Source organism: Nelumbo nucifera, chromosome 2 (genome assembly GCF_055504915.1).
Source record: "Nelumbo nucifera cultivar China Antique chromosome 2, China Antique-T2T, whole genome shotgun sequence".
NCBI classification, from domain to species: domain Eukaryota; kingdom Viridiplantae; phylum Streptophyta; class Magnoliopsida; order Proteales; family Nelumbonaceae; genus Nelumbo; species Nelumbo nucifera.
This window is the reverse complement of record NC_142650.1, coordinates 33187801-33249320: the sequence shown is the minus strand read 5'-3', so window position 1 is coordinate 33249320 and position 61520 is coordinate 33187801. Positions and strand designations below refer to the sequence as shown.

At 39.2% G+C, this 61520-nt stretch overlaps 5 protein-coding genes across 9 annotated transcripts in view; 3 read left to right on the top strand and 2 right to left on the bottom strand.

Annotated features, from left to right (window-relative positions):
* Nucleotides 1–16194: 16194 nt before the first annotated feature.
* LOC104603405 (uncharacterized) lies at nt 16195–16803 on the bottom strand. The gene has a single exon (XM_010267430.2). It carries the CDS (start codon nt 16801–16803, stop codon nt 16195–16197), a length of 609 nt encoding a protein of 202 aa, XP_010265732.2.
* Nucleotides 16804–20312: 3509 nt separating this feature from the next.
* On the top strand, nt 20313–29072 carry LOC104603264 (signal recognition particle receptor alpha subunit family protein). 4 transcript variants are annotated; one of them, XR_002023002.2, is made up of 11 exons: nt 20386–20524; nt 20685–21684; nt 26199–26283; nt 26372–26467; nt 26588–26740; nt 26863–26970; nt 27085–27204; nt 28143–28268; nt 28401–28484; nt 28575–28827; nt 28929–29072. XR_002023002.2 is itself a non-coding variant. In XM_010267260.3 (10 exons), exons 2-10 carry the CDS (start codon nt 20714–20716, stop codon nt 28698–28700), a joined length of 1869 nt encoding a protein of 622 aa, XP_010265562.2. In that variant the 5' UTR covers nt 20313–20422; nt 20685–20713; the 3' UTR covers nt 28701–28881. The 4 variants fall into 4 exon arrangements, 2 of the variants coding, with proteins under 2 accessions (XP_010265562.2, XP_010265561.2); XR_002023001.2 differs by having other exon boundaries at nt 28916–29072; XM_010267260.3 differs by lacking the exon at nt 28929–29072 and having other exon boundaries at nt 20313–20422; nt 28575–28881.
* A 5101-nt stretch (nt 29073–34173) lies between these two features.
* LOC104603265 (magnesium transporter MRS2-1) lies at nt 34174–41494 on the top strand. Of its 2 annotated transcripts, none has more exons than XM_010267261.2 (5): nt 34174–34867; nt 38284–38412; nt 38499–38828; nt 38934–38981; nt 41158–41494. In XM_010267261.2, the coding sequence occupies exons 1-5, from the start codon at nt 34295–34297 to the stop codon at nt 41386–41388; spliced, it is 1311 nt and encodes a 436-aa protein (XP_010265563.1). In that variant the 5' UTR covers nt 34174–34294; the 3' UTR covers nt 41389–41494. The 2 variants fall into 2 exon arrangements, with proteins under 2 accessions (XP_010265563.1, XP_088753041.1); XM_088896915.1 differs by having other exon boundaries at nt 38906–38981.
* Nucleotides 41495–49319: 7825 nt separating this feature from the next.
* Nucleotides 49320–52686, top strand: LOC104603406 (Tetratricopeptide repeat (TPR)-like superfamily protein). Its single transcript, XM_010267431.2, has 2 exons — nt 49320–49981; nt 50952–52686. The coding sequence occupies exons 1-2, from the start codon at nt 49335–49337 to the stop codon at nt 52003–52005; spliced, it is 1701 nt and encodes a 566-aa protein (XP_010265733.1). The 5' UTR covers nt 49320–49334; the 3' UTR covers nt 52006–52686.
* Nucleotides 52687–61324: 8638 nt separating this feature from the next.
* The window catches only part of LOC104603266 (early nodulin-like protein 15), a 915-nt gene continuing 719 nt past the window's right edge, over nt 61325–61520 (bottom strand). The window contains exon 2 of the mRNA XM_010267262.3: nt 61325–61520. This exon is cut by the window's right edge and continues 303 nt beyond it. Within this exon, the coding sequence (XP_010265564.1) occupies nt 61471–61520 (50 nt within the window). The 3' untranslated portion in view covers nt 61325–61470.

Genomic DNA, 61520 nt, shown 5'->3' with positions numbered 1-61520 from the left:
TTTAGCTGTAACGGATGCAAACATGAATTCTAATAAAGTATATGTCTTTTTTTATCAAAAGCCCACTTGAATACAAATTTACTGATGTACTTTTACATCTTATTATCAATGTAAATATGCATTGCTTTGTCATTTGTCAATGCATAAATGTAATATTCACCAAAAAAATGTAATATTGCCAAATACAAGTAAAAGTGAACCAGAGTGTAAATTTACCCTGAACTGGGATTTACAATCTATTTGCATCTCCAAACGCAGCCTAAAGTGCTATCCATGATTTCTTCTGCGGTTCACATCTGCCCCCCACCCACTCCCCCATAGAATGCGCCCTAAAAATGTCCCACATGCACATCTCAGCGTGCAATGAGAACATCGCCTGTATTTGTTATTAGGAGATGTTCTCAATACACGATTGGGACGTGCTGTATTTGTTAGTTCGGGCCTGAACCTGATTTAATCAAACCAAAGCCATTCGAAGATACATACATATATGATTATGCAGTGTTTTAAGCAATGTTTTAAAAAATGAATCGGAACGGGAACTATTATGGACATTGGTTTTCCGAGTTGACAGTTTGACTGTTTGGTTTGAAAAAATAGCTTGTTCAGACAAAAATTAAAAAATAATTAAAATAAAAATGGCTAAAAACCGTTGAACGGTTAATGGTTTAACCGCCTGAGTCAACATGTCATCAACCAATTCAATGATTTTTGGCTAGGCACCGGGTTTGAAGTAAAACAAAACTGGTTGCCTGGACATAGGAATGGCAACGGGGCGGGTTTGGGGTGGGGCACCCCCTCCCCATCCCCGCCCCGAAGTCACAATACCTTGTCCCGTACCCACCCCGTCCCCGATGATAGGGCGGGTTCGAGGTGGGGCATCCATTCCCCATTGGGGACGGGGAATACTCGAAATTTCCCCGCTCCAAGGCAATTACTTAAAAATTATCTATTTTATGGACAATTTATACATAGGATATAGGAATTTGGGGGTATTTTAGAATTGAATTGTAATACTTTAGGAGTAATTCAAAAATAAAATTATGGGATCCTAGGATTTTACAAATTTAGGGAAAACTTAGAGATATTTTAAATATCAATATTAAACCTAGAGATATTTTACTAATTTACTTTCGAGTTCGGGGAATTATAAACAAAACCCGTCCCCGCCCTCATACCCGGTTTGGGGAAAAATTATTTTCCCCGTCCCCGCCCAGTCCTTGTTTAGGGTCAGGGAAAACCTGCCCTGTTCGGGGTGGGGTGGGGCGGGGTCTCGATTTTACAGGGAAAATTGCCATCCCTACCTGGACAGTTCCCAAACCAAACGGTCCGACCATCTGGGTCAACACCAATTTGAAGACATTGGTTTAAGATTCTACCCAAACTGTTTGACGGACCGTGAAAACTTGGAATTGATGGTCTTTCTAGTCTCCGTTAAATGACAGTTTTTGTAGGTTTTGGTAGAACTTAAACCCTTGGAAATTGATGGTCTTTCTAGTGTCGGTTAAATGACAGTTTTGGTGGGTCTTGGTAGAACTTAAACCCATAGAACATTCCAATTTTTAGTCCGATTTGAGTAAATTAAACTCAGACTTGAAATATTTCAATCAATTATACTTTTAAATTAAATTATAAAATTTAATAAAATATATATTTATAAAAATATATTCATAATTTTTTTTAAATCGATATTGTTTTTTTACTTTTTTTCAAATTCGGTTTAGGAACCAGTTTAAGGTTCCTCCACCCCCTAAATCGGTCAAAGTTCTGATATACCTTCTGTAAGGACATATCAAGGTGCTCCCGATATGTATCGGATTGGCCGATACGTAACAATTTTTTGAACTTGGGTCCACTCACTCAGGCCTGACTAAGCCTGATATGATCCAACCTGAGCCTAAGCCCGTCCCAAGTGCATTGGGTCAGGCTCGGGTTGAGCGTTAGTTGTCAAATTTGGCCTTAACCTCGGGCTGGCCAGGTTCGAGCCGGAGGTTTGCAGGTTGGGCCTGATTGACCTTAAACCTGATCCAACCCTCCCGGGTTGCACCCCTAACTTAAAGCGAGCTAGGATTTGGCAGCTTGCTCCCTTCGTATCAGAAGTCGCTAAGTCGGAACTCAGAACTCAGAAGAGATTTCCTTATTCCTCCTTTCTCGAAGCCAAGTTAGGGTTTTGTTCAAGCTCGCGTTTTTCAGGTACGAAATAAATAAATATATTAGGAATTTCATGTAAGGGTTTCGATTGATTAGTCACTTGTAGATTAAAAATCATAGATTGGTTGAAAATTTTAAGATACCCAATTTCCTTGTTGTTATTGAGGGCAGATTTTGTCTCGAGCTTAGTGGTTCCATTAAAGGAAGAAATATCGATTTTGCAGCTCTTAAAACCCTGATTAAGATTCTTTTCTTCTGAATTTAAGTTTCTATTATAAGATGAATTTGGAGAAACTTGTGATCTTATAAACTGGTTATGTTCAATAGCTTAATCCGTAGGAAAACTAAAGATTTTGAGAGGTTTTTAGTGTTTCTTTTGCTGATTAAGAAGCCGTAGGTAGAACCATGCGAATGTAAGGCTTAGGTTTGCCAAAAAAATTATAAAAATGTAAGCTTATAGCTTCGTTTGAAACTTAAAACATATTAAGAAAAAGGACTTGGGCTAGAATTCCAACAATTTTGCGCGTTTGTTAATGTAGATGTGAGCTTTCTAATAACTGCAGTAAGTGATGATTTTGCAGAATTGTATCTAGCTCGATTTTCTCAATATTGAGTTAACTTAAATACCCTTTCTGTCTTTACTATGCCAAAGATGCGTGAAGTCTTTTACTGTAACTGTCTATTACAATATTCGTGACATTATATCTGGATTTTGAGTTTAAGCAAGAATCTAGGTGTCGTTGATTTATATAGTTGTTCTTGCATAGTTGGTGTTGTGGATTACTTCTACCATCAATAGGTATTTGTTTGGTATGTTAGAACTACTAAGTTTATAGGTTGAGTGGTAGTTGCCGTTCTGTAACTCTTTGCAGGTCTCTTGAACATTTAGCTATGGCAACCGAAACAAAGGTAGCAACGGAAGATGCCAAAGTTGATCTTTTTGAAGATGATGATGAATTTGAAGAATTTGAAATTGGTGAAGGTAATCTCCTGCTAGCTAAAATTTGTAATATCGTTTGTGTTGTTTTCTCTTTGTTTGTTTGCTGACTTACTCCCGTTGGTTGCCAAGAAATTGTCTTCTGTGGTATAGAATTTAAACAAGAAGTTCTCTTTATTATGTATTTTTCCCCTTAGAATCACAAAATTATCTCTATGTTTTATTAGATCTTTTCTTTTTAGATATTATTTATGAGAAACCCTTTGACCTAGTACTTAGGATGGTATTGGTCCCATGTTTGATTAACTTTCTTAAATAATAAATTGACATGTTTGATTCAGCATCATCATCTAAGCCTTATCCTGGCTATACTGAGTGAGATACATGAATACTGTTTTGTCATTCCATCCTATTTAGTGCCATATCCATTGTCAAATTATAAGAACCTAAATCATTTCTTACTATTTCAATCTATGTCCTTTTTGGTCTGCCCTTAGTAACTCTAGTCCCTTCAACTTGAAATAGATCGCTTCTTTTTACATGTTTTATTGATGGTCTTTTATGTATGTGACCAAACCATCTTAGGGCCTGTTCGTTTCCTCTTAACTCTTATCTCTTAAGAGGTATCTTTTAACTTTAAGAGAAAAATGGTTGTTCATTTCCTCTTATCTCTTATTTCTTAAAGTGCAATCATACAACTTTTTGTTTTCCAATGTTACCCCCAAAAAGACAAACAAAAACTCTCATATATGGGGTCAAAATGGATATTTGATCATTTTCAGAATTCAGAATTTAGAATTCAGAACAACATTCTCTGCATTCAAGGTTCAAAGGAAAGAAAAGTTCACCAATACCAATATACCTCTTAATGTAATTATTGCACTTTCAGATGTCAGACTTCAGAACAAATGAACAGGTCCTTAGTCTACTTTATCTCATTTTTTTCACCTATTGGAGTTGAGCTATTCCTAGGTTCTTTTGTATAACTTCATTTCTGAGTTCTGACCCCATCATTTCTAGTTTTTCTACTCATCCATCTCAGCATACGTGTTTCTGCTACACTCATTTTTGGGACATGTTGTTTCTTGACCACCCAACACTCTGCTCCATACAACACTGCTGGTCCTACTACTGTTTTATAGAAATTTTCTTTTAACATGAGTGGTATTTGCTTATAATTGACTTATTTGATTATGATTACTAAATTAAGTTTCTATGCACCAATTAAAACTTAAGCATGTCTCTGCTATGAATTCTATAATTGACTTATTATTTGTGTACATTGTTATGACTTTTGAGAAAGGTCTTATATTATAAATATAACTGTAACAAACAAAACATAACTGTCCTTAGTATGCTCCATGTACAACCAGCAACTATACAGAAAAGCCACCCAAAAAATCTAGTCTCTCAAGAAAAATACAGGAGACAACCAACAAGTTAGGTAAACAAAAAACCATGATCAAAATACTGATGATGAGGGATAAGCTTGAAAGAATCTTTGGCCGACAACCAAGAATGCAGTGTAGCCATTGCCCAAACCACCACATCATCTAAGGAGCAGAACTTTCTCTCAAAAATCCTACTATTTCTTTCTTTCCACAGAACTAAAACACCACATGAGGAATGGCATTCCAAAGCACCTTGCCCCTACTGCTTAAGCCCAGCAACTTAAAGAGAAAAGCAAGTCAGATAGAGACCTGGGCAGGCACCAGCTGACATTTAACAGGGAACAGAAGTGGCTGAAAAGTTTATGGGCAGCCTTAGAATTAATGAACAAATGATCCACAGTTTCAGCTTCCTCATTACACATAACACAGCTTAGGGAATTCAGCACCAAACCCCTCCTGGTCAACTGATCCTTAGAAAGACATTTAAACTGCTGTCCAGACCAAGAAAGAGACTTTAGGAGGAATGTGATGGAGCCAAATCTCTTTCCACGGAAAAGCCTGAGAATCACCAGCAATCAACTTCAAATAAAAGGACTTCACAGAGAAAATACCATCACTAGCCCACTTCCAAACTCTATAATCTTGTTGATTTGGATGTGGTTGATGATCCTGAATTAACTGGAGTAACTCTAGCAGATCTGAGAACTCCCAGTCATTGAGATGCCTCCTAGAATTGTGTACATTGTTATAATAGAACATCATAGGCACTAAAATTGATATTACTGTTCTGGTTCTAGTGGCATTTGTAGGACAATAGTTCTAACAAATAATTGAAACACCACTAATCAAAAAAATAATAATAAGTCTATCAAATAAGATGCATGGATGTTCTCTTAAAATTCAGTGAGCTTGAATATTGACTAGGGAAGTTCAATTCAGCATCTTGCATGTCAAAAGAACTTTTTTTATCAGACAAGGAAAAGATTAAGAATCTGGCAACAGTGGATTAAGAATTCCAGCTTTAACTCTATTTATGATAGCATACAATCAATCATACATGTACTTGGGAAGTACAAGTCCACCATAAGAGAAGTGAGCAGATTAGCAAGGGAGTTTAGTGCCACATTCAACTGTGTTAGCATTATGTCTTTTGTAGCATACAAACTTGAAACATATGAGTTAAATTAAGGAAAATATGGGCAACAAGAGTGCATGAGTATGGGTTTCACCTGTTCCTTGTAATTAAAAGAATATGTGATGGTTATTGATCCAAAAATAATGTAAGCAAGTGAAAGATTGTATAGGCACCACGGAATCATTGGTAAGTTGGGTTTTGTTTTATGGGGAATATATTGTTAATTATATTAGGGGCCATTGCTTGGTGTAATGGTAAAATCTTGGGCTTGCAAGCATGAGAATGCTGGTTCGAGTCTGAGAGCAGCCACTTTGTGCAAAATATGCCAACGGTTAGGACCCTATCCAGTCTACCCTTCCCAAGACCCAAGATATCTAGGACCAACATTAGATAATGACCTTTTATATTGTTAATTATATTATTGGTGGGAACTGGAAAGGTATAGTGTTGTAGCAACTTCTTTAGCTCTGCCTCTGTCATCTCTATGCCATTTGAGGTGCTTGAAAATCTGTCAAACAAACTCTGGAACATTTTAACATTTTTTCCCTTGTATTTTTCTCCATTTAGCTTTTTTATTTGTTTGGTGTCTGTGTACATTAAATTACATGTAACAAGATTGGCAAATGAAACCATTCTTTTTGTGAATGGATTTCACCATATTCTTGCTATTCACCTGTTGCTTGCTAGTGTTCTATTGAAAAAAGAAGGTTAAATCATCTTTCTTGCCCATCTTCTTGACTTTATTAATTTGTTTCATGTATGACAGAGTGGGATGACAAGGAGGAAGGAAAAGAAACACAACAGTGGGAAGATGACTGGGATGATGATGATGTCAGTGATGACTTCTCTCTTCAGCTGAAAAGAGAACTGGAGAGCAACAGTGAGAAGCAACAGTGAAGTCCAGGATCCCCCATCCTTCCCATTATCATTTGACCATCTCATATAGACAAATAGCAGCTTATACTGTTTGTCTGTAAAATGACCGAAAAAAGGTAGTTTCTGAGGCTTAAGGAAGTTTTAAGGTGTTTCATTGTGTGGAAGTCCATTCAAATAGAGTATTCTGCAACCTTAGATGCTCTTGTTTCTGTTCAAGACTTGAACATCTGTTATGACTTATGAAGTAGATAAAACATCAACTATCTTCCATTAATCTCTTCAGATTCACTGCATCCTGTGTTACCCAGTATGGCAATGTGTTGTAGAAAATTGCAGGTTCACAGTTCAAATTAACTGATCACAGGGTACACGGTGGTGGTTGTCAAAATTGGTCCCATCAAATTATCTTGTATTCCAAAATTTCTTGTCCTAGCAATCGATCAATCTAGGTTTAGACGTTGTGTTATTAACCGAGGCGCCATTAGGCTGCAGTATTTGACCTGCTACTTCTAGTATGATTTTGCATTGTGGTGTGTCAAGGATACCATCTTCTCACTTATCTTCAGGCTATTTATTCTATGGCGGTTTCATTTCTCTGTCTTGTTTGGATCTCTGGTCTAGTTATTAGACCAGAGAATGGTCTATGAACTCCAGAATCCAGATATGAAATATGTATGAGAAAGAGAGGTTCTCCTGCGCTTGGCTGGTGGCAAGTGGCAACGCACTAGATTGACCCAATCTCCAATCCTTAGACAGTATTGACAATTATGATTGTGTTTAGTGCCATTGCTGTTTCTAACTGAAACTTTTTGGGTTGATCAATGGTTAATACCCCCCTAATGAAAGACATGGCTCTTGATAAAACACAATAATGGAACATGATTTTACTAGATGATTGATAAAACACAATAATGGAACATGATTTTACTAGATGATTGTCCATGATTGGAATCAAGGCTGATTTGAGTTGATTCGGTGAGTATTCCGATTTCAATTGCTGTTAAGGCTGCGTTTGTTTGTTATATATGTACCCCAGTTCGCATTTGGTTGTCAAACAAAAATGTAATAATTAAGGTGTCAAAAATGTTTTTTCTTATATTTTTATATTGTGAAAAGAGCAAATTATTGTATTTATTTTTTAGATATAAATTTATGCTTTTTTGATAATTAACTAATTTGATAAAAAATTTAAAATATTAAATGATGAAGTTTACGTTTTGCATCGATTTTAAACAGCACGGGAAGAATACAAATAATGAATTGCACTTTACATTCTTGAACCAAAAAGAGAGAAGATTAAGGCTGATTTGAGTTGAGGTGAGTGAGTATTCTGATATCAGTCCGCATCAATTGTTGATAAAAAAAAATATTGAAAAGAAGGCAAAATCAATGGTGCAGCCATTAGCCCACATCAATTTCTCAACCCTTTTGTCAGGAAAATTAATTTATTTTGAAATTTTGAATGAATGCTTTTTTTTTTCCTTTAATGGATATGTTAGGCCAAAGAATAAAAATAAAAAACCATCACATCCTTTCGAGTATGATTATGATCACTAATTGTGGCTTTGTGAGCTTGTGGTCTTTACCACAGCCCACAGGAACGAAGAAAAAGAAGTGATGGATAGTTGGCCTAACAATTTTTGAGCGATTCTGTTGATATCACATCGATAAGCCCTAGTGCCCAATACAGATATGGATAGCCATTTGTTGTACAGTACCACTACAAAACAACCAAAATGACAAATAACACAACTGGCTTTGGTGCCTATCTACGCGGACTGACCCGACCCTACACGGTCAGTTATTTCACATTTTCAAATCGCCGCACAGGGTGTGGGGCCCATTACACGGAATGCTAGTTTGTTCCTTCGTGATTAGTCAGGTATGCATATTTGTGTGTTGGGATGAAATGCTCAATCTGAGTCTGACGTGACCCCGGGATTTTGCATGGGTTGGGTCTGAATTTTCGGATTGAAGGCTTGATCCCGTCCAAATAATTGGGGCTTCATCCAAATTTGAGTTGGACTTTGGTTGAGGTCTTGGGTAGGTTGAGTCAAATCTTGAATTGTCCCAATGCAAATATGCAATTCAAATCCAATCTAATATGTTCGAACAAATACATATAAATATGTATTTTATTTATGGGTTCGATTATAATACCGAAAAGACATTGTATCAGAAATAGCTATAACCAATCAATTGATATCATAAAAGTGATAACCAACAAAAGAAATGATTAAATGATTTTTTTAATTAAACTTATATGGGGTTTTGATTGATCAAAACCTTTTTGGTATGTGATGCTGCGCGATATAGCTATTCCTAGCTAGAGGGCGATCCGAATTTTAAATGGGCGGCGAGTTGGATAGATCTACAAAATAGTGTATCAGAGAACCCGACGAGGTCGCTCCAATGCTTAAGTTAGTACTTATGTTGTGAATGCGAGCTGAATGCTTGAGAGCTTAAGTGCTAGTGAGTAGAATAATCACGCGTACCTTCGCCTTGAGATTTTGAGTCTTTATATACTGGATTAGTCGCAGGCCTTACGGAAGAGCTTCAGGTTCTCTGGGCTGTGAAGACAAGGTTGGTTCCGTTTTTGAAGGAGAGCAGTACGTTGATAAGGTTTATCGTCTACCTCTGATTCAGGTGGAACCGGGGTGAGTTCTTATCGTGATCTCGGGAAATTCGGGATCCGTTGGTTCATCGTGACCTCAAGAGATTCGAGATCTGTTGGGTAGGCCTTTGGAGTTGGTTATGTGGCGTTTCGGCTCATTAGATCCGAGTTGGAACTTCGGTTCTTTAGTTTCGAACTGGATTGGGTGTCGAGGTACCTCTACACCGAGGCGGATTTCGGGCCGAGGTGGCCGAATACCTGAATTGTGAATATTCTGAACTAGGCTTGCCTGACTGAGTTGTCGTCCTTCGATCAGATTGCGCCTACATGTCAACTTCTTGCTAGATCGTGCCAAATCATCCTTCATCAATTGCCCCCCACTCCTCGTGCCAGGGGTCCTAACCCGGTGTGGGGAGTTCATGAAGAGTCTAGGTGGATTTGGTGCGAGGTCTAGTCAATTTGGAGGGTGAACTGCTGGTCGGACCTGTTCAACCATCTGACTCAACCACGAAATGACCCAAGTCGCGTCCCAGGCACGCGCGGACGTCACACTGTTTATAGATTCCGCGGACGTCAAAGAGCGCACTCAACCGATTTTGTCCTCGGGCGATGTGCAGCCGGTTTTCATGGGAGCCATCGGATCATGTAGGTCTCAACCATTGATCACCGGATGCGGAGAACTATAAATAGGGGGCCATAGGGCCCATTGCCTTCGCCAAAAATCTTGTAATTGAGCTCTCCTGATGTCGCGTCGAAGTCCTTCTGCTCGCCACTCCTTCCTTTGTGTCCGAGGTCGTTGTCGTTCTTTTGGTGAGTTCGTCTTCTTTCATTAGTCGTTCCCCTTTCCTTTTCCTGTCCAGTATGTCTAGTGCTAGCATAGATAGGTTGCTTAGTTATTCTAATGAGCCCGAGGGTGCCGAGGTGCGGTCCTTGGCTCCCGCCGGTGAGGTCGGCTCTTTGCTAGAGAGCTCCTCGTTACACCTCTTAGGGGAAACACCTTTACCTGACGTCGGGCCATCTTGGCCTGAGGAACCTAAAGCTCGGGTAGAGGAACCGACCTCTAGAGAGGGGGTCCCATCTTCTTCTCGGGGTCGGGATCCGGATGGCTTCGGCCCTTCCACGATAACCTCGGACAGATTACTGTCCTTGGTAGCCTGTTACCGTCTTCCCGACACCCTTACCTTTAGTATTCCTTTGGGTCAGTACCCTTGGGTTCATGGTCACCACGAGCTCGCGGTTTTTGAGGAGCAACTCGTAGCAGGGTTGCGCTTCCCGCTCCACCCTTTCATCATAGAGATTATTAAGTTCTTCGACATTACCATTAACCAGTTACACCCGAACTCCATCTGAACCATACTGGGCACGATCTCTCTGTTCCACGAGTATAACCGACCTCTTTCCTTAGACACCTTTAGTTCGATCTGCTCCATCAAGAAGAACTCCGCTTGCTTGCGCGGGGACACCCGACATAGTTACTACATTTCCCCTCGTCCTAGGTTCAAAATCTTGTTTGGTAGCCCGAACAAAGTACCGGCCTGGAAGAGGAGGTACTTTTTTGTTCGGAACTTTGAGGGATGGCCATTCCCGACTCACTGGCGAGTGACCATCAAGGACCCCGGGGTGAGGCTATGCTGAGACCAGGGCAGTCGTTAATTCCTGGAGGGACCTCGGCCTTGAAATGAAAGATTTCTTGGCTGATGAGAAGCTTTTACGAGCTGGGCTGAGTCCTCCTGGTAGGTCTCCACCTCGGCACACACATTGCTTTTTCTTTCTTATTTTGCACTTACTTCAGTTCGTGACTAACTTTTTTCTTTTTCTCTTGTAGCAGCTATGACAGGCGTTGATTCAGCAAACCTCATGCGAAGTGTTCAGAAGGGGAAGAAGAGGAAGGCCTCGAAGAGGTCTCGTCGGGAGGAGGTCGGTCCCCAACCTCTAGTCGTTGACCTGGACGAGGACCAGGACGACGGAGCTCTGCCTCACGAGCCTGAGGGTACTTCGGTGCCCGAGCCTTAGCTCCCGAAGGAGAGCATAATGACCCCGCGGCTCGGGATCCTCAAGAGCAAGGATGTCGTGTTTCCTGCGGAGGTTGCAGAATGGGCTGACATGCCAACAAGTCAGCTCGGGGGAAGAGCGACTAGTTACTGCATGGTGGTGAGTAGTTTGCTCTTTTGCTTATTTTCTTACTCTTCCATTAATAGTACTTATGCCTACTTTCCTTTTGCTAGGTGAAATCCATTATTCATTCGCTCGTCTACCAGTCCGAGATCCGTTTGAAGTGAGCCCGGGAGGCCGAATAAAATGTTTGGAAGCTTTACAACGAGCTGGATTTAGCTTGGGGTGAGGTTCTTCGAGCTAAGAAGGGAGCTCGGAGCCAGCAGGAGCTGATCCTTGTACTGACGGAGGAGAAGGATAAACTCAAGGGGGAGAAGGAGGCTCTCTTGTGCGAGAACGAGAACCTCGAGGCGATAATCAAGGAGCGCATCGAGATCTTTGACACCGTGATCCAGGAGGCGCGAGTTCAGGAGAGAGAGCGTGCCATCGAGGATTTCAAGGAGTCTCCAGAGTTTCACGAACTCTAGGTCGAGTACGGATCTAGCTCATACCGGTCAGGCTTCAATCTTTGCAAGTGGCTGATGCGGTGGAAGTTTCCCGAGCTCGACTTCGGGTCTGTTTTCATGTCGGCCGTCACTCCTGAGATGGCGAAGGAGGCTGACGAGGAACCCGACTCCTCTGAAGGGGAAGCGACGATGAAGTTCTTGAGGCGAAGCCGTCAGGAGAGGCAGGCCAAGAGGACGTGGAGGAGGACCACATGGAAACCGACCTACCTGCTGGAGGGGATTCTGGCAGATCGGATGTATAGTCGTGCCTCTTTTCTTGGACCTCCTTACATACAATGTACATCTCGGGCCTCCGAGCTCGGTTATAGTTTTTTTTTTGTACTCGAAGTTCTACATCAATGAAATATAAGTGTTTTGGCAATCTTTGTGCAAAATTTTTTCTAAGTGTAGATTACTCCCGAGCTGGCGAACTAAACCAAATAGGAGTGAACTTTTCCTAAGTATAGGTTGCTGCCGAGCTGGTGAGCTCAAGGATGTAGAAACAATATAATTCCCGTTGCATGCTAGGACGATCAGACAATGTAGGGTACATACCCGAACTGTCTATGCTTGGGTCACTTATTTGCCTAAGTGTTGGTTATCCCTAAGTGTCGAGCTAACGAGCTCGGCTCCATGTGGGATTAACCTTACGTTGTTATACGCCGAGGTGAATTAGACACCGTAGGGTTTGCACTTGAGCTGTCTATGCCTCATAGGTGACTAAGACTCATCTGCCTATGCCGAAGAGGCGACTAAGACTTGTCATAGTGCCGAGGTCTTCTATCAACTTGACATCATAGCCCTTAGGCTTCTGTGAGTGACTCATAGTCCTCTCTCCAGTTCGTCATCTTTTTTGACCAGCTCGGCGGTCACATAGACTTGAGGAAATTTTGCCTTTGGGTTACAAGTTTATGAGTAATACCTTCTCAGGTTATCAATATTCCATGCTCGTGGTACCTGCTTCCCTTCTAAAGTTCCGAGCTCATACGTGTCTTCCCCAAATACCCGTTTTACTCGGTATGGACCTTCTCAATTCGGTCCGAGCTTGCCAACGCCGGATTCAGGTACCATAACCTTCCGAAGAACTAGGTCGCCGACGCGAAAGTGTCACTTTTTGACTCGAGCGTTATAGTACCGAGCTACTCTTTGTTGGTAAGCTGCGTTCCAGATGTAAGTCAGGTCTCGTACCTCCTCTATTAGGTATAGGTTGGTATGGAGCTCGTCATCATTCACCTCATTATCGTAAGCCTCCAGTCGTAATGTGGGTACCTCGATTTTTGTCGGGATCCTATGCCATACGTGAGGTTGAAAGGGGTTTCACCTGTGGCGGTCTTAATAGTAGTTCGGTAGGCCCAAAGTACACTGGGCAGTATCGTCCACCCACAACCCCTTAATAGTAGTTCGGTGTGCCACCGAGGTAAAATTCTATTGAATCCCCATTTCGGCACACCAGTTTTGGAACTTAATATCTTTGAACTATTTCCCATTGTTGGATATCAGCACCCGAGGTAGTCCGAAATGACATACTATGCTTTTGTAGAATAAGTTCTGTATGTTGCGGGTTGTGATCGTTACCAAGGGTTTGACTTCCACCCACTTCGTAAAGTAATCTACTGCTACAAGCAAGAACCTCTTCTGCCCTGTTGCTAGGGGAAATGACCAAGGATGTTGATTCCCCACTACACAAAGGGCCACGGGCTAGTGAAGTATTTCAGATCAACAGCAGGTTTATGGTGAATGTTGGCATGCCTTTGACACCTGTCACATTTTTTGATGAGCTCGAGTGCATTTGCCTTCATTGTGGGCCAATAATAGCTTTGCCTTAACACTTTCTGTGCAAGAGCTCTGCCCCCCAAGTGTCCGCCGCACAAGCCTTCATGGGTGTCACGAAGTACATACTCAGCTTCTAAGGGTCACAAGCAGCGCAAGTAAGGGAGCGTGAAAGACCTTCTGTACAACTGTTTGTCTATGAAGACATATTTATCTTATTGGCGCTCTACCCTTCGGGCTGCGTTACATTCTGCAGGTAGGGCACCATGGAGCATATAACTCATGAGCAGGTCAATCTAGCTCGGTTCCACTTGTGATACGGGAGCGACCTCTTCTGCCCCCCAAGAATGCTGGGCCGAGGTAGATCCTCCATGTACACAGTTCGCATGGTGTTGCTGCTCGTGCTAGCTAGTCGTGACAAGGCGTCGGCCTCAGCGTTCTCAGACCTCAAAATCTGTCTAATGAAGTAGGAGATGAAGCTGTGCAGGATCTCTCTGACTTTGGCCAAGTAAGCTGCCATAGTGGGGTCACGGGCTTCATACTCACCAGTGACTTGGTTAACCACTAGTTGTGAGTCGTTGCATACAATGAGGTGTTTGGCCTTCATTTCCCTTGCTAAGGTTAACCCGACGACCAACGCTTCGTATTCTGCCTCATTGTTTGATGCCTCAAATCCGAACCAGAGAGCATATTCCAACTTCACCTCGCTTGGGGCATACAGTATCAGTCCTACACCGCTTCCTTGCTAGTTGGACGAGTTGTCGACGTGAAGGATCCAGAGCTCCTTGTCCCATGTTGGTTCCGCTCTGATCGGGACCAGTGCCGCACTGGTTGAAGCTTCCGTCGTGTGGTCGAGCTCGATCAGCTCGAGGGTCGCAATGCTGAACATACATTCTACTACAAAATCAGCTAAGACTTGAGCTTTAATTGCTGGCCGAGGCTCATACCGGATAATGTATTCACTCAGTTTGCTGGACCACTTCGTCAATCTCCCAGACACCTCAGGCTTGAGCAGAATCTGACTCAGGGGTTTGTTGGAGAGAACGACGACAGTGTAGGCCTGGAAGTATGGGCGAAGCTTTCGGGCTGCTATGATTAGTGCGTATGCTAATTTCTCGATTTCCGGATACCTAGTTTCTGCATCCTACAAAATTTTACTAACATAGTAGATGGGTCATTGGACCCGATCTACTTCTTTGATCAGTACCAAACTAACCACCTCGTCGCTCGCAGAGAGGTATAGCTTTAACACATCCCCTTCTTTGGGTCGAGTTAAAACTGGGGCGGTACCTAAGTATCTTTTTAGCTCGTCAAAGGCGAGTTGACATTCTTCAGTTCATTCGAAGTCCTTACTCTTTTTTATCGCTTTAAAAAAGGGTAAGCACCGATCTACTGACTTGGACATGAAGCGGCTCAGGACGGCTATCCGACCAGTCAGCCTCTGAACTTCTTTTATTTTCCGGGGTGGTCTCACATCTAGAATGGCTTTTATTTTATCCGGATTGGCCTCGATGCCACATCAGTTGACTATATATTCTAGAAATTTACCCGAAGTGACCCCGAAGACGCACTTATTTGGATTTAGCTTCATGTTATATCTTCGTAAAATTTGAAAAACACTTTTTAAATCATTCAACAAAAAATCAGAAAACTGGGTCTTCACGACCATGTCATCAACATAACACTATTTTATTGCCGATTAACGGCTCAAAAATCTTATTTACAAGGCGCTGAAGGGTTGCCCCAGCATTTTTTAATCCGAAAGGCATGACCTTGTAACAGTATAGCCCGAGCTCAGATATGAAGGCAGTCTTGTCTTCGTCAATAGGATCCATCCTAATCTTATTGTAACCGGAATAGGCGTCCAAGAAGCTCAACAACTCATGCCCTGAGGTCGCGTCCACTAGGCGGTCGATATTGGGCAGCGGGAAGCAATCTTTCGAGCAAGCTCTGTTCAGGTCGGTGTAATCGACGCACATGCGCCACTTGCCGTTGGTTTTTTTCACTAGAACCGGGTTTGCCACCCAGCTCGGGTAATGGACTTCTCTGATGAAGTCTGCCGCGAGAAGCTTCCTAACCTCTTCATCGACTACCTTCCAACGTTCTGGGGCGAGGTTGAGCTTCTTCTGCCTTATTGGCCTGACTAAAGGGTCGGTATTCAGTTTGTGAGTTATAATTTTCAAATCAATTTCGGGCATTTCTGCCGCAGACCAAGTAAAAACATCTAAGTTTTTAAGTAAGAAACTTACTAGCTGGGAGCGAAGTGGTTCGTTGATCGAGGCACCGATCTGGAGAGTCTTGGTCGATTCGTCAACAGAGAACGGAATGTGGACCGTCTCGTCTGTTGGGGCAGCTCGCTCGTCGGTATGCTTCGCTGGTCGCTCGAGCTCGACATCCTCTACTAGCTTCGCTTTTCCTTTAAGAGCAACTCTGTAGCACTTGCGCGATTTGAGATGATCACCTCGCACGACTCCCACTCCATAATCAGTTGGGAACTTCATTGTCAAATAGTAAGTGGATACTATCGCGTGTAGAACATGTGTGATAGGCTGACCTAGTATGGCGTTGTAGGGGGAGGGAGTTGCGACTACCAGGAAGGTGTGCTCAAATCGCACGATGTTTGGCCACGTGCTGGCTTCCACAGGTACTGTGATTCGACCAAGAGGTCTGACCTCCTCGCCGCTGAACCCTACCAAAGGGGTATCTTCCGGTCTCAGGTCTCTCTACTGTAATTGTAATTTATCGAAAGTCTCCTTGAAGAGTATATCTGCCGAGTTGCCTGAGTCTACCAATATCTGTTTTACCTCAAAGTCGTTAATTCGCAGCTTCACTACTAGGGCATCATCATGAGGACACTGAATCCCGCGTGCATCGTCCTCAGTGAAGTATATCGGTCCTTCAAGCTGAGGCCTCTTTAGCGGGTTTTTCTCTTCATTCTCTAGCTCGCGGACCAATGTCCTCCTGGCTGCTGATGTACACCCGGTAATGATGGACCCGCCGGTAATCATGTTAATTACCCCACGGATCGGTCTTTCCTTTGGCAACTGACGCGGTGGTTGCTCATTTTGCCTGCTAGTCTTGGGGGCATTCCTCATCTGGTCCCCTTGTCGATCTGCCTGCTGATCTGTTTGACCCCTCTCTTCCCGTAAGATGAAGTTCTTCAGGTATCCGCGTCGGATGAGTTCCTCAATCTCGTTGCAGAGATTCCTGCAATTCTCTATGTTGTGCCAATGATCTCGATGAAAATGGCAGTAAACGTTTGGGTTCCTTGTTGCTGGGTCTACCCTTAGCCTGGGAGGCCATTTAACGAAGAAGAAGTCCTTAATGGCCATTAGGATCTCTCCTCTCTTAGCATTCAAAGGCGTGTAGCTCGTTCACTCCACAAGTGGGGTCCTGGAGCGCCGAGCTGATTTGCGAGTTCATGAGGGGGACCGGCTTCTGGAGTTGTTTCTTCCCTTGCTCGGGGACTTGCTTTTCTTCCTCTTCCGTCCACCATTGCTTGTTCCTTCATTCTCTCTCTTCCTCTTTTCCGGCGGTGGGTTGTTGACCTTTTGATTAATTTCCTCCTTAGTACCGATGAACTGATCTACTAATTTAAGGAATTTGATGATGTCCTTTGGTTTGTTAGCTACCACATGCCACTTAAACTCCTTGTGGGTGATTCCTTTCTTGGCTGCACTGAATCGTACTGCCGGGTCGAGGTCCGGTATCTGTAGGCAAGTGTCATTGAAGTGCTTGATATAGCTTCTGATCGATTCTCATTCCCTTTGAACCACGTTGAGAAGGCTTTCCTGCGACTTCGGACACTTCTTGCTAGTAATAAAGTGTGCGGTGAACAAGTCGGCGAACTGGAACCAGCTTTTGATGGAGCTCGGCGTGAGATTTCGGTACCAAGTTCGGACTACCCCCTTGAACGTAGTAGAGAAGGCCACACACATGCAAGACTCATCAGCCATAGCTAGGTGCATCTGAGACTAGAAATAATCTACATGGTCATTGGGGTTGAACGACCCGTCATACTTGTCTAACGGGGGCATCTTGAAGTCTTTTGGCATTGGAGTTGCCAAGAGCTTGGGGGACAGAGGGGATGATTGGCAAAGTAGTGGAGGCGTGGTCTTTGTAGCCACCGAGCTCGCTTCTTCCTTCCCTTTGGTTTGCTCTTCTAATTGACCTGGCTTCATTGGCAAGTTGTTCCTGACCGAGGGGCGGCGTGTTTTGCGACGTCGTCGCTGCTTCTTCTTCACCGGCTCGGTGTTGGTGCTGCTGACTTCAGTTTGGTCTAGTATTTCGGCCCTATCGCGAGGTGGATCCTGGTTCCTTGTGGGATTCTGGGGCTGACTATCACGAGGGACGGAGAGGCCTTGTGTCGAGTTCACACATCGAACCCCAAACTGGTTATCTGCTCGCGAGCCGTCATTTTCTTGCTGTGAGTACCGAGGTGGATTGGACTGACTATCCCCGGACCTGTTTATGAGATTTCCTTGCGAGACCGGCGGAGTGTGCTGACTGTCTCTCTTCCCATGGGGCGAGACCTAACTCCTGAGAGGAATCAGTACTTGTGAGGTCTCTTCACCCTGATGGGGAGATCGGTTGATGTTCTGGTTTGTCCCAAGCCGATTTGGGTTCTGACCGTGATGGGGCCCTAGGTGCCAAGGTGGAATCGGTTGCTGGTTTGGCTGTAGTTGAGGGTACTGATGTTGATATTGCTGGTAGAAATGATACTACTAGTACTGCTGAAATTGTTGGACTTGCTGCATCTGGATCTAAATAGCCCGGACGCACTGAATGAGGTCGTGAAACTGGGAATGCTCGATTCCGAGGGGAACCACGGAGGGCTCATAAAAAGTTGCGCCTACCACTGGGGGAAGTTGGGCGCTCACTTGTGTGGTGCTTGGTGGTGCGGACAGTGATGGGACTCCAGACGCTGTGAGCGGAATGGTGAACTGGCTGATGCACACCGTAGGAGCTTGGGGGAAGGTTGGTTGCTGGGCTTGCCCCCCGGTGACGTTCATCTCGACACTTTTGCCGGTGTGACTGGAGGATGCCATTGAGGTTGAGATTAAGCTTGAAATTGCAAAGAGATAGGGATGACCTTTCGATCGTTTCCCACATCCGTTGGCTCATCGTGACCTCAAGAGATTCGGGATCTGTTGGGGAGGCCTTTGGAGTCGGTTATGTGGCATTTCAACTCATTAGCTCCGAGTTGGAACTTCGATTCTTTAGTCCCGAACTGGATTAGGTGTCGAGGTACCTCTACACCGAGGCGAATTTCGAGCCGAGGTGGCCGAATACCCGAACTACGAATATTATGAACTGGGCTTGCTTGGCTGAGTTGTCGTCCTTCGATCAGATCGTGCCTACGTGTCCCCTTCTTGCTAGGTCGTGCCAAATCACCCTTCCTCAGTATGCTAATTGAGGGGTGGCTTAGTTTGTGTAAGCAAGGTGTGGTTAGGCTATACGAGAGTGGTCTTCTTGAAGGACAAAGGAAAACCGAAGGCAGGAGGTAGGTTAAAGGTTAAGGCAAACGATAAGGTGATAAGAACAAATGAGTAAGGGAATGATTGAATGATGATTTCGTTATGGGATGGTCTCTCATTTATAAGGAGAGATCCCGAGGTCCCGAAATGGAGTCAAAAGTGTTTGATTCCCATTAGGAAAGGGAATATTGGATTCGTTGTCAGTTATCAAGGAGTACTAATAGGGTTTCGCCACGTGTTTTATGAGATCCCTCAAAGGACTGACTTTCCTTTTATCCGAGGATTCTCATAATCCATGTTTGCTACTTTCTTTCGTGGTTCATTTAACCAACGTGGCACTGGTGACGTCATTCATTAGTGGACACACTTTTATTAGACCCACGTGGCACTTTATCACGCGTGTAACTTAAAGGCACACGTGTAACTAATTTTTATTCCTAGCCTACGGTGACCCTGAGGCTCTGTAATGGTCTCGAGTTCATTGCAAGACCATGCACACCTGAAGTTTATCGCAGAACTACACATATCCAAAATTTATCGCAGAACCACACATGTCTAAAAGTTCATTCATCGCAGGCTGATGAATTGTGAACTCATCGCAAGGGTTGATGGAATACCAATTCGATATCCTCTCTATTCTCTTATGGTCTGAAAAGTCACTATGTACCTATAATTTATATGTTAGAGATGGAGCTTTGAATCCTACTATCACAAATTTTGGGAATGAAGTGGTGGGTGTATCACCAACTACCTTGAAAACCCTTTTAGTATCATGTTGCATCATAGGTTTTTCCTTTTTTTTTTCTTTCTGATATTATATAAAGCACAATAAAAGATAATTATACAAAAGTGTATTCGTCACGGGTTGACCCAATCTGATCCCAACCCCAACCCTGAGTTGTGTTGGGATAAGCCCGAGGTTAGGCCTGGTTTGATAAATTCGTGCTGAACCACGGGTTGGGCCAAGCACAAGACCTTATTTGCAACTTTAGGGTTGGGCCTGGGTTGACTTTCAATTCAACCCAACTCGCCCGAGTTGCACCCGTACTTGTATTCGTCTTACCAGATCCAGTCATCCAGACCCCACAAAAATACCCGTCAATGGTTGTGATACCTTTCATTCAAGCGCTCGATCAATTTAAAACCAACATTGACCCAGTGGGTGGTAGAACCGGTGAACCGATGAAACGGTCAGCCGTCGGGACCTGGACAGTTTGACTACTCGATCAATTCTAAAACCAAACAAAAAATGTAAGCCGAGGGTATTATTGGCATAAAAATTTTATTTTCTAACTTTTTTGTAATTTCACATTTAATAATTATTTTTTTATTTTCTTAAGAAAAGCTCTTTATTATGACGGTTAACTTAGGTGGGCTACCGGAGTTGTCGGCCGTCGGGCGGTGGCGTGCGCACTTGACGTTTATCTGGTCTCTGTTAACTTATGAAGTCAAATATACGTGTGCTATAAATACTGTAAGCGTTGAAAATTCTAGAATTTGATTCTCTCTTCTTCTACTTCTTCTTCTTCCTCATCGTTACCTTTTTCTTTTCTCTAGGCTTTCTCAGACTTAGAAGGTAATACAAGTATTTCCTCCGTTAATTCTCACAAACTAGGTTTAGGTTTTGTTTGATGATCTTCTTCTCATGTTTGATTTGCGACTGCGGTATTTTGCATTGTGTTGTCTCGAAATCTAAATCTTCTTTTGTTTTTTGCCTTTTTTGGATTTAATTTCAGGGAATTAGGGTAGTTTCGTAGAACCGGAGATGTTAGAACAGTTACTGATATTCACGAGAGGAGGATTGATCCTCTGGACATGCAAGGAGCTCGGGAATGCCCTCAAAGGATCTCCCATCGACACCTTGATCCGATCTTGCCTTCTGGAGGAGCGATCCGGTGCCGCTTCATATAACTACGATGCTCCCGGTGCCGCTTACACCCTCAAATGGACCTTCCATAACGAGCTCGGCCTGATTTTCGTGGCGGTTTATCAGCGAATTCTCCATCTGTTGTATGTGGATGATCTGCTCTCGATGGTGAAGCGCGAGTTCTCGGAGATTTATGATCCGAAGCGCACCGTATATAATGATTTCGATGATGTTTTTCGGCAGCTTCGTAAGGAGGCTGAGGCTAGGGCCGAGGAAATGAAGAAGTCAGGTCAGCTGGCGAAGGCTGTGAACGGGCCGAGTAAGATGCAGCGGCAAACTACATCTCAGAAGGTTGGATCGGATGGGGGTGGTAAGAAGAAGAGCGGCGGGGCTGGCAAGGATGGCGGTGATGGTGATTCTGGGAAGGGCCGAAAATTGGAGAACGGGCATTCCAATGGGCATGTTGGAATGGAGAAGTCTCCAGCAGACGGTGTTCCTAGGAGCAAAGAGAATGGGGCTTCCGGAACTGGGGCTTTTGACGTAAGTAAACTTCAGAAGCTAAGATCAAAAGGTGGGAAGAAATCAGATACCGTTGCTAACAAGACCTCCAAGGCGGAGGCTCAGAAAAAATCAAAGCCAAAGGCAAATAGAGTTTGGGACGATTCTCCTCCGGAGTCAAAATTGGATTTTACAGATCCTGTGGATGAGAAAGGGGATGAAAATATTGCAGTTATGGCAGATCAGGGTGAAAGTCTGATGGACCAGGAAGAAGTTATCAGCAGCGAAAGTGAGACTGAAGAAGAAGAGGAATTGGCAAAGAACACCAAGGCTGATGCAAAGAAGGGGTGGTTTTCGTCAATGTTTCAGAGGTAAATCTATCTTTGCTTGGCCTATTATTTATTTCTTTATTATTGTTTATATGATTGTTAGACTTTCTTATTTTGTTTACTTAACTACAATTTCCAATTCTTTTGGTGAAGTTTAGAATTTGTCAAATGGAGTAGTTTGGTTTATTCCTTGACATGTTTGGGAATATTATGGGATTACCATTTCACTGCATGATATGAATGTGTGATGGCTACCATTGTTTCCCTGCCTATAATTGGAGGATGGACATGTTTTCCACTGTATTTTGCTTTCTCCTTCAGGTATTATGAGATAATGTACAAAGCCCTAAATTTGAGATTAAGTAAGGTTGATGTTATCAAGGATGCTGCAGTTGTGCCCCTCAACATCATCCAAGCCTTATCCCAACTATATGGGGTCAGTTACATGAGTCTTGTTTTGCCATTTCATTCTGTTTAAATCCATATCCATTCTCCATTATTAAATGATTAGCGCTTAAATCATCTCTCACTACTTCTACCCAAGTCCTTTTTGGTCCATCCCTAACTCTTCTAGCCCCTTCAACTTGCAACAAATCACTTCTTCATATAGGTGCTATCGATGGTCTTCTGTGCACATGACAAAACCATCTAAGTTTACTTTCTCTCATTTTATCACTTATTGAGGCTACTCCTATGTTCCTATGAATGACTTTGTTTCTGATCCTATCCTTTCTAGTTTTTCCACTCATCTAGTTCAAATCGTGCCCCTTATTTTTTTTAAAAAAATTATCCATCAATTCCTATACACTCATTTCCGTTTATACCTTTGCAAATGGCCATTAAAAACACTAAAATATATATTTTTTTCTATGAAGGATGTTGAAATAAGGAATATTTTGGGTGTTGTGGTTCTTCCTGCTAACATTTTTTAGTACTTCATTAATTACCAATATGTTCCAAATTCTTGTTTGAAATCCATTAAATGATCTAATTGGAAAACTAAGTTCTACATATTTACCCCTCACCCCTGAAAAAGAAGGAAATAAAGGGGATGGGTTGGAAAGACTCAAAAAATTATTTGGTGAATTGGGAACAGGTATGCAAGCCTATATGTCAAGGTGGGCTGGGAGAAGGGTGAAGAACTTCAATGTAGCTCTATTAAGCAGATGGCTTTGGAGATTTTCTATAGAATCTAATGACTTATGGAGGAATATAATAGCTGGGAAGTATGGTGTTTGAAACTTTGAAGCAATGGCTGGGATGCAGAGGTTTCCCATTTTCCATATGGATGTAGTGTCTGGAGAGTCATCTCCAAAACTTCCTCACATATATGAAAGGGATAAGTCTTAAAGTTGGAATTGGTAACAAGGTCAAATTCAAATTCTTGTTGGATCCTTGGTGTGGCAATCGACCACTACAAGACATGTTTTCAATCTCGTATTGGAAGAAGGAAGAACTACATGGATTCTTTTAGAAAGAGCTTCAATGATTGGGAGATGGAAATGGTGATTGAATTACTAGCTCTGCTCCAAAATCAGCAACAATTTGCAATTCCAAGATTCTAGACATTTGAAATGGGCACAATCAGGCGAGTTTTCTGTTGAATCCTTTTACAAAGGAATAGTAAGTTATTTAGGGTAGAATTTTCCAACCAAGGCTATTTGGAGTTCTGTTGCTTCACCAAAAGTGAAATTCTTTGCTTGGGTGGTACTTTGGGAAAAATCCCTAACTAAAGAAATGTTGATGAAAGGGTTTTGACATTTCAGATTTGGTGTGCCCTCTATGCAAGTGCAACAAGGAGACCTAGACTTCAAACCAATTGTTCATGCATTGCAACTTCAGTGCAACTGCTTGGCATCATTTCCTTAAAGCTTTTTATCCAAATTGGTGCTTCCTGAGCTCAGTAAAAGCACTTTTTGAAGAGTGGCAGGTTTTGGGTATGTCCAAGAAAGGCAAGTGCTGTTGGTCAGCCATCCCACCAGCAGTGCTGTGGGCTACTTGGCATGAGAGGAACAGCAGAGAAATCAGCATCTGAAAAAAAGGGTGATTAAGTGATTGAAGATCTTAGGAAATTTTCTGCTTCTTTTTTTGTGGGTGGAATTTTTTGTAGGGCCCTAAATGGATATACATGTAAGAACCTCGTTGTATGGAAGTCCATACCTTTTGCTTTTAATGAAATTTACCTTACCTTTTCTTAAAAAAAGAAGGAAGAAAGAAAGAACAAGGAAACTAATACACAGTAACAGACTACCAATGAGAAACAACTGATCTAGATCTTAACTATTTTTTTGATCAGTAACCACGTAATAGTATAAATTATGAAGAAAAGATAATTTCTCTTATATCCTAACCTATGTATAGAGACAATACAAACAGCACAAAAGATCTTAACATGAAAATCACCTTATCTAATTGGGAAATAGCTTTGACAGAAAGAAGGTACACAAGAAATGAGATATATATGTAATGAAGCCATTTCCTATCTCAGATCCTATTCGAAAATTAAAAAAAAGAAGGAAAAGTAGAATTCAGCATCATCTATAGAAAGAGAAGTAGAGCCATCATTATACTTGTTGGAAATGCAAATTAGAATGGCAAGCAATACCACTCCCCTCTCCCTCCACTTTCCTCTTGCTGCCTTATTCCCCCAACACAGTAACACTACATTTGGTTGCAAAAAAAATGTGAGTAAAGAAGATAAAAAGAAGAGAAAGGTTTCCACTTTCCACTATGGTTGTTAATGGCTAAATGTAAAGGCAGGTTGGCATTTAGATCCAAAACTAACAAATTGTAATGCTTATTCATTGTTAGGGGTACATATGGAAATAAAGTTATAGTATTGGGCAAATACAAATTTGAAAACATAGGGGCGGTACAAGTGTAAAATCCTTAATATGTAACCATTATCTAATGCCCAAAACTGAGGGCTTTGTACATCCTCTCACAATAATTGAAGGAGAAACCTAAAATTATGGAAACTGCTATCTTTCTCTAATACAGAGGAAGACAACTAGATTCATGAAGCAGAGGTGCAATAAGCTTATCTCTGTGGAGTGATTAAGCTGGATTATTTCCATATGTAGCAAACTGGTGATTTAGGTAGCAGGGGTAAGGAAAGAAGGGAAAAAGCCTTAATGGTTATATGCACTATTCCTTCTCTTATCACACTTTTTTGCCTATAAGCTCATTGCTGTGGTTAAGTTTTGACCATTAGCCTGGCCTATTTTACCCAGGCATGACAAAACCACGGCTGGACAAGGTGTCCAATGTGAAATTTACACTAACATACCCGACATGATACATTGCCCTTGTACAGGTATCTGGGTATCATAGCAGCTGGTTTCTTTCCTGTTGTTCTTTTCTTTTTTCATTTTATCCCCTTGACATGAGAAATACCATTCCATGATGTAAATGCAAATCCATGTTTTTGGCACACTTGAAAGAAAAAAATATTTTTTAGAGAGAGGAAAACAAAAAAAGAGAGAGAAAAACAGATTCATCAAAGAGAGAGAGAGAGAGAGAGAGAGAGAAACAAAGTAGGGACTTAAGAGTTGTTAGAGTGAGAGTAGTTTTATTTCACTTCTCCATTCTTTTTGTTTGTTTTATGAGAAAAGGTAAAGTTTCATTAAAAGAAGAAAACCATAATTACAAAGACCTGCACAATAAGGCACTGAGCAGGAAAAAATAAAAGCTTTATACATCCCATAACCTTCTAGTCAGCTAGATACAAAAAAGGTTGCTGCTGTAAAAAATAAGAAAAAAAGAGCTGTAAGGAGTATTCTTGAATAATCCGTGTGAAGCCACCCAAGAGAAGATTCTTCCCCAAAAACCTTTTAATACTGTCTGTCGTATTGAACTTGTTTTTTGAAAAGTCTCCTGTTTCTCTCTGTCCAGGTTGTCCACAGAACTGCTGGTGAAATTACTTACTCCCCAAATAACTTTTACTTTTTTAGATAAACCAGCTAGGTTTCAGTTCCAAGGCAACTCCAGTAAACCTTTTGGAAAGCAAAAAAGCACCTCAAAGCAATGTTGTCAATATCTTATGATTTACAATACAATTCACGACTTGAATCATGAATCCCAAGGGTTTTGTTTCGAATCTTATGTCTGAATCCTTTCCTGCAAAAATCTTACAATTTTTGTTTGAATCCTATGATTTGATTCATAAATCTTATGATTTATACGATTCAAATAAATTCAATTAAGAATTAGTTCTCTATTTTGTTCTTTTTTTTTGTTTATATTTAGTTTTGCCAAGGGAGTTAAGAAAGTTTAGCTCCTCTCTTTTGTATCTTATCCCTATGGAAAGTTGTGTTATTGATAAAAAAATGCTACTTCTTCCCTTATCTAAATCCAAGAGCAATGGGGTTTCGTATTTAGGGTGGAAATTCCAATTCTTCCTCTGGTTTCTCTAAATTTAAGAGCAATGGTATTTAGATTTTTTTTTTATTTCTTCATTTTTAGGCCTTTTGCTATTCAACTGTATAATTTATCATTAATCGGAACTCTTGATTTCCTACTCACATTGAAGTTCCTTGCAATTTTCCAAACATCAGTATTGCAGGAAAGGCAAATTTAGAGAAATCAGATTTGGAACCAGCCTTGAAAGCTCTCAAGGATAGGCTTATGACCAAGAATGTGGTAGGTTGATCTGTCCAATATATTAGTTAACTTCCACTTACAATCTACCTAGCCCTCTCATGGATGTTCCTGACTGTGATATTCACAGGCTGAAGAAATAGCTGAGAAGCTTTGTGAATCAGTAGCAGCTAGTCTTGAAGGTAAAAAGCAGGCATCTTTTACAAGGATATCTTCAACTGTTCAGGTATGTGAGCTAAATTCTTGTGTAGAGTAATGAAGTTGTGTACTTTTCTTTAGTGTATTTATATTTCCAATTTTTTTAGTTGGAAGGGCTTACTAATCTAATATGCTTTGATGGCTGCAGACAGCAATGGAAGAGGCGTTGGTTCGTATCTTGACTCCTAAACGTTCTATTGACATATTGAGGGATGTTCATGCGGTAAAGGAGCATGGAAAACCATATGTCATTGTTTTTGTTGGCGTCAATGGAGTTGGGAAATCCACCAACCTTGCTAAGGTTTTCATGATGCTGTACCCTCTCTAGATTAAACTTTAGAAAAGTAGACTCCAAATCCATATGTTCTAGTAATTTGGAGTCTTTGTTCATGCTAAGTAGACTAATTAGCTTCTCAAATGCAGGTTGCCTACTGGCTCCTGCAGCATAAGATCAAAGTTATGATGGCAGCTTGTGATACATTTCGTTCTGGAGCTGTTGAGCAGCTTCGTACGCATGCCCGTAGGCTTCAGGTATGGCAGGGTCATACAATCTATTTTCATGGTTTTAGGTCTTCTTTGGAAGTCATATTATTGCAGTTCCAGAACTAGTAAATGATATGTCTGATGCAAATTGCATTTTTTCAGATTCCTATATTCGAGAAGGGCTATGAGAAAGATCCTGCCATTGTAGCTAAGGAAGCCATCCAAGAGGCTACCCGTAATGGTTCAGATGTGGTTCTTGTTGATACAGCTGGGCGGATGCAGGTATGTTATTGAGAAATTATCTTAATTCATGATTGAAGATTATAAGTTGTCATTTATACCAAAAGCTGCAGCATATAATGCTACAACCATACATGTGATGCACATGCTTATGCAGCTAGAAGATGGAGAATCCATTGAATGATTACGAGTAGTCTGCTAAGTGTTCTCAATGATGAGAAATTAGCCTGTTGAAATGATCCTAACTATATAATCAATCCACATATGCTATATAATCCCTCAGACAAAAAATAGAATATAAAAAAAAGCATAAAATGCATTTATACTGTTTTTTGTACTTGGAACATCTACTGGTATCTGGGGTCAATTTTTGGTGAAAATGTTACGAAGTTGACATTGTCCTTGAATGCAGATTGGATGTTCTGCCCTGGCGTTTATGTCTGTTCATTTTTTTGTCATTATGATAGGGGGTTCTGCACTTGTTCATTTTCTCTTGTAAAAGCTCAGCGAATACATCATATTCTTTTTTATTAGTATGGAGCAACTTTATCAATCCATCAGTAAGAATACAAGGAAAAGAGATACAAAACATGGCCTAATCAATGGATACATCCTGACACCTTCCTAGATAACCATGCCATTGCTAAAGATGTATTAAAAAAATACTTAACCCTAGAAGCAAGACCTCTGATTTCTCTGATGTGATGTTGCTCTACCAAGGTCCCTCCTCTTTCATCCAGCTGATAACCATATAGGAGTCTCCCTCCACTTCCAGTATTTGAAAATCCTATTCTTACATTAAACACAAAACATCCCTGCAGCAATGCTAATATGACTACCCTAAAGCAAAGTCTCATGAAATATGTAACTGGTTCAGTTAGTTACATCTAGAGTTCCATTTGTTCTGTCAATTGAAAATCATTTTTATTGCATAATTAATTGTATAATAAATATTAAAATATGCAATGTTTGTCTTTCAGGATAATGAACCCTTGATGAGAGCACTATCCAAGCTCATCTACCTCAACAATCCAGATTTGGTCCTCTTTGTTGGAGAAGCATTGGTTGGGAATGATGCCGTTGATCAATTATCAAAATTTAATCAGGTTGGCTATCTGATACTCTCTCTCTCTCTCTCTCTCTCTCTCTCTATATATATATATATATATATATATACACACACACATCTCTTGGGTAATTAATGATTTCTTAAGCAAATTGTACCTTTTCAAATGCAGAAACTGGCAGACCTCTCAACCTCGCCTAATGCAATGTTAATTGATGGAATCCTGCTCACAAAGTTTGACACCATCGATGACAAGGTAGACACCAGTTGTTTTTGGGATATATGATTGTGGTTATGTATTCGTATATTGCTCATATTATAATACATCTGGAATTGTATGGCACAGGTTGGAGCTGCACTTTCCATGGTTTACATCTCTGGGGCACCAGTGATGTTTGTTGGCTGTGGTCAGTCCTACACAGACCTCAAGAAGCTCAATGTCAAATCCATTGTGAAGACTCTCCTCAAATGAGAACTTGGTCTTGTGATTTTCTTTTATCTTGAAGTTGTGTGGCTATTATATCACTGATCTTTCACCTTGTTGCTAAACTGCGTTTTTTCCCCCAATGACCTCATTATCTTGGCTTTGGAGGTAACAGGTAAATTGCCCATCTGTAGCGGTATATTCAAGTTAGTTAATCAAGTTACTTTAACCTGGGAATGTGCTCTCATGTGTTTATGTATCAGTATTTTGTTTTAGGTGGTGAGATCTATCATGCAATATCGCAAGATGTTGCCAAGGAATATCACCCTCAGGGCTCAGCAAGAAATTACCAATAAAGGATTCCTGAGAGTTTCTGTTGATTAACATTTCACTCCTTTCAATGCTATAAAAGTTCAAGACAGGCTAGGGCTGCCAACTGATTGGAGCGAATTGGATATAACCAGATCTAAATTTGATTAGGTTGAATTTGGGAATTCAATACCATTAACAAATTAACTTAAAAGATAATAAAATTATTATATTTAATAAAATGGACAAAAAATGACTTTGATAGTTTATATTATGAAGAAAATCAATTGTAAATAATTTAAAATGACAAACATTCTCACCCTAAAATATTAATATCCGCCGGTGTATTGGCATCAATTCTGAGTTGGCACCTATCCCAATTGTACGATGGTGTGTTGAACAGTCATTCTCCCTAATTTTTATGGAGATCTTTTAATCATTAAACATACAACTTAATTTACTAAATACAATAGAAATTTCATGTGTAAGTATACATGTTTAAATGTTATCGGATCCAATCGTATTGTCTTGGATTGGTAAAATTCTTAAAGTAAACGCAGCATATATATCTCTAATATCACATAATACACACCACTCCCATAAATCATCAACAGCAGTGCCCAACAAAGTCTCAGAAATTTGGAAACATACCGACCATTAACTAATGGGCACAAGAAAAGAACTCAGCAACTAACCATGTGTTTTATTGTTCCTGCTTTTCCAACCATTCTTAATTTCTCTGTTTCCAAATTCCACAACGGATTTATGCGTCTAAGGCTTCTGCTAGTTGCATAGAAACTCATCGTTTTTCTTTTGAAGTTAGCTTGATTTCTTTGTATTACAAATGTCATGCTGGCAGTTGTAAAAAACTTTATAATCTTATATACTGCTATTCTGTAAGCAGTGGTTTCTCTATATTGCCGATCTCATCGTGTTGGTTAAAGCAGTAGTTTCTTCTTCTTAATGAATGGATCCAGTTCAAGCTAATTATTCAGAGGAGTTTATTTGTTGGAACAATTTAAAAATTGCAAGTTTTTCATTTCAAACCCTCCCCAACAAAACAGGAGCAAGAGTGCAAAATCATAAACGTCTTGTGTGAAGATAACAATTTTGAAAAAAAGAAAGAAAGAGTGAAAGTAATATCATATTATATCATACGCATATTCAGTTGCAAATATGCTAAAATCTTTCTACCCAAATTTTCAAAATGGATCAATCAAAATTTGGATGTATCTCTGGGTAATCTCTCGCTGCATCATATCTAGTTGGCCGTATTCCTTAAATCAAACAATACACGAATCTTCCTTGTATTCATAGCTAATCATGATCGGGATTGTGGAACTGAAAAGTCCAATGGATTTTCCATCTCAAGGTTTTAGTTCGGATTCCAAGAACGAGTCTTCAAGCTATTACATTCTAGGAATGCATGCTGGCCTAAAACTCTCTGAAATTACAAATAGACAAAACCTAAAAAATGGTATATGAAGAGATGGATGGGGGCTAACTATCAAGCATTAAGCTCTTTCTTTAGGGCCATGAAGTGGGCTAGTACTTAGCAGTGGTCGTTTGATCTTGCATATTTGTTAGAGAATAAAAATCCATTCAGGGAATTCATGATAAAATTTAAGAGTCCGTTTGGTAAGTCTTTTTGAGAAGATCTTCTCGTAGTTCTGACAGTCAATAGATGCATTGAGCTTTTGACATAAGATCTGGGTAGCCCGAAGACCGTTTGGTAGACGTGCATCTTTCTGTGCGTCATTTCAGATCTTTCTGAGCGAGATTAAAACACAGAAGGCGTAGGAAACTTCATTTGGAGCTTCCTGAAATCAGCCCAAAATGGGCTTCCCGTGTCTTTTCGGTGCCCCATCTTTTGGTGGCGAGATCTTCCGCATGCCAAACGGGAATAGACCAATTTTTGGTCTTCCCAGCTTGTAAGCAGCCGAAAGACCGCGCGAAAAGACACGCCAAACGGGGCCTTAGTTTTTAAGTTGAACGGTTCTTTAAGATGGTATTAAAGCCTGTTTGATTAAGTGATCTATTGTTTGATATTTATCACTTTCATTATAATTAATTAAATTTCAATATAAAGTATGAGTGGACCTGTGATTGTTCACACTTCAAGTCCAATGGCTTTGGTGCTAAGAGGTGTCTTATAAAATAAAAAACTATTCAAAGACCTCACTTAAAAGCTTAAATATACTTTTAGGTTGAACATTTCATTGAAAATATTAATGATCAATATTAATTCTTGGGTGTAAAATCTCAGCTGGTTCTTCCCCTCTACTTTGGAATTTGATTTAGATGAATACAGCCTCATTGTAGAGTTTGTACTCCATGCTTAACTTTGGATTGAAGCTTCATAGTTGCTTAAACAAAAACTTCAAATGGAATCCTTTATCTTCATGTACAAGTGAAAAGGGGTCTATTTGTCAGGCTGTTTTGAAGTACCAAACAAACCAAGAATCTTACAAATTACAATTGACAAAACGGTTGGCTGGGGGCCTAAAAGGAGTTCACATCTGCTCCGCCTGCCTAGTGAACACTCGCATTTGCATAAAATAATGGAGAAGTATGGATAGGACTATTGCAGAATTTTGATTTCCACGGCAGATTTACAACATTTCGAAAGGTCAATTATCCCCACCTTATGCATCAATGCCAGTCCATGAATTGGCATCAATTCCGAGCTGACACCTACCCCAATTGTACTTTAGGTCTATGAATTCTGACCCTGGGCTGAACTATCATTCTCCCTAAAAAAAATCAATTGATGTAGTGTTTTCGACGTTGGTGTCTTCTTCAATAAAATAATTTGGATTTCGTTCTCCCACCATCATCACAGTCATTTGCAGCCATGCAATGAAAACATCTCCATACTTATATGAGTCTGGATCTATTCCTCACAAAGTGCATATGTCCTAGCCAGAGACATGGGAAACATTTCCCATACTTATATTTAATATTTATGGGAGATGTTCTTGATATAGGGTGGGGTGTGGCTGTGAGATCGGTGTGAGGTGTGCTCTTTGATCCCAATTCTATTTATATGTTTATATTCATGAGAAGATATTTCCAATATATTACTGCCAGGACTGTGAGGACAAAATTCAAATTCCGCCCAAAAGGGTCTATTTGCTTCTCTTGCCACTCACCAGTCATGTGGCAAGCAGAAAAATCTTCTTTTCTGATGTGGAATCAGTCCAATATGCTGGTAGGGGCGTATCAAGGGATATCAATAGTGTTTATTTATTTATTTTTTATTTTTTTCAAAATTGGTTCAGGGGGCCGGTTTAAGGCTCCTCCACCCCCTGAAACAGTCAGAACCCCGATACACCCTCTATAGAAAAGTATCGGAAAGCTCTCAAAACGATACATATTGGCCGATACAGATTGATACATGTCAATACTTTGAACTTTGAATCCACCTACACCACTTAAAACTATGGTTCAAAGTATCAATATTCTCAATACTGAAGTTTTCGTAGCATCTAAAACCATGTATACTCTTTTGTTTTTCCGTTTTTTTCTGTTTCAGAGGTTCAAGGATAAATATGTTAGGAGCATATCCAACATTTAAACCCATAAAACCTCCTAAAGTCTATGTAATTAGCATTTTGGTGACCCTGAAAATACTTTGAATCATGCTTAAGGCAGAGGGATAATGTGAACAAATCCAGCTTTCGTCCTCACACCAACCTCACAATACTTCATCTGTGAAGACATACCTGTACAGAAATGTTGCCAATGCACAACTACAAGTATTGTGTGGACCAATTTTGTGAAGATAAAAAACCCGATCTCGATGTGAACTAGGGGGAGAGGAAGTTCTAGGACACACCAAGATTCTTTGGTGTTCTGTTAGGCTGCAATTTTTGGTTTCAGAACTGAAAGTTTCATTGTTTGGTACATGTCAAAGTCTCGATTTACAAAAAAGAAAAATTGCAGAAAAAAATTGGGAATGTCTCTTGTTTTCATTATATTAATATAAATATAAGTACCATGAATAAAAATTATTATTATTATTATTTATGAAAAAAAAGGATAAAATACAAAAGAAAAAAAGGTCAACGTCTAAGTCACGACCCATTGACAGGATCAAGCGATTCAATATCTCAACCAGTCAAGTCATTGAATTGTTTTGTATTTTTTTTTTCTTTTTTTGGAAAATAGATAGTTCAGGGATGAAGGTACTTATCAACAAATGGAACTGTAGGTTTAAAACACTATTCCTACATGAAAATGTTAATATGTCCTTAATTTTTTTTCCTTTGTTTTTCATGATTAAAATTTTGCTCAAGTGATCCCCAATTGAGTTTTTAAGGGAGATGAAAATAATCTTGGTATATGGTATATGATAGATCTTTTAAGGATAATTTGTTTTCTGTATACCCTTTACAAATCACACGATAGGGGTGTTTATAAAAGAATCGGAAACCAAAAAAACAAATTGAACTGATAGAAGAGAATGGAATTGAAATAGGATTCATATAGCCAGCCCATATAATTGGGACAAGGTAGAGAAGATGATGATACTCTATTTTTATTAATTATTTATCATATTTATTTTTATTTTTAATATAATTAATATATAAAATGTTAGATACATCTAATTTCCACATTTTTTAATAATTTTTTATATGTTTTTGTATTTATTAGTATTCAATTTATCACATCATAAATTGATCTATTAACCCAACCCATACGGTCGAACCATTATTCACTCGATAATTGGAAAAACTTTGGGTGTATAGAAGGAGAAGTTTTTAGATGGGTCCCATCTAGATCTGGGTCCGGCTCCTTTTAGATCGGGTGATCATTTTCTAGCCCGGTCAGGGCCGAGGTTATATTCCTTAATCCTTAACTATCAATTTCAAGTTTTCAACGTAAACATCATTAAGATTTGTAAGATAAGACCCACGTGGACAGAGCTCACGTGATGTAATGGTAATTGACCAGCATTGCGAGTACAACTGTAGACAATTCCATACCGGGAAACTGAAAATCGCTTCGATAATGACATGACGTGTCCCTATATCCTACATCGCACTCTGCGTACAATCAGAGGTTTTTCACATCTAAATCCATCTAAACCGTTCAAAACGTATAAATGTTCCTTTATAATGAAATCAAGATTCAATCAATGATTCATAATAATATGACGTATTCAACAACATGGTTTCCTATTTCATGCAGACCAACATTCAGTAATCATAAAGAAGAAGCAGAAACAATGTTACGATCCTTCGCAGAGACGAGAACTGCAGCCCCTCTCTCTCTCTCTCTCTCTAAGAGCTGGTATTGTTGCAGTGCAGACCTCGTGAAACTCTCCATTAATGGCGGACCTCAAAGAACGCCTTCTCCCGCTAAGACCCTCGCCGGTGGTAAACGTTAGAGAACAGTCGTTCAGACCCTCTGCCTCCGGCCGGTCGCTTTTCCAAGGCACGGACTTCCTAGGGCTGAAGAAGCGCGGGCAAAGTATTCGATCATGGATTCGCGTCGACACCTCTGGGAACTCTCAGATAATCGAGGTTGATAAGTTCACCATGATGCGTCGCTGCGATCTCCCTGCCCGGGATCTCCGCCTCCTCGATCCTTTGTTCGTCTATCCGTCTACCATTCTCGGAAGAGAGAAGGCGATTGTCGTGAATCTAGAACAGATTCGGTGTATAATCAACGCCGATGAGGTGTTACTATTGAATTCGCTTGATAGTTATGTTTTGCAGTACGTTGTGGAGCTGCAGCGGCGATTGACTCAGGCTGGGGACGGGGAGGCCTGGCAGTCGGATGGTCCTAATTCACAACAGAGCAGGGATGTGTTCGAGAATACGTCGCCAGATTATTTGCCCTTCGAATTTAGGGCGCTCGAAGTTGCTCTAGAGTCTGCATGTGCGTTTCTCGATACTCAGGTGCGAAGAGAAGTAATCTGAATTCTAGTGCCCGACTCCATTAATACATTTGTGATAATATTTTTCTATTTGAATTGGTTCATGCCTTTAGTGGCCGCTTTTTTTCTGAATAAAAGATTAAATTATGCTAGTCTAAAGAAGGTCTTCGGTGGTGAAAAGGTTTTTCTTGAATTTCCGCATCTTAAAGCTCCTCGATCTTTTCAGGTATCTTGAATTGGGGGCCTTTGAATTACATTATATGTTTCCATTTTATTGAATGAAGTTACGATGCTTGGTAAAGTGAAATGAAAACAATTAACTGAACGACCAGTTCAGTCTGATTTCAAGATTGAGGTGAACACCACATTATTGGAGGATAGTGGTGTGGACAGAAATTAAGTATTCGTAAATGCCAATTGATGAGGGATTACATTTACAGTAAGAGTTGCCTATTCAACTGGTCAGCGACAATAAAGCAATACTCAAGGATGATTCAATCCTGGAAGGAAACAACATTATTGTGCTCCATTTTTTTATTTTTATTTTTCTTGGTAGTCTAGAACATTTGGTCAACCAAATTTGACTTTTATTCATATACTGGAATAGAACGCAATTCATACAACTCCACCATATCCATTCCTATGAATTTTGGTAATTATTGCATGGAAATAATTGAGGTTCCTCAGCCCAAATGATATAAAAATGATATTGTTTCTTGAACAGCATGTCATGTCTTTCTCATATAATTTGGATTGTGCAAAGGGTTACCTTTTTGAGCAAGAAGGGTTGGGTCAATGGTGAATCCTTAACTGCTCTCTATCAGTCTTACAAAAGAGCAAAAAGGGAAAAAATGAAGAAATAAAGGAAGAAAACTAATTCATGGTAATTATACATTTATCATGTGGAGAACAATATTATTATTGGTCTATTTATGAAGTAACATAGCAACTTCTAGGTCCAAGAATCTTAATTAGTTGTGAAAGCTTTGTTGGTTTAAATGTACCAATCCAACTGAAGCTCAGAGGCTACAATGCATATATGGAACAAGCATAACTGCCCTATGTTTGAGAATATGTTATTACCTGCACATATATTGTTTATCATATTATTGAAGTTTCAATGTCTCTGTATTCTAACTAGAAGAAGCTAAGGATTCTGGAATTAAACCATAGGAATGCGATATTTGTATTTACAAAAAGTTCCTTTTTTCTTTTATTTTTCTTTCTGGGATGGGGGTATTGCACTTTGAGTATTACTCAGGAGCCAGGATGATTCTATTGGATATATATACTTTCATAAATATTTCCTTGCTCACTCTCTTTCTATAAACAATTGTCAGACATTCCCCCATCCCATGCATGCATGCACACAAACATAAAGGACAAAGAAGGGACAAAAGAAGAGGAGACCTGTGAGACTTTCTTTCCCATGTTATCTCATTGAGAAACTGGGGTTAATGGGTAAATGCTAGAATCTTTTTTCAGTGTCACAATTGAATTTGTGCTCCTTATCCAATACAAGTTCCATGAAAACTTTGTAAGCTATCTCTTGAAAGAGCAAAAATAAACTAAGCTGCATGAAGATTTGAAGGTGACATAAAATAATTTATAGGTTATTTGAAAGCCCTAGGGAATGGATTTGAATATAAGTCAAGAGGCATATTTCTTGGTACTGCTTCATGGCTTTAAATCGTGAAAGGTGTGATTACTGATTAGGACTAATCTGGAACAAGGGTGAGTGCATGTTAAGGTGTAGAAAGTAAAAGTTTCCAGCTTCCACATATAAAAAATTATTGTTGCTAACAGTACTTCCATCCTTGTGTACCTTCAGTTTGATTTCTCAAGGGTTTATTCTATATTTTAGGTTTCAAACCATCTTCCTTTTCCCCTTTATTTCTTTTGGGGGCTGGGGGTGGAGGGTTAGGTTGGTATTATTGTCTCAGTGACCTCTCTTTGTGTGCATCTTGCATATGTAAAAAGAAAAAAAAAAACAAAGTAATAACGAGACATCACTGCCCTGAGTTTTATTAGTAAGGATGCTAGAGAGTGACATGATTGAATAGAAAAGCTGCAGGATCTTGTGGCTGGAAAGGTTGTTTGAGGATGGAATTAGGGATAGTCGTTTTTGTGATATTGCAGTTCCTTAATCCCTCAAATGAATGTATAGGTGGGTTGAAGCAGTGGGTAGGAAGGAGTTACAGGGATAATACTTTTAGAGATAAATTTGAGAGATAAGTTGGATCATCAAGGTTGGAGTGTGGACCAGGGACAGTGATTATTTTGAGGTGTCTTCATTTTTTATTGTGTTTGAAGTGTAAAGTTGGAAATGCTAAGTGAGCTAGTTAACTCAGTAATATGCAATACCTTCTCTTTTTCTTACAGATATAGGGTTGTATGGTTATATAAGATCAATTGCTTATGGTTCATTTGCTTTCTTATCAAAAAAAAAGGGGGGGGGGGAAGGAAAAAGAAACTGATTGGGAAGAGGGTCCAAACTTTGAGAAAATCAGAAAATTGCAAGGAATTTTTTTTTTGTGGGTGCTTCAAAGCTGTTACTGGATGGATACAGGACATTTTTGACAATCCTTAGGTATTGCATCATCAAGTAAGAGGAAATGAAGCCCATCATTCCAGAGTGAACAGCTTGTTCAAGTGGATCCTTCAGTTTCCTAACTCAGTGGCTGATGATTTTGCTACGGAGGGGTTGAGAGGGATTATTTGTATTAGGATAAATATTCTAGGGCTGACATATTGCCGTATTGTCCTCTTTCAGTCTTTATTCTATTTGTTTTTGTATCCTTTGGCCTTTTAGCCATAACTTTTCTTTTGTCCATTGAAAATTTTCAGATTATTGTTTACATTTCATATTTCATGCTGTTTACTTTCTTGTGTTATGATACATTGACTCGAGGAATGAGAGTTTTCATTATCTAAAGATTCATGATTGCTTCAAGTGATTTGTCGCCACAGACCACTTGCAAACTGTTACAAAGGCATGGCATTGACTATTGCCATTTAGAGATCTTGCTGCATTCATCATAACCTAGGTTGTTCTTGGACTTGTCTTATTCCCTGTAGGATCTCCATTCCTAAAAGACTATTCTTTTGAAGTTTTCAAATTATTTTTCTTTTCATGATAAATAATGTAGTCCAACTTCTTTTTGTTATTTCCTATATACACTTCCCTCTCCTAAACATTTGGAAAAACAGCTTAATGAGGATATTTCTGTTTTTAGTAGGGAATGTTTAAATTAAGAGACTTGCAAATCATTTCCACACTGTTAGAGCAGATATCAATAGCTTATTCTAATTTTATGCATATATAAAAGAACTACATGCATTTATATATTAATATCCTCATTCCTAAGCCTCATGGCAATTACAACTTTGCTTTATAGAGTAGTGACTGAAGAACTATTTTCAATTTTTGTTAATCAGGCAGCAGAGTTAGAAATTGAAGCATATCCATTGTTAGATGAACTAACTTCAAAGATCAGTACCTTAAACTTGGAACGAGTTCGTCGATTGAAAAGCAGACTTGTAGCTTTAACTCGAAGAGTCCAGAAAGTATTTTCAAAATCCATTTTCTTCTATTTCTTTTATTCAAAAGTTCTGGGCAAATTATGAACCCTTTCTGTACCTTTGTTTTGTAGGTCAGGGATGAGATAGAGCAGTTAATGGATGATGATGGAGATATGGCTGAAATGTACCTTACAGAGAAGAAGCGGCGCATGGATTTATTCTATGGTGATCAGTCTTTTATAGGATACAGCTCTACTGGGAGTGGGTTATCTGTTTCTGCCCCAAATTCTCCTGTTTCAACCCCTGACGGTCGGAAACTTGAGAAAAGCTTGAGTGTTGGAAGGAGCAGGCAGGATAGCATGAAGAGTTCAGACAGCACAACTGAGAACATAGAAGAGCTGGAGATGTTATTAGAGGCATACTTCGTAGTGATTGATAGCACTCTCAATAAACTAACATCGGTATGTAAATCACCTAATTTGGATCTTTGTTTTTCTTCTCATTTCCTCTTACATGTGGATGGAATTATTTACTTCAGTCATACGATCCTTCTATCATTGTCTCAGTTGAAGGAGTATATTGAAGACACGGAAGATTTCATCAACATTCAGCTGGTCTGTTCCTCTTTCCTTCCCATAATTGCAGTAAATACATTTTCCTGACTTTACAGAAACATCGAGAAAACCCTTAAAAGTGATTGACGACATCATTAAGATGGTGCTTTTTTTGTTCCTCTCTTGCCTTTTTTGAAATAGGCACAAGGAATTGCCTCTACCATTTGCATGCTGGTTTTTGTCTTGCTAATTGACATGGTACCAAGCAAGCAGGTGTATATGTCTGGCATGCCAGCCTATAAAAATAAGTAAATATTAAGGGGGTGTTCTTCAACATGAATGATTTTCCTTTTACTTGTTTCCAAGAAATATTATAGCAACAAAAAAATGCTTTCTTGGCTGTATGTTTTTCCTAAACAAAGCTAAAGTTTTCAGTTTGATTCAGAAAATGACCTTATTTCTAATACCAATAAAAAGTTGATATGAAAAAAAAAAAAAAAAACTTGTTTTTACTTCCATAATGCATTAAGGCTGATATAAGCTACAGGTATACACCAAGATACACCCTCTTCCAAGTATTGGCTTAAAGCATCCATGTATTATCCCAACCTACATTTAGAAGATCATAAATAAATGTTAAAACTAAGGAAGGTGAGATAATGTCCATTTGATTGGAATCTGTGCAAATACTGCTTGCTTTATGAATCATGACCTCAAACCACCATGGGAAAACATGTTTCTGAAACCAAAATTCAAGAACGTGTTGCTTGTTTTAGTTTTGGAAACAAGAAATTATGAAATACACCACACAAAAAAATGTGTTTTTTGTACAGTACAAATACATACAAAGTAGTACAAAATGTAAGGTTTTGCACTCTACATATTTGTATTTGTACTCCTTCCAAACTGAACCTAAGGCTGTGTTTGGTTGCAATGCAAATAAATTAGCACTGATGCAAAACCATGGCAGTGCAAATGATTTGAGTGTAAATTCTGACCTATTTTTGTTTTAAGTTTTATCTTATTTTGTTTGATAGCAGTACAAATGAAGTAAATTAAGACGAAGCAGAATAAAGTAAAATCCAAAACAAAATTAAACAAGAATTTGCATTTTTTACATTTGCGCTCCCATGCATTTGTATTAGTGCTTTATCAAACACAGCCTAAGAATCAATGCTTTATCAAAATGAGTGTGGAACCTTTTTTTTTTTTTTTGGAATAAAACAGGAAAAAACTCAGGTTGGAGAACACCCCCTAATTTGGGTATCTCTTCTCATTGAACTAGGGATGTCTGGGTCATGGCATTGGATTGGGTCAATCTTAATCAGGCTGCAGGTCAGTTCCTGGTTGAGGATGACCCATACCAAACCTGACCTATTGACATATGGACATTCAAAAAATTGTAAATTTAACCTTTGGAATCCGTTCACAGAACAGGTTGGGTTGGGTAATCCTATTGCATCAGGTTGGTTGGAGTGTCTTCAAATCAGTTTGAGTTGATCTAAGCCCATCCAGGCCTAACCTATTGGCAACCCTACATGGAACCTTGTCTAGGAATACCAAGACCCAGTACATATTCTTTAGGCAAGAGCACGGGCATCATCATCATCATCATCATCATCATCATCATCATCATATTAGAAGTATCCGGAGCTGTGCTAGTGCACCATGGTCCAGCAGTGCAGCACTTGTAAAACATGAAGGTGAATATGGGTTGCAAGTTTGGGTTCAATTTCAGTGGAACCAAGTTTTTGCTCTAAAATATTCAGCCCAGATGTGAGAGTCAACTACGTTGTCAATTCTAACCTGGAAAAGGCTGGGGAAGCTAATGAAATGATCAGTAAATGGTTTGGACTACAAATTGTAATTTGAACCCTTGTAGGAGAGCAGACTTAGAATCCAAAAGGATTACAGTTGAGGTTTGGAGATTTACCGTAAGATTGACCTGAAAGTGATTATAGATGAAAATTCTTGACATTCATTTGCATCAAAGCAAGCACACATTGATGATCACATGCATCCCCCATACGTTTTGTATAGAAGATTTGGCTGGGACCCATTGACACCATGCTTGGGTGGCATGTGAAATTGCTATTCAGATTTGTCATTCTTAGTTTTGTAAAGTGAAGCTTTCTTGAATTTCCTCAATGTAAATGCAAGTAAATTTTGGTGGAAGGCTGGGTGAGGGTGCTCTCAAATGTTATGGGATAAAAGGGATTTGTTTTTGTTGTGACAGGACAATGTCCGCAATCAACTAATCCAATTTGAACTGCTGCTTAGTACTGCAACATTTGTTGTTGCAATCTTCGGAGTGGTGGCTGGGGTCTTTGGGATGAACTTCTCAATATCATTGTTTAACGAACCAGAAGCATTCAAGTGGGTTCTTATAATCACAGGAATATGTGGGGTTATTATATTCTGTTCATTTTTGTGGTTTTTCAAGTACAGAAGACTCATGCCCTTGTAAATGCAACAAAAGTGAGAGAGAAGGCAAGGGAATCTCTCCTTCAGACCTATTTTAATTGTTATTTAGATTTTGGTGTAAGAAATCCAATTTCATTGAATTCTTTCCTGTATATGCTGTCTCCTCTTGCAAGTCCTGTCATATAGAACAATTAATCTGATTAAATCTGCACTTTTGCTCATTGGAGAAATATCAGTTGAAAAGAAATTCTCTAAAAGCAGGTTGTACCAAAACTATCAATGCAATAAAATTTAAGGGGTGAATAGTTAAAGGCGGGCAACGAGATTCTCTGCAACCAAAAACTCTATACACATGGTGAAATCATGGGAATCCCACTATACATTGGGAACATCTCCCCATGAATTGAATATGAATGTAGGGGAGATATTCTCAATGTGCAGCTGGATGCTATGTGAAGAAAATTTTTGCTTGTAGGAGATCCGGGCTCGAGTCAAGGATCTATTAATATATATATTGGTTTTTGTAACACATCGATTCACTAAATACTGTGAATTAGGAGTTAGGACATGTTGCCACTTTTGAAGGGTAATTCCCTTCTTAGAGATGTCCTGGAGTGAAGTCAGCACCAGCCCTGTCCAAACTCAGCTTCAAGCAACAAATTAGGCCCAGAAACCATACCACTGTCACATTAACATGCTCAAAACTTGAGTTGCCTAGTCTGGCACATGTCATTGCAATTTCATTACACTCTTGTAGCACTCCTTGGATGAACAATGTAAAATTTTAAAACCAATCTGGTTTGTGCAAATCTAACTTTGACCATAGAAATTTAGCCAGTTCATCAACAACTAAAACCTCAATCAAACATAAACTTACCGAAGACAATAAATGTTGTTGTCATATCTGCATTTCCATCTAAAAGAAGGTGACTTTTGGTCATTAAGCAAGGAAATGGAACTTCAAGCAAGTATCCAATATTGTGGTACTTCTCCCTTATTGTTGGTTATAGAATCTCGAAACACCCAGGTGCCACTGTTTCCACCTTGAGCCGCATCATTTATTGAACATCCAGAAAACAGGATAATTAACTAATGGCTATCCATTAAGCTTCCAACGGTGAGAAACTTCCAAGTCTAACAGAAAACAAAATCTGATCAAAGGCTTTCCTCACCTAGTTGATAGTTTCATATAGCTTCAGGGGCATAAATATTGATTCATTCTTCACAGATCAGTTTTGCTAAATTCATTCATTCTTCACAGATCAGATTCATCCATGCCTTATCCCAATTAAATGGGGATCGGCTACTCAGTTTTGCTAAATTATTAGCAACAAATTATCACAACCATCTGCAGAATGATTACAAAGCCAAAAAAACTGGATCAATTGCATAGCAAGCAATCTTGCGAAGCCTCATTTCAATCCCAAGCTAAATTGATCAATGTGTAAATTAATCCTACAGAAATATGCCTTGGGTTGAGATGCTTGAAAATTTCGAGAATCAAGACTATGACAAAAAGTGATGATCAGTAACTTAAACTATTAGTCTCTCCATGTTACATGTTGTAAACCCAAGCGCTGAAATAAACTTATGAAAATGAACGAATATAGAGGACGAAGACCAATTACAGAATAAAGAGCTTGTGATATGATTCTCAGACCTCCAATTACATGTTTTACACCTGAGCTCCGCAACATCTGGTCTTCTCTTTAATATCCAAATATCTCCTTATGTACATAAGAAAAAGAAGATCTTCACCACAGATTGACATCTATTCCCAACATGAGAAATGCAATCCATCCAACAAAGTCTTGTAGGTCTTCTCCTCCATGGATCCCTCCTTCTTCCTCAGTTCTTCAAGAAGCTGAAAGGCCTCATTTCCCCTGCCCTCCCTACACAAATCTTCAAAGAGAGTCTTGTAAGTTAAAAGGTCAGGAACCATTGAATTATTCAATACATCAAACAAAACATCAATTTCATCTTGAAACCTCAGTGAGTCCGTTCCATTGAGAGGCTACAGATCAAAATTATTTAAGTACTACTAGTCGGCACAAGACCTTTACCCCTCATTTCTTTATAAAACCCCAAACCCTGGCTTACTCTCCCCTTCTCACACAAACCCTTGGCAATATAACTATACATATATGCATTCAGTTAACAAGCATATAAACCCATTTCACAAAAAACCTTGATTGCTTCATCCATTTCCAAACCCTGATTACTTACCCATATAAATGCAAGGAAAAACTTACACGAGTAAGTGCATTTATCCACGTTCTTTTATTTTCCAAGTAAATAAGGCAATGGCCATTTTAGTTATAGAAATCCATTATTAAAAGGGACTTTTTGTCTCATTCAAGTATTAACAACTTTCTCCCTATGTGGAAAGTTATTTATCCCTTGGGTAAGTGATACCTAGGAAAATTTTCCTAATCCCCACCCGTCAATGGGATTTCCCCCTTTCAAAATTCAAAAATAAAAACACCCCCTTAGAGCTTTTATGATCAAACTAGTGGGAACCTGTAAGATGCATGGGTTTTGTTCAGCCGTTAGCTGAACAAACCGACTGAACCACCCACCAAAGGACTAAACCCAAAATGAATTCCTTCCAAATGACATTCAAACTCCCTCTCCATTTCGAGATCTCTTCTTCTCCGAGCCCTAACCCAAGCATCCCACCGGCCATTCTTCACACATCAGTGTTCGTGACAGTGGAATGGTGGCGAGCATTCCGGTAGGTATTATTGTTCTTAGTCCTTCTTCTTCTTCTTCCCGTGCTAATCTTATTTTTGCTTTTCTATTTTCAACAGATTGGACAACCCTTAGGGCCTTAGCAGCTCACACTGTCGGCCAGCATTCTTGGAACAAAAGTAATCTCCCCAAGCCCTAACCCCTGTCTAAGTAGACTAAACTCCTATACCATGTTTTCAGTTTCTCCCTACGAGATTTGGTTTGTATATGTTCACAATATTTACTATTGCGACATGGTGTTGTTGTTGTAATAGACATTGTTGTTGGAGATGGAAGGGCATTCAAGAATTGTAGAATTCCAGGGATTCAATTGCTGGGAGGCAGCAGCAACAATGAAGGTGAAGAAGAAGATGGAGAGAGAAAAGGAGAAGAGGAGGAGCTGTGTTGATGGTTCAGGCATGGTGGCGTGGTCATGGGGTTCTAAAGACTAAGGCTAAAGAGTGGAGAGGGGTGTGTGGTCTTAAGGGAGCGAGAAGGGGAGAGAAGTGCAACATGTAGCGCGAGGTCGAGTGAGAGTGAGAGTGAGAGAAGAAGAAGAGGAGGAAGAAAAGAATAAGGAAAGTTTAGAGAAATTTTCCAATAGTACCCTGTACTGGCTGAGTATCAATTTAGTACCTGAACTTTGAAACGTGACAATTTAATAAGTGACATACAAAAAGATAAAAATGCCCTTCAAGTGTAAACTCCCAACCACCTTGCTACACTGTGTAAACCCCGAACCTTCCACAATTATGAGCCATTCTTCCATTAATGTATCCTCCGGCATAAAGCAACCGTCCAAGAAGATGTGGCCCCCGTTGTAGGGGAAACACTGGGGAAGGATGATAAGAGCCTCAGTGTAGCATAATACACAGTCGAGCGGAGAGGTCCCCATAGCATCAGGCAAGGCCGAAGTTAGCGTCAGGTTCTGAGCCCCACGATTGAGGTTCCGAAACCAGTAGTGCGCATTTGGTCATTGATGTTCTCCATGGTGGCGATGAAGTTAGGGACAAAGGCGGTGATATGCTCTTTTTGATGCCCGCAAAAGATTTTCACTATTTTGCTCCTTGGGTTTCCTACTGTTGTTTTCAGTAGTAGGGGTACCATGAAAAAGAAGAGGAAAGATAGTGAAGGAGCTAAGGTCGACTTCCTCATCTTTTCCTAAATTGAGTGCAAAGAGAGAGAGAATAGAATAATCAGCCTAACCGAATTGATAACAATGAACATCGTTGTGTTTTGTGATCAATTCTTGCTATGGTTTATAAAACTGGACCGGACTGGACCGAATGATCAGATTGGAAAAACTAGGAACTGATCATCTGATCGGTTCTATTTTTCCCAAAATTGGACCCCTGATTGGTTCGATCACCGGGTTGGTTTTAAAAACCATGATTCCTGCAATTGAATATTTTATAAAAAAATCCTATTCAATCATCATGAAATCATCAGAAGAGTTAAAGAGTGATAAGTATGCCATCAGGGAGGATGGGGTTATCTGATATAAGGGTGTGTCAATGCTAAGACAATTGCTTATACAACCCAAAATTTATTTTCTGCTGCTCATTAAAGTGGATTCAAGTACAGACACTGTAAAGAGTAGTTGGACATCCCTCTGTATATTTATTTTTTATTGGGAAATTTATTCGAAGGGTTTTGGGATTTTCCGTTTGCATGGATTCATCCTTGTGTTTTGTGTTCATGGATTAGGCTCCTCTACCCTGACTCAGAAACTATATTTGTTTCTCACAGGCCGCGCTTCACACCAACCCCAAAAGTACATCGCAGCCGTGCATTTTGAGAACATTTTCCCAGGAATGAAGGAGATATTCTTAATAAGCGGATTTCCTTAAGTCAACCTGTGACCTGTAAAGATTTGAAGGCTCTTTTGCCAACAATCAACAATTAATCACGCATTGTCCTCTTCAGTCTCCGCAGCAAGTTGGCAACCAAATGAAAACCGGAATGATGTTATATTAAATTTATGAGTTGATGTACAAATGCAGAAATGAACATTATAGAGAGATGCGCCATATGAACACCCAAGCAATGAATTAGCAATGCAACCCAACTACCATCACTTCAGACATTTATGTCGTTGATTTTGCAAGTATGAAACGGTACCAATCGTGTTCAGTGAAGATCATAAATCCTTATCAACCTTAATTCATTTGGATTTTGGAGATGGCATTAATCATCGCGCTCGCACCCAGTCACATCCCATGTTCATGTGGGTTTTGCCGAAAGAAAACCACCATCTAGAGTCAATGCAATGTGAATCTCCTTGACCTCGCACGATATTTTATACCTAATCCTAGATTGTTTCATTGGATCACCGCTGCTCCAAAATTCTTCTTTCATTTATTCATTGAGCATAAACGAATAAAAATTACAGAAATAATCACTTGCTATGCTGCCAGCGGAGCAACAACTGCCGGTTGTGGTGATGCGAAACCCCATCACCATGGATGATTGAATCATCACCATTTCTCTGGTCTCTCTGTAATCTGTGATGGTGGCACTTTCTTTCTTAGTTAGTAAACAAGATGAGAGGTGCGGAGGCTTCCGTTCGGTGGTGGAATGTTTTTTTATTTGTTTTTCGTTCTGGCAGGATTTGGATTTGGATATTCCATGAGCGAGGCGGAGCCATTGCTGCAAGCATTCTTTGGTGTGGCAAAGAACATCTGGCTGGCGATGATGGAGGCTTCACCTCCATCAAGAGATTTGGGTTCTCAGAACCTGATCTTCATTTTCTTGAGAAAGAAGATGATGAACAGTGTGTTTGGGCTCTGTTTCATTTTCTTGAGAAAGAAGATTATTAACATTGTTCAAGGGTATTTTTTATATTTTTAAAGTCTTAAATCGCATATGAGGTCGTGTGATATACATAACTGACGGTCCATTAATGGTAGGTACTAGATTGTCGCATTTTAAAGTTCGGGTACTAAATTGGCACTCGGCCTAAAGTATAGGGTACCTATCAGGAATTTTCCCAAAAGTTTATTGTCAATCTGCTGGTCTGAGTCCAAATTCGGTGGACCCTTCAGTTCACGGGGCACACGAACCCTTCAATAGGAGGGTTTCACGTTGCCTCTTTAGCTCTCCTCTATTCAATTTGTCGTTTTCCTTGTCAGTGTAGTTCAACCGAGCGGTAAAAAAATGAAATCAATCGAAAGAAAGAAACCCAAACTTTCCCCCTAAGTTGCATTATTCTTGACAATATTTCAGGCATCACTCAAGTGGTGGGATTTGGCTTGGTTGGAATGCATAAGAATTTGAATGTCCTTTCTTTGACACCTTGTTCCAGTTTATTAAACAAAGCAAGCTCCATGGAAATTGGTGATGATGGGTTTATGATTAGCAGGTTGACGTAGATATCAGTTCGAAAGTGCAACAGTTTAACCAACGAGGGTCTGAAAGAGTTGAGCAAGTTGACTTCGTTGCTCGAGAGTTCGGTACTGGAGGAATGTCGTTCTATTACTTGGAATGGTTTAGTTCAAGTGTTCATAAATTGTAGTGCAACATTGAAGACATTATCATTGGTAAGATGTTGGGGAATAGCAGATGACATTTCAAACTCACAAACAACTTGGCTTCCAAAATATCCTTGTTTGCATTCTTTAGCGTTGAAGAAATGCCACAGGATTGGAGACTTATTCTTGGCATGGATAGGGTGTGCATGCATTCAGGTTAAACATCTCACCCTTGTGGGACTAAAGTTGATCACAGACCAAGGGGTCATTAATCTCATCTAGACGCTCAACACAAACATAGTATAGAGCTTGGTGAGCGTGGATATGAGTGGGTCTTCTAGTATTACGGATTTGAGTGTCTACGCCATAGCTAGCATAGTTGGAGAGGAGCTTCGACGTTTGATGTTAGACGGGTGCGAAAGATTAAGCGACTTAAAGCTTGAATATGATATCAGAGTGCTGCCCATGTTTGGTAGACTTGGGGCTGTCTAGGTGTTGCATTAGTGATGATGGCATATTGTGCTTGGCTTTTGCATATATGCAGTGTTTAGAAGTGTTATTTCTGGGTGGTTGCATAAGTATTTCGGTGGAACAATGATGATGGCATATTGTGCTTGGCATATTGTGATGATCCGAGGGAGTTTGGTGGAACAATGAGGTTGCCGCCGATGGTCTATAGAGGAAGAATATAATATTTGAGATGAGGTTTCCAAGAAAAGGAGAAGGGGAAGAAGCTTACCAGAGGTTATTTCCTTGTCATCGGCTAAGAGCAAGCCGTCGGAGCTCGGTGAAACAATGCGGATGCCACTGGTGGTCTTATGTTCTTGAGTTAGGGCTCAGGTGAAAATGGGGGAGATAGGGAGTTCAAATGAAGGGGGAAAGCTTGGCTTTCTTCCTTTCAATTGATTTCATTTTTCTACCTCTCGGTTGAACTGCGCTGACAAGGAAAATGGCGAATTGAGCATTACTTAGAGGAGAGCTGAAGAGGCAACATGCAACCCTCCTATTGGAGGGTTCACGTGCCTCATGAATTAAAGGGTCCACTGAATCTAGACCCTATTGGTCTCTTATTGATGTCTAACGCCAAAGGTCGGTTCTTGTGGTTGCCGATTAGGGGTGCAAATGGATCGATCATGATCTGATCCAAGATCCGGTCATTTTTTATCGAATTTCGATCACCCTTTTTCGAATTGAATCCAATTAGAAATCAGATTGGATTCAAATTATCCCTATCCGATTCGAGAAGATATGATTTGATATATATTATATGCTTATATTATATACATATATATAATATACATGTTATTTATTTATTTATAAATATATTTTTATAAATTTGTTATATTATTTATTTTTTTTATAAAAAACATATATATATATATGATGAAAATAATTAAAAAATACTTATATTTTTTGTTTTTACTTTATTTAAATTAGTATATTTTATTTTTCTTTTAAAAACTTATTAATTTTTAATTTTTAAAGAAAATAAGTCGAATACTTACCAGAATTCGAATCCTATCAGATCCGATCGGATCGAATCCAACATAAATAGTGTCGGATTGGATTCGAATCCGATCCGTTTGCATCCCTATTGCCGGTGGTATATTCAAGTATTCTAACTTCCGAGAGATGATGGAATTTGGGGAGTTGGAACGAGAGAGGTGTAGTTTGGGTTTTATTATTTTGGCTTTTACTGGCTGGTTCAATTAGTTGGACGGAATCTTCCTTAGGGAAATCGAACCGGGGAGGTTTGGACCCAATTATCCTCCGACCGGCCCCGGTACAGATGCTTTGGCAGCTTGGTTTAAAGCAGAGATACTTCAAGAAAATATTGATGGCAGTGGCATTTTTTAGCCTCGCTGTTAGGAGAAGGGCCAAGCCTTTACTCCTCGTCTCCCTGCTCTTCCGCCCCAGTTTTCACCAGCCTTTCAATATTTCATTACAGACTTTTTACTCTTTCCACTCTTCTGCAACTAGTCCATCTTTCTTCTCACCCTCTCAGACCCACCTCCAAAAATACCAAATCTCGCCCCTCGAATCCTCTCCCAACTACGACACAAGTGATTTCGAGGTGGATGGAGAGGAAACATGCAATCCGAACGAGCCGGGTCTTGATGGGTTTCTCGAAACGCTCAAGCAGACGAAGCAATTACCCTCAGAAGGAGATGCTACTGCTTTTCTCGAGGAGTCAGGGGTGCGGCCCACTCGTGGTTTGGTTTATTCAGCAATTTGGGCACTACGACATGAATGGGAGTTGGCCCTTTTGGCTTTCAGATGGGGCGAGAGATGGGGATGTCAGAGTGCAGACGTTTGGAATTTGATGATTTGGGTGTTGGGTAAGCACAGGAGTTTCAGAACCGCCTGGAGCCTTATTAGGGATATGCATCGGTTTTCCTTGTCTACCCGACGGGCATTGCTCATCATGATAAGCAGGTTGCACTATTCCTTTGTACTTAAGGTCTCTTTGTTGGATATCCCAGTTCAAGATGAGTTAGCTGTTTAAGAGGAACAAGTTAGAATTTTTTGAGGATCATTTGGTTCCTTTTATAGGTTTTTTATTTTTTGCTTAATCTAACTCTCTACAGGAGTTTTCTGCTTTGATGTCTCCACTGAATGAAGAAAGAAAAGCGTGAAAAATTTCTGATTTTCGTTTGCTTTTGAATTATTTGAGTTATTTGTAGAGCTGAAAATTATTTCTTTTATTTCAAACTTCAGGAAAAATGTTTTCTTTTTTGGCTTGAGTTTCTGGTATTGATATTATTAGCTGTTTATTTTCTGTATGGAGCATTAACTTATATGACTATTTGACTTTATATAATTATGTACCATTCCTCTTGCAATTGTAACCAGAAAAAGACAATTATCCTGTAACTGAGTAGTGTGTTTCCTTCTTGCATCCCTTGTAGTAACATCTGTTATTTGTTATGTTACAGTTAAATCAGTTTTTTGTTTCTGTTCAATCTTTGTTTCTACTTTCTAATGTTTTTCACTTCTATTTTACTTTGTATTGAAAGCTTGTTAAAAAATAATTAAAAAAAAGAAAGAACATTCTGGTCAATTTTGTTGGTTGTCAAGATCATCATCATCGTCATCTAAGCCTTGTCCCAACCATATAGGGTTGCCTTCATGAATCTAGTGTCATATCAACTGTTAAGCTATAGGCCCTTAAATCATTTCTTACTACTTCAATCCATCTCTTTTTTGGTCTTCCCTTATTTCTTCTACCTATGTTCCTTTTTGTTGGCTGTGAAAAATTCAAGATATATATTATCCATCTTGCACTTTGTTTTGATGGATGCAGTTTTAGTTTTTACCTCTTGCCAATTTCTGGACTACTCTTATCTTACAGTAAAAAATACTAACTCATGGTTCTTCTCTTGATTTCTCTTTTGGTGTTTATTAGGTATGCAGCTGCCAACAATCCAAGCAAAGCCATTAGAACATTTCACGCTATGGACAGGTTCAAAATAATCCCTGATACAGAAGCATTCTTCATCCTCCTCCGTGCTCTCTGTAAGCATGGAAACATTGAAGAAGCTGAAGAATTCATGCTTATAAACAGGAAGGTCTTTCCTTTGGAAACTGAGGGCTTCAACATAATTCTCAATGGGTGGTGTAATATTTCAGTTGATGTAGTTGAAGCCAAGAGAGTCTGGAGAGGAATGTCAAACAACTGTGTCACTCCAAATGCTACTTCTTATACCTGTATGATATCCTGCTTCTCCAAGGATGGGAATCTCTTTGATTCACTGAGACTCTATGATGAGATGAAGAAGAGGGGTTGGATACCAGGCCTAGAGGTTTACAACTCACTCATTAATGTGCTTACTCGGGAGAATTGTTTGAAAGAAGCTCTCCATGTCATAGATAAGATTAAAGAAACAGGTCTGCGACCAGATTCTTCCACTTACAATGCAATCATTCTTCCTCTATGTGAAGCACATAAGCTGGTTGAAGCAAGAAATGTATGGGCCAACATGGTCAGGGAGGGCCTCAAGCCAACTATTACAACCTATCATGCATTTATTGGAGGGATGAATGTGGAAGGAACCTTAGAAATGCTTAGCCAAATGAGAGAGGCTCATTGTGGTCCTAATAGTCATACTTATCTCCTGGTTCTCAACAAATTCTTCAAATTAGGGCAACCAGGGAATGCATTGAAGATGTGGCTGGAAATAGAGAAATATGAGCTATTGCCTGATTCTGCTCATTATGCTGCACTTATTCAGGGCCTAGCTGCATGTGGGTGGTTGATGAAGGCTAGAGAATTCTATGCAGAAATGAGATCAAGGGGATTCTTAGATGATCCTGAGCTTGAGAAGCTCTTGAGGGAGCCATTAGTAGGTAATAAATGTCATAAAGGAGGGCCACTCCAAAATGGAAATGAAGATATCCGGATCCCTTGTACAAAAGGCCACATTAGAGGGAGGAAAGTCTTTAGACCTATGAAGAGATAAGATGATACTCTTTCAACTATCATTCTCTGGTCTGACTTGAGAGCCAAAAAATGGAGAGTAATGTCAGTTTCATGACACCAGTTACCACTACTGCTTTGGGAAGGCCCTGTAGCCATGGGTGGAACCCTGAAGGAGTTGGCCCAGCAAGTAGGCCACTTTGTGGAACATTATGTTTAAAGATCAGCTTGTTGGATCAAAGTATCCTGTTTGAATAGAATGGCTTTGCCATCCCTATGTTGGAGCAGCAAATCTTCAATCATGAAACTGGGTTATCACTACAAGCTTACCTGCATTATGTGCATGTCCTATTTCACTCCTTGGGAGTTCATTACATTTTTTCTGAGAACTGGGAACCAGAAAGATAGAAGGCCAAATTCTGGTCTTCTCAGAGTTTTTATAGTTTGTTGTGTCTTAAGGAAACTTAGTGACCGACCTTTTACTGGAATACAACTGACCCAAGAGATTACTGCTGGTTTGATTCATGTATCTCTATGTCGAATTTAAGAATGTTAAGGAGCAGTGACAAGTCATTAAAACAGAAAACTGTCTGGTTTAAAGCTTGAATATCTTGTGCTAAACTCTAAAAAGAATTTCTGTATCATTTTTTCTTCTCTCTTTTTTGGGTATGTTGAGCTGTCAGTAAAAATAGAACTAACAATGCTGCCCCAAGCTTCAGAAATCTATATTTGTCCCATTCAGTGATTGTGTAACTGTTGCACTTTGTCATCAGATACATCATGTTATTTCCTTTTACTCAAAGCATGATATTGATAGGTCAGGTGATTTTGCAGGAAACAACAAGGGCCCGGCAAATGAAAGGGTGTAAACTTTCCCTAGTTAACAAATGAATATAACAGGTTAACATTGACACATGGAAAAAGTGGATCAAGGTTATTTAATGTTTATTTAATGTTATTAAATTCTCATCTGTTATTAATTAGAAGCATGTATGAAACTAAGATTTTAATAACAGTTGTCATGAAACAAACTATTAGAGCAGAAATTTTAGCCTTATTGCAGGGATTGAGATTTGAGAGTAGTGTAGTCATTGGACTCTGGGGGCCTGAAACAAGAGATTTACAGTGAATAGTTCGAGGTGAAATCAACTACTCCTGTGGTTTTAGCCCAAGGCTACGCTAACGTGCATAGTGGATTTTTCTTGCAATGGTTCTTTCACTTGGATCAGGTCTGTTATTAAAATTTGGTATGGACAGAACAAAGTTATAGCATCCAATCCATGGTTCTTTCACTTGGATCAGCTACTCCTGTGGTTTTAGTCCAAGGCTACACTACTGAAGGGGCCATGTTTGTGTTTTAACATTATTTCACTTTTCTTAAGATCAAGAAAGTTTTTTATACTTATTTGAAAAAAAAAATTATTGCCTTTGTTGTCCTACTTAATATATAGCATGGATCTTTTTTTATCAATAACAGAAATTTTATTAAGAAAGAACAACAATTACATCCAAGAGGAGAGGTAAACTCTCTCAGCCCTCCCCAAAGACAAGAGCACAAAAGATTACAAACAATCCCACATAGATTGAACCCTTCCAACCCCCTGTTTGGTTAAGGCATCCGCCAAGGAGTTAGCACTCCTTTTAACCCATAAATCTTACTTCCATGCCTCTGGAAAACCATTTTAGTTTTTTCCTTTCATTTGCAAATTCCCACAGTCCATTATCTTCTTTTTCTAACCAGCCAATAGCTAACTTGGAATTGCCTTCAATGATCAGTCTATGAATATTTAATTCTTTTGCTCTTTTTAACCCTTCCAAAGCAGCCAAAATTTCATCTTTGAGAGAATTTCCTACACCAATTGATTCAAAGAATCGAGCCAAGACCTGTCCTTCCTGATTCCTGGATACACCTTCAATACTTAGAAGGCCTGGGGTTGCCTTCACTGCTTCATCAAAGTTTAATTTTGTGAACCCTTCAGCTGGTGGAGACCACATTGGATTAGTGACAGCTTTCCTTGGTGCTGGTTTGGATATATAGCTTGAATCTTTTGCATCATTTGTTCTTTTTGAGAAATGATTATAGAATTTCATTTTACTCATTGTAATAGATATCTGATATTTTCTTACCATGAAAAACCAATTTTTCTTTGGTATTCCCATGTTCTATAAATGCAGCTAGAATTACTGAAATTTACACTAATCAGCATGTCATACCTGAATTGTGCTCATGAATTAGTCTAGTGTCCTGCAAAGGCGTACTTGTTGGTTGGAACTTTTTTTTGGGGCAAATCTTTTAAGTATCCCAAAGTTTTAGTAAATTGACCAACTCTATTCCTATGTTTTCTGACAATTGATTAAGAGTCTGTTTGGTTCGAGGGAATAGAAGCCTGGAATCGGAATCAGAATGACCCATTCTCATTCAAGTTTTTGGTTGACCAGAATGGAAATCCCGTTCCCATTCTAGGCGGAATAGGAATCCCCCGTATGGGGGAATGGCCATTCCCAACCCCCTCCTAGGGAATGCGATTGCCATTCTGGTTTATGTTTTCATTTTTTGTTTTCTGGACAAGAATACCCTCTTCATTTCTGACCCTAGTCAAACAAATAGCTGTTGCCAAACAGAGACTGTGAGCAAATCCAACCCATCTTCCATGCCGAACAGAGAGTTGAACCGACCTCCGGTGAGGTAAGACCGCTGCCGAACCATTGTCCTCCTCCTTCCAAATCAACAGCCCATTCTCTGACCCAGTTCAGGATCTTCTTCTTCTTCTTCTTCTTCTTCTCCGCCTCCTCTTCCTACTCCTTTTTTTTCACTAATTGAAATATATTTTTTATTTTTTGCAGATCCGCCCTTGCTCTAGTCGGGATCGACCTACTTCTTCACTGCTACCATTGATGAGCTTTTCACACCAGTCAATCCAGGAAATAGAAATTTCAATCTGATTCGTTGATATTTTTTTACATTGTTATAGAATACCTCTGATATAGATGTGAATAGAAATTTTTTAGCAAAGTTTGTGTATATTCAAAGTATTTAACAGCACGGTTTTAGTGTGCTTCACCTGAAATACTTGTTTTGGTTGCTTTCAATGTTCTACATTCATTTGAATATGATATGAGACACTTGTTTATGTTAATGTTATGCAAATTAATATTGTGAGATGAGACACTTGTGAATACAGAGTTTGTGATTTGCAAGTGATATTATTAATGGCTCTTTGTTGGGGGTATAGGACTGCATGGTCAGCCTTAGCTAAGCCTAACTTGGCTAAGAATGAACTGAAGGATAAGGATGCTATTTTGATCAGAAAAACACTGGAAGAAGGCCATGGCCTATTAAAAGAAGTTGATTTCAGCACTAATTCAGTAAGAAGGGCTGGGGTGAGGTCCTTAGCACAATCTGTGGTAAATAAGCCTGAGTTTAAGTTGCTGAATATCAATGGGAATTGCATTTCTGGTGAAGGTATTTATGAGGTAAAGGACACATTCAAGAAATCACCTGATGGGCTAGGGCCCTTTGATGAGAATGATGAGGAAGGGGGAGAAAGTGATGAAGAGGAAGAGAAGGGTGATGAAAATGGGGATGAATTGGAATCAAAACTTAAACATCTTGAAGTCAGCAAGGAGGAATAGCAGACTATGATGGATTCTGATATTGACTTTTAACTTGTGGAAGAGGTTTAAAGTATTTTTCTTGTGATATTTGGAATTGATCAGCTCATTGAATCCTACTAATATAGTTATTGATTCTGTAACACAACCACTCGAGTCAGTGATGGGTCATGTTTTTTTTTTCTTACTTGTTTTTTCCCCATTTCAAGAACACTGGTTTAATTAATTAATTAATTATTTTTTATTTCTGATGTTACTTTAGCGAATTGGATGGATTTTGTTCTGCTTTTTTCTTAGACGGTTGATATGTTTTGAGATATTTTGGTACGTGTGAGTTGTACTTGATTCAAATTTCCTCACAAATCCAAGTCTTTTGTGGCTTGATGGCCTCCAAATAACAAGGGCAGTAGAGTTTCTATTACCAAAAGATTTTTAACACTACTTAAGCAAATAACAGTTATATATTTTAAAATTTGGTCTAATTGTAATGCAACTTAATTTTGAATAAAATATTACTAATCTTATCTGTGGGGTTATGGTGAATTGTATTTTCTAATAAATTCAGTTTTTACCACTTCCTCAAATGTGTGAAAATTAATGTTGATCATGTGATGATTTTATGCAATTTGAATTAAATTATAAGTAATTGTTTTCATTTTTAATGCTTTAGTGTTAAAATCAAGGTTCATAGTATTAGAAAGGCAAAAAATGTAGGAAAGGCAAACTTAAGAGATGCAACGCTTTGGACACCCATGCATACAGAGGAAAAATTAGGATGCACATGCACTTTTCTAGTGAAACTCCAATAAATCCTAATGATTCAATAACACTAAATTCAAGTCTTAGATGATTATAAATGAGGTATATACATATAAGAAACATATTTATGTGAAGTGTGAACTATTAGGCCACACTTGAAAAATGTGAAAAAGTATACAAGAATTAAATACATGCCATGTATATCTTAAATTATTTTGGACACCAATATTGTTCTAATAGAAAAGTAAATATTAAAATTTAAAACAGAAACAATTACCAAAATGAAGGTGTAGTCTTAAGTGGTCAGTGGGTTGTTTTGCCATCTATTGATACAGGTTCGAGTAAACTTGTCTTACTACAAATTTCTAAATGCTCTCTCACCCCTAAGATTTTAAATGTGCAAAGCTATTCTCTTCATCTTGCTACTCAGTTTTACAACATTGAAGTTTATAGAAAACGAAAATGGTTGGTTGTCAATAGAATTTCATCTTTTAGAGTAAAACTATGGCATCTAAAACCCAAGTAATTGGTCCAACAAACCTCCTCTCAAATGGCTGCTTCCCTTCCCTCCCTCCTCTATGTCCATGTATATTAGTGCATGCAACTTTTGTTCATTAGGCTGCATTTGTTTGCGATGCAAATGCTAGTTCAATACATAAATGCACTCTGGGTCAGTTTTGCAAGTGTTTGGTAGGCATGCATTTGTGTACTGATAATGACAGCTATTGGAACTTCCAAGACATGCATTTGTAAATTAGGGTTTGGGGGTATAGGACTACATGGGCAGCATTTGTAAATCCCTGTGTATAGCTCTTTGTCGTACATGTTTTTTGCTCTATTCAAAGATATTATACTTCACCTATTTCAAAAAAAAAAAAAGTGTAGGCTCATCTGAGGATCCTATTACTAGATTAGCTCCAAAATAAACTTGAGATTGTTTTTTTTTAATTGGTGAATTTCAGAATTTTCAGTCTGTGCTTTTATTGTGTTGAAGTCATGCCGAAGTTTGCTTAACCTTTTTGGTCTTCCCCTGGTTCTTCTATCCCTTCCAACTTGTACAGATCACTTAATCTTGTGCTGTAAATGGACTCCAAGATATGTATCAGATGCTGATTCCTGTTTCCATAAAGATGGAACACTGCCTTCTGACCTTAACTGCATCTTTCTGGTATGTTTAATCCATTCCTAAACCTTAATTGGATCCATTTCCAGCCCTACAAACACTTGTTCGTTAGATCACTAGTTTTTATCAGTTGGAATACTGGCCTTGCTTTATGGCCTCAGCCTCAGGTGGATGCATTTCTCCAAGGTTTTAGCAGGTAGATGTGCAAGGTGACTCTTGTTGGTTGGAGCAGAGATGATTTTGATCATTCTTTGATGGATCTTTGGTTTTTCTAATTTGATTACCAATATAGTCTTTTGAAGGGTGGGGTTGGGACTGAACCATATTGTGGGTCTTTACTCTCTAGGTAGCATCATTTTCTTTGTTCTTAAAAAATAGATAAATTCCACAAATTTCCTTATTTTGTCCAAGGTAGAACTTCCAAGATGATCACTTCCTCCCCTTCTCTAGTATGAGTTATATTTGTTAGAGGGACCTATAACTCCTAAAACACCCCCTGCTGAATTCACTCAGGTTGGGGGGGGGGGGAGGGGGGAATTCCCCCTCCAAGATCCTTATGTTCTATATGCAATTCGTCTTCCAAATTTGAAATTTCATTTCCTTTATTTATCTTGGAGATCATAGATTACTTCGGTTAAAATTAATTACCTCCTTCCCTTCTCCACTAAAAAATCGGTTAATTAAGTATGAGTTCATTTTTTTTCTTAGGAAAGATAAATTTGTATATGAATGTTTAGTGCTTTGAGAGTTGGAATGAAGCTGAGGTAGTAGAGGGGATGGCTGAATAAAAGTCAAGTGTGGATCTAAAAGGAAGGAAGAACTAGGAGGTAAGGGAGGGATAAGATAGAAGGGGAAGGATCTAATGCAAGACATACACAGTAATTTCCATATATGTGAGATGTTTGATGCAAGCCTTCTTATGAGAGTCATTTTTTAGTGTTCTAAGCATCACATGTATGGTTCTTTGTTTTATAGAATCCTGCTTTTGGACTAGCTCTTGGTAACTGTACTCTTAGTGTGGGCACTAGCTCTCCTCATCAACTTTCTTCAATGGCAAGAGATTCCCACGGGTCCCATGAACCCTTAAGTGGCTGCTACATCCTTGTGAGAGATACACAGGCCTAGATGGGCCCTGCTCAGATGATCACAGATACCTGACATACCAAGTATCTGCTTGGGTTTGCATTAGTCCAGGAACAACTAGTCCTCAAAATGTAAATTTTGCACTTAGTGTGGATAACCAATGGGTCAATGGGGGCCAAGATGAGGTTAATGATGATAGGTGGCATGAAATGGTAGGTTCTTTTAGAAATGAGGAACAACCATCCAAAGTTATGGTCTATATCCAAGGACCATCTTCAGGTGTCAACTCAATGGTTGCAGGGGCTTCAAATTTTCCGTTGATAAAAAAGCAAGACTTAAACATTTAAAGAAGCAAACTAACAAGGTATTTTTGTTTGTTTTATGAAAAGTTCAATATTTTTTACTTATCATTTCATTTTTTATGCTGCATTCTGTATCTTTGGATTGTACTTTTATATTTTCCAAGGTTTTGGCTTGTAAAATAGATGATTATGCAAGATTACAGACCTATAGTGTCACAGCTGCTGAGATTGTTCAATAAATTTGCTCAGTGATATTTAGTGAGCTAATTCACAAGATTGTGAATTTGATTAACCATGGTCTATGGCTATGGTCATGATTAGTTTTATATATAGGAAGCAAAGGCACACTTTATGTCTTATCAATTTTTTTGTGTGAGATTACTGATTTATTTGGACGGCCTAATTTATTTTTAATGTTTGAGCTTTGGGTGAGTTGGTTCTTTTCCCCAAAATTCTCTTCTCAGTTTAACTGTTTAACTATGTTACCCTTTTTGTTCTGCAGATACACAAGCACGATATCATCCCAAAATTTGCAGGATCTGATGTTAGTAATTTGTTTGGCACATTTGTGAAAGTTAGACAGACACAATTTCCCATTTGGCTCATGTATGAACAGAACAAATATAGACAATCTGATGTTAGTAATTTTGTTTGGCACATTTCTGACACTTTTATACTAGGAAAAGAGAGCATTAATACTATTTTTTGGATATAATTTTGTGCTCTCTTGATAATTAACTTTTTGACCAAAGTTGAGGTATTAAATCATATGATACTTGGAGCATTTAATGATGAGTTAAAATGTGAACTGTGTTTGCATTCATGAACCAAAAAATGGGTAAATATTGCAACCAAACGCAGTCTAAAGGTTCTAAAGGGTCAACTTTTTGTAGATGGGTTTTGTGAAACATCGTACATTTTTTCATTTTTTTTATGGTGGAGAGATTTTTTTTTTTTTTGTGATTCTTGTTTGTTTGTGTTTTTCTTTTCATCATTTTTTTCATAGTTTCTTCATATATATGCACTTGTTAGCAGGTTGCCAATGTGTGTATTGAAAATATATAAAAAGTGGTTGTTTTTGAGGTTTTTTTAACAGGGGCATAATTAGAAAATTTGGGTGATTCTGATTCCAATTTCTACTTGAACCAAAAAGCAATAATCAGAATTCGATTCCAATTCTTGACTGAACCAAACAGGTGGTTCCGATTTTGATTTCAATTCCCATCCTATGTATGAACTAAACACATTCTAAATTCTCCCTTGTCGTTAGTGTCTGCTAACGAAAAGATGAAAAAGACTATTTTATCTTTTATTTTTTTTATTTTTAATTTTCAAAGTAAAAATATTTGCCACTACTCTATTCTATTTCTGCTTTTTCAAAATAATTTATAATTTTACGTATGGACTATTTATAGGTGTAAGGGTTACAAGCACATTCTAAATTCTCCCTTGTCGTTAGTGTCTGCTAACGAAAAGATGAAAAAGACTATTTTATCCTTTATTTTTTTTTTAATTTTCAAAGCAAAAATATTTGCCACTACTCTATTCTATTTCTGCTTTTTCAAAATAGATTATTTATAATTTTACATATGGACTTTATAGGTTTAATAAGGGTTACGCTCATTAGGTTTAAGGGCCAGTTTCCCTCTTAGTCTCATATGGACTATTTATAGCCCATTTCTGAAATGCTTTTGTTTTATAATTTAGAAATTTAACTTTTGATAATTTAAATTAAAAAACATATGGTTGTTTTTTTTATATAAATCAAAAGCCAAAAAATAACACCACCAAAATGAGAATTTCTCTGATTCCTGTTTCCGACGCTTATCAGAGGGTTCAGACTTCAGTGTTGTGTTAGAATTAGAAACTCCCAAATATTCAATAAGGCGCCTTCAGTCTCCAAGATTTGCTACTCACACATGGCGTCTCACACCGGCTTCACAGGCACACCACCATGCACTGTGAACATCTTTCGTAATTATGTGTTATTATTTATGAGAGATCGTTGTCAATGTACGATGGAATATACATGTGAGGTTGTAGGGCGCGAGCGGATCTCGATTCGCTTAGTAGTCGGCACAATTGGGGTGTCGATTGGACTGGATTTAGTCCAAATTTGATCGTGGATCATGACCCCGCCTATTATCGGTTATCACGATTAGGGGTGATAACCGATAATAGGACCAGGTTTAATATAATGCAATGGATATTTCAGATCATTTTGGACCGATCTATTTCAATGTCTGAAGCATCCAAATTAATTCTAACCTAAACTTGGTCCATTGATTCTTATCTCAATCCAATTCAATATAGGACCAGGTCTTTGTGACAAGTACAGGCCACAGAAAAGTTTTTGGATGAACATAGTGACAACTGACAAGTACAGGCCATCCATGGGAGACATGGAACCTAGAACCTAGAGTATGCATTGCAGCCCAGAAAAAATAAGAAAAAGAAAAAAAAAGAAAAACACAAGAACAAGATAGAGACAATCCATCTATATAAATTTCATTATAATTATATTAATTGTAACAATTCATGCCCAAAAAAGAATCCCCAAAAAACAAATCAATAAATGAATCAAATATACCCTTAAATCCAGCAAAACCAGTTGATCTATCCTCTGTTCTCAGAACAAAACCATGCCCACCACCAAGCTCGCAAGCACCACCATCAAGC

What these genes read in the sequence shown, in the direction of transcription:
- LOC104603264 (XM_010267260.3), top strand. Translation starts at nt 20,714, where the DNA reads ATGTTAGAACAGTTACTGATATTCACGAGAGGAGGATTGATCCTCTGG. An exon ending in GGCTTATGACCAAGAATGTG is followed by an intron (nt 26,284 to 26,371) that starts GTAGGTTGATCT and finishes TGATATTCACAG; the next exon opens with GCTGAAGAAATAGCTGAGAA. An exon ending in TTGACACCATCGATGACAAG is followed by an intron (nt 28,485 to 28,574) that starts GTAGACACCAGT and finishes TGTATGGCACAG; the next exon opens with GTTGGAGCTGCACTTTCCAT.
- LOC104603265 (XM_010267261.2), top strand. Translation starts at nt 34,295, where the DNA reads ATGGCGGACCTCAAAGAACGCCTTCTCCCGCTAAGACCCTCGCCGGTG. An exon ending in GTGCGTTTCTCGATACTCAG is followed by an intron (nt 34,868 to 38,283) that starts GTGCGAAGAGAA and finishes TTTGTTAATCAG; the next exon opens with GCAGCAGAGTTAGAAATTGA. An exon ending in TAACTCGAAGAGTCCAGAAA is followed by an intron (nt 38,413 to 38,498) that starts GTATTTTCAAAA and finishes TTTGTTTTGTAG; the next exon opens with GTCAGGGATGAGATAGAGCA.
- LOC104603406 (XM_010267431.2), top strand. Translation starts at nt 49,335, where the DNA reads ATGCTTTGGCAGCTTGGTTTAAAGCAGAGATACTTCAAGAAAATATTG. An exon ending in TTGCTCATCATGATAAGCAG is followed by an intron (nt 49,982 to 50,951) that starts GTTGCACTATTC and finishes GGTGTTTATTAG; the next exon opens with GTATGCAGCTGCCAACAATC.
- LOC104603405 (XM_010267430.2), bottom strand. Translation starts at nt 16,803, where the DNA reads ATGGCCATTAAGGACTTCTTCTTCGTTAAATGGCCTCCCAGGCTAAGG.